We start from the raw sequence: 67570 nt of genomic DNA, 5'->3' as shown, positions 1-67570 counted from the left end.
CACCATTATGCACGACAGTCGATTTATTATGCACCATAATAGTTAGCGGAAATAATTAATTTTTAAATTTAGGCTTTATATTTTAAATTTTTAGCAGGGGAAAAATTACGTCTGCCTGCCCCACTTTTACTAATCCTCCTAAAAATTGTTCCATTCAATTGCACCCATTACGCACCATTATGCACCACAGTCGATTTATTATAAACCATACTAGTTAGCGGAAATAATTAATTTTTAAATTTAGGCTTTATATTTTAAATTTTTAGCAGGGGAAAAATTACGTCTGCCTGCCCCACTTTTACTAATCCTCCTAAAAATGGTTCCATTCAATTGCACTCATTACGCACCATTATGCACCACAGTCGATTTCTTATAAACCATACTAGTTAGCGGAAATAATTAATTTTTAAAATTTAGACTTTAAATTTTCAATTTTAGCGGGAAATGATTTTCGTCCAACCGACCTGATATTGGTTCCATTCATTGCACTCATTACGCACCATTATGCACGACAGTCGATTTATTATGCACCATACTTGTTAGCGGAAATAATTAATTTTTAAAATTTAGACTTTAAATTTTCAATTTAAGCGGGAAATGATTTTCATCTAACCGACCTGAAATTGGTTCCATTCAATTGCACTCATTACGCACCATTATGCACCACAGTCGATTTATTATGCACCATACTAGTTAGCGGACATAATTATTTTTTAAAATTGAGGCTTTATATTTTAAATTTTTAGCAGGGGAAAATTACGTCTGCCGCCCCACTTTTACTAATCCTCCTAAAAATGGTTCCATTCAATTGCACCCATTACGCACCATTATGCACATTAGTCGATTTATTATAAACCATAATAGTTAGCGGAAATAATTCATTTTTAAAATTTAGACTTTAAATTTTCAATTTTAGCGGGAAATGATTTTCGTCTAACCGACCTGAAATTGGTTCCATTCAATTGCACTCATTACGCACCATTATGCTCCACAGTGGATTTATTATGCACCATACTAGTTAGCGGAAATAATTATTTTTTAAAATTTAGACTTTAAATTTTCAATTTTAGCGGGAAATGATTTTCGTCCAACCGACCTGAAATTGGTTCCATTCTATTGCACTCATTACGCACCATTATGCACGACAGTCGATTTATTATGCACCATACTAGTTAGCGGAAATAATTAATTTTTAAAATTTAGACTTTAAATTTTCAATTTTAGCGGGAAATGATTTTCGTCTAACCGACCTGAAATTGGTTCCATTCAATTGCACTCATTACGCACCATTATGCACCACAGTCGATTTATTATGCACCATACTAGTTAGCGGAAATAATTATTTTTTAAAATTTAGACTTTAAATTTTCAATTTTAGCGGGAAATGATTTTCGTCCAACCGACCTGAAATTGGTTCCATTCAATTGCACTCATTACGCACCATTATGCACGACAGTCGATTTATTATGCACCATACTAGTTAGCGGAAATAATTAATTTTTAAATTTAGGCTTTATATTTTAAATTTTTAGCAGGGGAAAATTACGTCTGCCCGCCCCACTTTTACTAATCCTCCTAAAAATGGTTCCATTCAATTGCAGCCGTTACGCACCATTATGCACCACAGTCGATTTCTTATAAACCATACTAGTTAGCGGAAATAATTAATTTTTAAAATTTAGACTTTAAATTTTGAATTTTAGCGGGAAGTGATTTTCGTCTAACCGACCTGAAATTGGTTCCATTCAATTGCACTCATTACGCACCATTATGCACCACAGTCGATTTATTATGCACCATACTAGTTAGCGGAAATAATTAATTTTTAAAATTTAGACTTTAAATTTTCAATTTTAGCGGGAAATGATTTTTGTCTAACCGACCTGAAATTGGTATCATTCAATTGCACTCATTACGCACCATTATGCACCACAGTCGATTTATTATGCACCATACTAGTTAGCGGAAATAATTAATTTTTAAAATTTAGACTTTAAATTTTCAATTTTAGCGGGAAATGATTTTTGTCTAACCGACCTGAAATTGGTACCATTCAATTGCATTCATTACGCACCATTATGCACGACAGTCGATTTATTATGAACCATACTAGTTAGCGGAAATAATTAATTTTTAAATTTAGGCTTTATATTTTAAATTTTTAGCAGGGGAAAAATTACGTCTGCCTGCCCCACTTTTACTAATCCTCCTAAAAATGGTTCCATTCAATTGCACCCATTACGCACCATTATGCACCACAGTCGATTTATTATAAACCATACTAGTTAGCGGAAATAATTAATTTTTAAATTTAGGCTTTATATTTTAAATTTTTAGCAGGGGAAAAATTACGTCTGCCTGCCCCACTTTTACTAATCCTCCTAAAAATGGTTCCATTCAATTGCACCCATTACGCACCATTATGCACCACAGTCGATTTATTATAAACCATAATAGTTAGCGGAAATAATTAATTTTTAAATTTAGGCTTTATATTTTAAATTTTTAGCAGGGGAAAAATTACGTCTGCCTGCCCCACTTTTACTAATCCTCCTAAAAATGGTTCCATTCAATTGCACCCATTACGCACCATTATGCACCACAGTCGATTTATTATAAACCATACTAGTTAGCGGAAATAATTAATTTTTAAAATTTAGTCTTTAAATTTTCAATTTTAGCGGGAAATGATTTTCGTCTAACCGACCTGAAATTGGTTCTATTCAATTGCACTCATTACGCACCATTATGCTCCACAGTGGATTTATTATGCACCATACTAGTTAGCGGAAATAATTATTTTTTAAAATTTAGACTTTAAATTTTCAATTTTAGCGGGAAATGATTTTCGTCTAACCGACCTGAAATTGGTTCCATTCAATTGCACTCATAACGCACCATTATGCACCACAGTCGATTTATTATGCACCATACTAGTTAGCGGAAATAATTAATTTTTAAAATTTAGACTTTAAATTTTGAATTTTAGCGGGAAGTGATTTTCGTCTAACCGACCTGAAATTGGTTCCATTCAATTGCACTCATTACGCACCATTATGCACCACAGTCGATTTATTATGCACCATACTAGTTAGCGGAAATAATTAATTTTTAAAATTTAGACTTTAAATTTTCAATTTTAGCGGGAAATGATTTTTGTCTAACCGACCTGAAATTGGTATCATTCAATTGCACTCATTACGCACCATTATGCACCACAGTCGATTTATTATGCACCATACTAGTTAGCGGAAATAATTAATTTTTAAAATTTAGACTTTAAATTTTCAATTTTAGCGGGAAATGATTTTTGTCTAACCGACCTGAAATTGGTACCATTCAATTGCATTCATTACGCACCATTATGCACGACAGTCGATTTATTATGAACCATACTAGTTAGCGGAAATAATTAATTTTTAAATTTAGGCTTTATATTTTAAATTTTTAGCAGGGGAAAAATTACGTCTGCCTGCCCCACTTTTACTAATCCTCCTAAAAATGGTTCCATTCAATTGCACCCATTACGCACCATTATGCACCACAGTCGATTTATTATAAACCATACTAGTTAGCGGAAATAATTAATTTTTAAATTTAGGCTTTATATTTTAAATTTTTAGCAGGGGAAAAATTACGTCTGCCTGCCCCACTTTTACTAATCCTCCTAAAAATGGTTCCATTCAATTGCACCCATTACGCACCATTATGCACCACAGTCGATTTATTATAAACCATAATAGTTAGCGGAAATAATTAATTTTTAAATTTAGGCTTTATATTTTAAATTTTTAGCAGGGGAAAAATTACGTCTGCCTGCCCCACTTTTACTAATCCTCCTAAAAATGGTTCCATTCAATTGCACCCATTACGCACCATTATGCACCACAGTCGATTTATTATAAACCATACTAGTTAGCGGAAATAATTAATTTTTAAAATTTAGTCTTTAAATTTTCAATTTTAGCGGGAAATGATTTTCGTCTAACCGACCTGAAATTGGTTCCATTCAATTGCACTCATTACGCACCATTATGCTCCACAGTGGATTTATTATGCACCATACTAGTTAGCGGAAATAATTATTTTTTAAAATTTAGACTTTAAATTTTCAATTTTAGCGGGAAATGATTTTCGTCTAACCGACCTGAAATTGGTTCCATTCAATTGCACTCATAACGCACCATTATGCACCACAGTCGATTTATTATGCACCATACTAGTTAGCGGAAATAATTAATTTTTAAAATTTAGACTTTAAATTTTCAATTTTAGCGGGAAATGATTTTTGTCTAACCGACCTGAAATTGGTTCCATTCAATTGCACTCATTACGCACCATTATGCACGACAGTCGATTTATTATGCACCATACTAGTTAGCGGAAATAATTAATTTTTAAATTTAGGCTTTATATTTTAAATTTTTAGCAGGGGAAAAATTACGTCTGCCTGCCCCACTTTTACTAATCCTCCTAAAAATGGTTCCATTCAATTGCACTCATTACGCACCATTATGCACCACAGTCGATTTCTTATAAACCATACTAGTTAGCGGAAATAATTAATTTTTAAAATTTAGACTTTAAATTTTCAATTTTAGCGGGAAATGATTTTCGTCCAACCGACCTGAAATTGGTTCCATTCAATTGCACTCATTACGCACCATTATGCTCCACAGTGGATTTATTATGCACCATACTAGTTAGCGGAAATAATTATTTTTTAAAATTAAGACTTTAAATTTTCAATTTTAGCGGGAAATGATTTTTGTCTAACCGACCTGAAATTGGTTCCATTCAATTGCACTCATTACGCACCATTATGCACGACAGTCGATTTATTATGCACCATACTAGTTAGCGGAAATAATTAATTTTTAAATTTAGGCTTTATATTTTAAATTTTTAGCAGGGGAAAAATTACGTCTGCCTGCCCCACTTTTACTAATCCTCCTAAAAATGGTTCCATTCAATTGCACTCATTACGCACCATTATGCACCACAGTCGATTTATTATGCACCATACTAGTTAGCGGAAATAATTAATTTTTAAAATTTAGACTTTAAATTTTCAATTTTAGCGGGAAATGATTTTCGTCCAACCGACCTGAAATTGGTTCCATTCAATTGCACTCATTACGCACCATTATGCTCCACAGTGGATTTATTATGCACCATACTAGTTAGCGGAAATAATTATTTTTTAAAATTTAGACTTTAAATTTTCAATTTTAGCGGGAAATGATTTTCGTCTAACCGACCTGAAATTGGTTCCATTCAATTGCACTCATTACGCAACATTATGCACGACAGTCGATTTATTATGCACCATACTAGTTAGCGGAAATAATTAATTTTTAAATTTAGGCTTTATATTTTAAATTTTTAGCAGGGGAAAATTACGTCTAACCGCCCCACTTTTACTAATCCTCCTAAAAATGGTTCCATTCAATTGCACCCATTACGCACCATTATGCACCACAGTCGATTTATTATAAACCATACTAGTTAGCGGAAAAAATTAATTTTTAAAATTTAGACTTTAAATTTTCAATTTTAGCGGGAAATGATTTTCGTCTAACCGACCTGAAATTGGTTCCATTCAATTGCACTCATTACGCACCATTATGCACCACAGTCGATTTATTATGCACCATATTAGTTAGCGGAAATAATTAATTTTTAAAATTTAGACTTTAAATTTTCAATTTTAGCGGGAAATGATTTTCGTCTAACCGACCTGAAATTGGTTCCATTCAATTGCACTCATTACGCACCATTATGCACCACAGTCGACTTATTATGCACCATACTAGTTAGCGGAAATAATTAATTTTTAAAATTTAGACTTAAAATTTTCAATTTTAGCGGGAAGTGATTTTCGTCTAACCGACCTGAAATTGGTTCCATTCAATTGCACTCATTACGCACCATTATGCACCACAGTCGATTTATTATGCACCATACTAGTTAGCGGAAATAATTAATTTTTAAAATTTAGACTTTAAATTTTCAATTTTAGCGGGAAATGATTTTTGTCTAACCGACCTGAAATTGGTTCCATTCAATTGCACTCATTACGCACCATTATGCACGACAGTCGATTTATTATGCACCATAATAGTTAGCGGAAATAATTAATTTTTAAATTTAGGCTTTATATTTTAAATTTTTAGCAGGGGAAAAATTACGTCTGCCTGCCCCACTTTTACTAATCCTCCTAAAAATGGTTCCATTCAATTGCACCCATTACGCACCATTATGCACCACAGTCGATTTATTATAAACCATACTAGTTAGCGGAAATAATTAATTTTTAAATTTAGGCTTTATATTTTAAATTTTTAGCAGGGGAAAAATTACGTCTGCCTGCCCCACTTTTACTAATCCTCCTAAAAATGGTTCCATTCAATTGCACTCATAACGCACCATTATGCACCACAGTCGATTTCTTATAAACCATACTAGTTAGCGGAAATAATTAATTTTTAAAATTTAGACTTTAAATTTTCAATTTAAGCGGGAAATAATTTTCATCTAACCGACCTGAAATTGGTTCCATTCAATTGCACTCATTACGCACCATTATGCACCACAGTCGATTTATTATGCACCATACTAGTTAGCGGAAATAATTATTTTTTAAAATTTAGGCTTTATATTTTAAATTTTTAGCAGGGGAAAATTACGTCTGCCTGCCCCACTTTTACTAATCCTCCTAAAAATGGTTCCATTCAATTGCACCCATTACGCACCATTATGCACCACAGTCGATTTATTATAAACCATAATAGTTAGCGGAAATAATTCATTTTTAAAATTTAGACTTTAAATTTTCAATTTTAGCGGGAAATGATTTTCGTCTAACTGACCTGAAATTGGTTCCATTCAATTGCACTCATTACGCACCATTATGCTCCACAGTGGATTTATTATGCACCATACTAGTTAGCGGAAATAATTATTTTTTAAAATTTAGACTTTAAATTTTTAATTTTAGCGGGAAATGATTTTCGTCCAACCGACCTGAAATTGGTTCCATTCAATTGCACTCATTACGCACCATTATGCACGACAGTCGATTTATTATGCACCATACTAGTTAGCGGAAATAATTAATTTTTAAAATTTAGACTTTAAATTTTCAATTTTAGCGGGAAATGATTTTCGTCTAACCGACCTGAAATTGGTTCCATTCAATTGCACTCATTACGCACCATTATGCACCACAGTCGATTTATTATGCACCATACTAGTTAGCGGAAATAATTATTTTTTAAAATTTAGACTTTAAATTTTCAATTTTAGCGGGAAATGATTTTCGTCCAACCGACCTGAAATTGGTTCCATTCAATTGCACTCATTACGCACCATTATGCACGACAGTCGATTTATTATGCACCATACTAGTTAGCGGAAATAATTAATTTTTAAATTTAGGCTTTATATTTTAAATTTTTAGCAGGGGAAAATTACGTCTAACCGCCCCACTTTTACTAATCCTCCTAAAAATGGTTCCATTTAATCGCACCCATTACGCACCATTATGCACCACAGTCGATTGATTATAAACCATACTAGTTAGCGGAAATAATTAATTTTTAAAATTTAGACTTTAAATTTTCAATTTTAGCGGGAAATGATTTTCGTCTAACCGACCTGAAATTGGTTCCATTCAATTGCACTCATTACGCACCATTATGCACCACAGTCGATTTATTATGCACCATACTAGTTAGCGGAAATAATTAATTTTTAAAATTTAGACTTTAAATTTTCAATTTTAGCGGGAAATGATTTTCGTCCAACCGACCTGAAATTGGTTCCATTCAATTGCACTCATTACGCACCATTATGCACGACAGTCGATTTTTTATGCACCATACTAGTTAGCGGAAATAATTAATTTTTAAATTTAGGCTTTATATTTTAAATTTTTAGCAGGGGAAAAATTACGTCTGCCCGCCCCACTTTTACTAATCCTCCTAAAAATGGTTCCATTTAATTGCACCCATAACGCACCATTATGCACCACAGTCGATTTATTATAAACCATACTAGTTAGCGGAAATAATTAATTTTTAAAATTTAGACTTTAAATTTTCAATTTTAGCGGGAAATGATTTTCGTCTAACCGACCTGAAATTGGTTCCATTCAATTGCACCCATTACGCACCATTTTGCACCACAGTCGAATCATTACGCACCATACTAGTTAAGGAAATAACTTATTTTTTTATTTTGCACTTTCACATTTACGAATTAAAAAAGTGGGGGCTAGGTTAACCCCAGCCCCCCCTTTCACCATAAGCATCGAAAATGGTGCCATTCAAATGCACCCATTACGCACCATTATGCACCACAGTCGAATCATTACGCACCATACTAGTTAAGGAAATAACTTAATTTTTTTAATTTTGTACTTTCACATTTTCTAATTAAAAAAGGGGGGGCTAGGTTAACCTTGGATGTCGTTACTTTAACAATACGGGATATGTTGATTTGATGTTTTTCGGCACGGGGTGCGATTTTAGTCGGGGTCTGTGTAGTGGTGTTGTTATAGGTAATTGTAGAAAACTACAGCTTACTTGAAGATTAAGGAGTAAAATCTTTATAAAATACAACCACAAATATCGTGTTAACAAGATGTGACGGACATGTCCGTACACACAATCCCGCTGATGTGTTAAGAATACCGTCTGAAATAATACATTCACCCTGTCCAAGCATTTTCCTTTGAAAATACTCATCATAGAATATGTCCAGTCCTTTTTTTTTTCTTCTTCTGTTTTGCTGTAAATTTGAAAAGTATAAATGACCAACTTCTAGTTCATCGATTTAGGGTTTAACGTTATCGATCGATTGATGTATCGTTTGATATTACAATGCAATCGGTTCGAGAGTTAAAGCGCAAAATTCATTCCAATTTGAAAAAAAAACGGCGGTATAAAAAAACTGGGCAAATGACCAACTTCTTGACGTCCTATTTTAAAATAATTAACAATGACGACGAGGGTTTTCTATTCCTAATCGATTGACGTATCGTTGGATTTTGTGTCGCAAACGGTTCGAGATTAATCAAACGAACGGCGGTGGGCACCTACACTGTACTTGAAACTAATACACTACACATAGGGATTGTGTGTAAAAATGTTTAAAAGACTACAGTATCTTTTAAATTTACCATGTTCTGCTCTAGTCCTTGGAGAAATTGTAAAATATACAGCCATCACTCAAATGGTTTCGATTCTGAATTTCTGAACTAGGGTTTACCCACGAAATGCTTCTGGGGTTTTGTTTTATTGTGTTAGTAATAATGAAATAATCTCGGGGTAGGTCACTTAGTATCGAAGTGTCCTAATAAACATGATAAAAATCTAATCATGATTAAATCATTTTAAATCAAAGATACAGGTGTGATTGTAATCTAACAGAATCATGATTTAATCCGCCCACCGGAAATAATAGATCGATGAATTTGAGATTGAAGCCATAAGTATATTAAATAAAAAATGCTTTAATCAAAGCAGTTGAAAGGTTGAATTAAGGGGGAGTAGCTGAGATCTATGAAGGCGCAGATATTGAAAATGTTTTAGGTTTAAAGAGTTTTGTTTTTGGAATTTTCAAAAGCAAATTATATTTCTAAAATAATTTCCATCGGTTTTCCTCACCTTTTATATATTTTAAAACCCTTCCCTTAAATTTGAGCCTTGAAATTGTAACAGGAAACTGAGAAAATTTCAAATTGTAAAGGATTACGTGTAAAATGACAGCATTTAACAGCCGAAAAACATCAAATCAACATATCCCGTATTGTTAAAGTAACGACATCCAAGGTTAACCTAGCCCCCCTTTTTAGTCCAAAATTAAAAAAATTAGAAATTTCCTTAACTAGTATGGTGCGTAATTATTCGACTGTGGTGCATAATGGTGCGTAATGGGTGCGTTTGAATGGCACCATTTTCGATGCTTAAGGTGAAAGGGGGGGGGGCTGGGGTTAACCTAGCACCCACTTTTTAAATTCGAAAATTTGAAAGTCCAAAATTAAAAAATAAGTTATTTCCTTAACTAGTATGGTGCGTAATAATTCGACTGGGGTGCATAATGGTGCGTAATGGGTGCAATTGAATGGAACCATTTTTAGAAGTATTAGTTAAAGTGGGGCGGGCAGACGTAATTTTTCCCCTGCTATAAATTGAAAATATAAAGCCTAAATTTAAAAATTAATTATTTCCGCTAACTAGTATGGTGCGTAATAAATCGACTGTGGTGCATAATGGTGCGTAATGGGTGCGTTTAAATAGCACCATTTTCGATGCTTATGGTGAAAGGGGGGTTGGGGTTAACCTAGCCCCCACTTTTTTAATTCGAAAATGTGAAAGTCCAAAATTAAAAAATAAGTTATTTCCTTAACTAGTATGGTGCGTAATGATTCGACTGTAGTGCATAATGGTGCGTAATGGGTGCAATTGAATGGAACCATTTTTAGGAGGATTAGTAAAAGTGGGGCGGGCAGACGTAATTTTTCCCCTGCTAAAAATTTAAAATATAAAGCCTAAATTTAAAAATTAATTATTTCCTCTAACTAGTATGGTGCGTAATAAATCGACTGTGGTGCATAATGGTGCGTAATGGGTGCGTTTAAACGGCACCATTTTCTATGCTTATGGTGAAAGGGGGGGGGGGTTGGGGTTAATCTAGCCCCCACTTTTTTAATTCGAAAATGTGAGTCCAAAATTAAAAAATAAGTTATTTCCTTAACTAGTATAGTGCGTAATGATTCGACTGTAGTGCATAATGGTGCGTAATGGGTGCAATTGAATGGAACCATTTTTAGGAGGATCAGTAAAAGTGGGGCGGGCAGACGTAATTTTTCCCCTGCTAAAAATTTAAAATATAAAGCCTAATTTAAAAATTAATTATTTCCGCTAACTAGTATGGTTTATAAGAAATCGACTGTGGTGCATAATGGTGCGTAATGAGTGCAATTGAATGGAACCAATTTCAGGTCGGTTAGACGAAAATAATTTCCCGCTAAAATTGAAAATTTAAAGTCTAAATTTTTAAAATTAATTATTTCCGCTAACGAGTATGGTTTATAATAAATCGACTGTGGTGCATAATGGTGCGTAATGTGTGCAATTGAATGGAACCATTTTTAGGAGGATTAGTAAAAGTGGGGCGGGCAGACGTAATTTTTCCCCTGCTAAAAATTGAAAATATAAAGCCTAAATTTAAAAATTAATTATTTCCGCTAACTAGTATGGTGCACAATAAATCGACTGTGGTGCATAATGGTGCGTAATGAGTGCAATTAAATGGAACCAATTTCAGGTCGGTTAGACGAAAATCATTTCCCGCTAAAATTGAAAATTTAAAGCCTAAATTTAAAAATTAATTATTTCCGCTAACTAGTATGGTTTATAAGAAATCGACTGTGGTGCATAATGGTGCCTAATGAGTGCAATTGAATGGAACCAATTTCAGGTCGGTTAGACGAAAATAATTTCCCGCTAAAATTGAAAATTTAAAGTCTAAATTTTTAAAATTAATTATTTCCGCTAACGAGTATGGTTTATAATAAATCGACTGTGGTGCATAATGGTGCGTAATGTGTGCAATTGAATGGAACCATTTTTAGGAGGATTAGTAAAAGTGGGGCGGGCAGACGTAATTTTTCCCCTGCTAAAAATTGAAAATATAAAGCCTAAATTTAAAAATTAATTATTTCCGCTAACTAGTATGGTGCACAATAAATCGACTGTGGTGCATAATGGTGCGTAATGAGTGCAATTAAATGGAACCAATTTCAGGTCGGTTAGACGAAAATCATTTCCCGCTAAAATTGAAAATTTAAAGTCTAAATTTTAAAAATTAATTATTTCCGCTAACTAGTATGGTTTATAATAAATCGACTGTGGTGCATAATGGTGCGTAATGAGTGCAATTGAATGGAACCAATTTCAGGTCGGTTAGACGAAAATCATTTCCCGCTAAAATTGAAAATTTAAAGGCTAAATTTTAAAAATTAATTATTTCCGCTAACTAGTATGGTTTATAATAAATTGACTGTGGTGCATAATGGATAATGGTGCAAAATGGGTGCAATTGAATGGAACCATTTTTAGGAGGATTAGTAAAAGTGGGGCGGGCAGACTTAAATTTTCCCCTGCTAAAAATTGAAAATATAAAGCCTAAATTTAAAAATTAATTATTTCCGCTAACTGGTATGGTGCATAATAAATCGACTGTGGTGCATAATGGTGCATAATGAGTGCAATTAAATGGAACCAATTTCAGGTCGGTTAGACGAAAATCATTTCCCGCTAAAATTGAAAATTTAAAGTCTAAATTTTAAAAATTAATTATTTCCGCTAACTAGTATGGTGTATAATAAATCGACTGTGGTGCATAATGGTGTGTAATGAGTGCAATTGAATGGAACCAATTTCAGGTCGGTTAGACGAAAATCATTTCCCGCTAAAATTGAAAATTGAAAGTCTAAATTTTAAAAATTAATTATTTCCGCTAACTAGTATGGTTTATAATAAATCAACTGTGGTGCATAATGCAAGACACAATTTTTAGGGGGATTGGTGAATAGCTCCTGTGAAAAGTGGCTATTTTTACCGCAAATGTGTATATTTATTTACCGATTATTTCGGCCTTAAATCTTAATTAGGGCCTTGTGGGCTATTTCATGTTTATCGCGTCTGTTTTTGTCACACATTTGTAGCGGTTTATTTTACCCCATACAAAAAGGGTATGTGCAATAAGTATATTGACAATTTTCATTAACAATTTTGACTACCCACAAATTTTTATTTATAAATTTCTATTTTATTATTTATATTATATTTTGAACAGCGAACAAATTGTAAGTGTGATGCGAAATTATAATTAATTGTAATCCGGGAGTTTGCGGAAAAAGCTATCCAGGCAAATACTGTTATTCTTTTGCAGAGCATTTCATTAGATTTAATAATTAAATAATGATATAATGTGATGGTGCCTAATAATTTGAGTACGGAAGATAATTCTACGCTAGAGCTTACGTTATATTGGCACCATTTTTATCTTAATTATTGAATGGGGGAGGCTGAGGTAAATTCAAATCTGCTCCGTCTGTTTAAAAAAATTTTGGATAGACCAAAATGTAAAAAATAAAAATTTCCATTAACTAGTATGGTGCATAATATATCGAATGTGGTGCATAACGGTGCGTAATGGGTGCATTAGAATAACACCGTTTTTGGCGCGATTGGTGAAAGGGGGGGTTGAGGTAAACCCCCCCCCCCCATTTAAAATTTTAAATAACTCTATTATGATACTGGTTCGTAATGATTGGCGTGTGGTGCATAACGCTGCATAATGAGTGCCTTTGATTGGTTAACTTGTTATTGTGAAAAGTCAAAGTGGGGGGGGGGCTATGGTAAAGTTACCCCCCCCCCCTTTAGAGTGGCTTTTTCCTTCCGAGCCCAATGGCTGCATAATGCGGTATTGGTGGTGCATAATGGTGCGTAATGGGTGCATTTTAATCAAATAGTTAATTTATCAAAATGGCGATAGGGGGGGCCAACTTCACCGACCTGTTCAACAATTGGGTTCGTTTGTGTTTATTTATAAAGAACCCTAACTATTCCGTCTTCGGTCATATATTGATATACGTTTAGTCAAGTGACTTTCTGTGCTTTGTGAATGGTAAGTGTTTCGCTTCTTGTTAATAAATTTTTTGTTGGTGTGGATATTTGGATATCTACGATTCCTAATGCAGTCATTGATTTCCTGGGTGTGCGAGTCATTATATGATATTGGAAATTGGACGGTATTGGTCGTTTTCATGCGGTATGTGTCAAAACGTCAACAGGACGTCTACGAGTCGTCCACTACCAGATATCGATATTCTACGGTATCTTCATCAAGGACGAACGTTGAAATAAAATGAGCGTTAACGATGCGGCAAATATTTCGTAAGTGAGAAAAATACAAATACCCTCTGTAGATATTTCTTTCATTAAAATTGGCTTCGTATTATATTTAACTGCTAAACTTGTACCGTAAATAGGGTTAAATTCAATTGTGCATTGTTTTAGTACGTCTAACTTACTGTTGTAACTACTTAATTTATAATATTCTGAATAAATTATTATCGGTTGTTTCGTCTCAATTATTTTAATTATAATTAAAATTTTATACCGGGCGGGATTGAACCGGGATTACGTTTTTAGTAAATAACTCTGAATTGGGGAGATATATCTTTGAGGGTTATCTCGAAATTAATACCGCTAGGGACAATTCTTCCGAGGAGAGGTATATTTTGGCTTGCCAACTTGTTAATCATCGCGATCCTCTGTGACGAATTGGACAAACGTCAGAGAGTTTTCAAGTTTGTGTTAAATATGCCTTATTGTACTCAACCACAAGAAAACAAGGACCCAGATAGGAAAGCCCATTTTAGTTTTAGGAGGAAAATTGGACTTTACAAAAGAAAGACGCAAAACATTTTCGCGTGCGAAACGCAATTTTATTTATTTAAAGCAAATGCTCAAAATGTCGTCCTCCAACTCTTAGACGAAGGCCGCAGCGGCAAATAAGAGTTGAACATACGTCCTGGAACACTATAGGTGTGGTACGAATGTGTTCCGCAGCGGCGTGCATTCTTGCCAATAAATCTACCTCTGATTCGAGTGGAGTTACGTAGACAAGATCTTTTATCCATCCCCACAGGAAAAAGTCTAGTGGGTTCAGACCAAATCTTACCTCTGTTGCGCCTGTTTCACGTAATCGACGATGAACATTTACGAAAGCTCGTGGGATCGGTATACACTGTTTGGATACCTTTCACTGTAAATTTGTTAAGCAGCATCTGCATTACTATCCGCTATTCCATACGTAAAATGAATGTCAGCCAGTTCTTCAATCGTGTAACAATAACGCTCAATTACGAGTAGTAATTCCTCAATGAATGAGAAAATCGGGAAACAAACCTTAAAATACCCATTTAAGCCATGACTTAAAACAATTGGTCTACTGAATCATATCACCATGGCTAAAAGGTAACTAAATCTTAAAGTAGACCATAGTGCCTTACCTTTAAAGTTTTTATACAAAATTCGAATAAAGCGCTGGAAATTTCAAATTTTCCGCCCAGAAAAAGGGTGTAAGTGATCGCCTTGATTTATTTAACTCTTTCACCGAGTGAACTACTTAAGGGTGCGGAAAGAGTGATAGTAGCAGAAAATGGTTTTCTCGCTCTATTGCGGGAGTTATTCCCGGACTAGAATTGTTTTCGCCACTCTCACTCTTGAGCGGTAGTGGACTAGAATTGTTTTCGCCGCTCTCTCTCTCTTAAGCAGGAGTGGACTAGAATTGTTTTCGCCACTCTCACTTTTCAGCGAGAGTGGACTAAAAATGTTTTTTGCCACACTCACTCTTGAGCGGGAGTGGTCTATAATTTTTTTCCACCACTCTCCCTCAAGAGTGAGAGTGAATACTTAATAATCACTCGTGATTTTGCCCATGTCTGGATCTAAAGTACGATCCGTGTAAAAACGTATTTTTAGAGCGGAAACCTTTAAACATATTTGTAAACGTTGCGGTGGACACTGATCTTAAGCAAAGGTTATCTCCCCAATGACAGACTCCCACTTCCAAACACGCTCTTGCTGTGGGAGTGATTATTGTCCCCACGAATCAGAAAAATTTCTCACGCATTGTAACCCAGCCACCTGAATTAAAGGCTTTAAAATGTCGCTTGATGCTTTAAGCCTAAGGTGGTGCCTTCGGTATTAGCCTAGCTGATTATGTTTTTAGCTGAACTGAAGTACAGATTTCCCAAGAATAATACCAAAAATGTATTCGTGCTAAAAGATAATATAATAATAACAAATATAAATAGATATAAACAGAAAGTCTGGCATTGGAGGCCAAGTTCGCGCCGTGTAATCTGAGAAACTACTTTATCCCCTTTCTGCGATTACAAATTTAGGGTATTGCACGAGGTACATGCGAAAACTGGTCATAAAATTGTCGCTCTCCGCGAAATAGCTAGCATCTATAAGTTCGTTGCCTCCACGCGCACTTGTGTACCAAAACTTAATGTTTTAGTTGTGTTATAGTAATGGAAAATTCTAGGAGTTACAGAAATCATTGTTAAGAAATATGCTGTAGACGATTTTTTCACAATGAAGATATCGTTTCTCAATTTACATTGTTGAAAGAAAAATATGAGGAGGAGAACAACAGATTCAGCCACTAAGCCTAGGTCTAACTTATCTAAATCTTCTAACGCTTTGCTTTTTTTTTCAAATGTCTTCATTGTTTTCCCTTTCAACTAGTTCAGTTTAAACTCCAGTCCTAAACAACTCTTTTACGTAAAAATTAAATTAACTTGTCTGGTTTTTAGACATTAATTCCAATTGAGCTGGGATTTATTTTTCCAGTCATCTAGAACTGAAAAATAAGCGGCCGACCTAAAGAGCTTGTAGGAAATCTCTCCAGGGTGTTTAGCATCGCGAAACATGTAACGCTTTTCTACTACTACTATAGGCCTATAGGTGCCTAGCGTTGACATATACTACCACTATGCTACTAGATTAAAATGGTTCGTAAGGACGCTAATGAATTATTAAATAAGGACAAGTTGTTTTGCCATACCCAGATTCTGATTTAATGATCAACTTCTAAAATTACTATTGACAAACATTTCGAATCGAACTACTAAATAAAAACCAAACAATACCGCTAACAAATAAAATACTACTAGATTAATATACATGACCCCCAAAATAACTACATGCAGCATGCACTCGACCAATGCCAGACTACTAAAAATTCGCGGTCTACTATATACACTAATTGCGCCATATAAAAAGTACTCATCACTATTCTTGATTATCGTCGGTCTCGAGACTTGAAAATAAAATGAAAAAGGTAGATGCGAGGAGAGAGTTCGTAGAGTTGAAGAGACGAGTTGAAGGCTTGAGACGTTGGAGATAAGGTGAGGCTACTACTATCGTCTACGATGTCGTGGTGGTGATCGGCAGAGGAAAACCATGGTCCGGCGATAACTGATCAATTGGCTGGAGACATCCATAGATTGCGACCAGCGCGAAAACTATGTTCCTTCTATTAAGGTCATCCGGAGCGGGGTGTTTAAGATCATCCTTTCCTTTCGGTCCGGAGATACGGGTCCTCTTCTTCCATTCTTCTTCTTGTTTTCCAGTTTTGTTGTATAGGCCACGTGACTTTTTGGGTCCATCCTGGTTTTTTCGTTACCCAATCGAATTACTATGACGGGCTGTCACGTGGAGGGACACTATGGTTTGACCAATCACCAAATTTAAACGTAGGGCTTTATTTCAAGCGCCCATGTGTTTCACATGTGTTTCACTTTCTTGAGATCACAAGACGCGCACACATTCGGTGACAATTACACCAAACAATAATATCGAGGCGCACTACTATAATTGTAAGCATTGGTCGAGAAAATCTGGCAAAGGTTCGAGTTCAATAATAAATACACGCGGCATGCACACTATACGCTATTCACCGTCGATTCTAAAGACGATCGTAAAACTATAAATCAGTGGCTGGGTTGACAGGAGGGCAATTTCGGGCATCTATAGAGATTCCTTTTAGCAGAGTAGTAACAATGGAAACACGTTGGATCCCTCTTTTGGCCTTTCGCTAACTACTTCCCATTCCTACAAACTATCCAACGCGACCATATGGGGATGCCGAAGGACGTAAATAATTGTTTGTTGAAAGGTACAGAATATCACTAATGCGAGACTTTCTGATTATGTCTATTTATTTTTGAGAATAATAACATAAGTAACATAATTAACACAAGTATGGCACAGAACGAATTCGGTTAATGATTTTCTGTCGTAGAGATATTGCGAAATAGGAAGTTTCCGAACAGGAAACTTGTCCCTTCCTACTCTTTCCGTTGGTAAAATAGTTGGTTAGTTTGATGGCGATAAAAACGAGCGTACAGGCGTTTAAGTTTGAAATTCAAAAATAACTAACTTCTGAAATTGAGCCAGTGTTTATAATACTTATTTTTATCAAGAATGTATTTATTTATACTCAGGGAAAATGAATATGTCGAGATTATTTTTAGCGTTTCTCCAATTCCACCCGTTGGGCCCCCCGGTATGCTCTTCCTATTTAATAAAATCAAATAATACTGCAATCTCATTGGTTCTTAAAAATTACGTTTTTCGACGCGATTAACGCTGCAGCGAGGACGCAAAAAATAAGACCGCCTCTCTTTTTCCTCCCCACCCCCTTAACGTGACGGGGTTAGGGGCTCAACGTGTCCGTCGATAGTCTCGACATATTCATTCTCCCTGAGTATAAATAAATACATTCTTGTTTTTATCTTCCGATTCAATAATTTATCATTATTTTCCAAAAGTAAGCGTTATTTACACTTTTGAAAAGGCTGCCGGCGGACCGTCTGCGATTTTCAGGGCATCCTCCAAATACTAGGAACCGTTCGTGGAGAGTTTTCAGTCTGATAAGTCCGTCGGTACGTAGTGGTTTACGTTGTGATTGGCGAAACTGACAATCATAAAAAATGCATTGGGTGAAAAGGTAGTGTCATACTTCTGGTTATTTTGTTACTTATGATAATAATAAGAGGTAATTTGTGAGTGGTACTCTAATTGGCTAGTGATTTCTAGAAGATAAACCACGCCCCATCCGCCTTTCTTCGTGTAATCGTTCCCATTAGCCGCTTCAATAAACCATCTTCAACGAAATTGCCAAGAAGTAATACATCCGAGGACAGGACCTGAATGTGACCGTTATTATAGTGCTTGTTGAAATAAAGGAAACTTTTCACGGGCACGGTACGCAAAAAGTGTTTCCTTTTAACCAGGTAGCTTTTTTTGACATATGAAGGCTTAGCAAAAACACGACGTCCTATTTACAGGTGACATATTTCCATTATTTCAACAAGCACTTGCATGGACGTGTGATAAGTTAAAATGTATATTCTTGGTCTCCACATAACTTGAGAATTAGCTAGATGACTTGACACCAAGACTCCAGCGATGAATAGTTTGCCGGATGCGATACTTCTATAGTGATACATATTCCAGGAAGGACCTGCTTAAAGCTGACGGTTTTTCAAGGAAACCGTTAGAGGTCGTCGAAGCAATCGAACTTCAAGATGAACTCTCAGCGCATGTTCAACTCATCACATCGATGTTGCCAGCAACAGATGCCAAATTTGGCGAATTTTAGAGTCACAACTTCTATACAAAACCATGAACCGAATTCGTAAGTACACTACAAGTGAACGGCCCGAAAAATCGAAAATACCGTTAGTATATTGAATGTTTTCGTAATTGTCAGGACATTACTATATCGAAGGAATTTCTAATGCTTGGATGTCGACTTCTAATACCAAACAGTCAATGACACAAAATTATCACGAAGATCCATCATATAGAATTATAGATCTTGTAATCACAAAATGTAGAGAACACACACAGGATTTTTCTACGGATTTCGAAGATACAGTTAGCTCTTGCACTATGTGATTAAAAGAATCCACAAGTAAATAAAGTTACTGATTTTTGTCATGGTGTAGTAATAATGGAGGTATTTGTATTAATTACGGAAAACTCAGAAAACCATAAATCTTACCCAGATGGCGTGATTTACCAAATCCCTTGTGGCGCATGTACAGATAAATACGTTGGAGAGACGATGAGACCAATACAAACTCGCATTAAAGAACATCAACGCGCAGTGAAAAACCTTGACCCTCACAATAGCTTAGCCTACCATGCATTAAAAGCCGGTCATATTATTATACCTTGGAGACAATTCCTTATTACAACTGTTTGTTTTGTCAAGAATGTATTTATTTTTACCTAGGGAGAATGTCTATGTCGAGACGGTTTTTAGCCTTTCTCTCATACCACCCGTTGGTCCCCCCAGAACGCTCCTCCGCTTAAAATAAAACGAATAGTCCCGGTATTTCATTGGCTGCTTAAAATTTACGTCACCTAACGCGATGGAAATCAATCGCCGGTGACGTTTTGTCTTTCCCCCCGAAAGGGGTTCAACGTGCCCGGCGATTGTCGCAACATAATCATTCTTCCTAAATATAAATAAATACATTCTTGGTTTTGTCTTTTGACTGTCTGAATTTCTAATTCCCACCATCAGGGAAGCAAACTAAAGAAATTTATCAATTACACCGCAACATGAAAAGCGTTGTCTTTTATTTTACAGACTCTCGCATTGGAGTTTAACAGAGGCTTTTATTGGGACATATGTGCGATTTCAACAATCAAAATATATGTATTTTAGTGTTCGTTTAAAATGTTACACGCCTTCCTTTGGTTATATTAATAGTTCCAAGGTGCCTTTCGTTTCATTTCTAAAAATTGTTCTAATGAAACAAGTTGGCAAGCTTGCCAAAATATTCCTCTCCTCGGAAGAATTTGCCTCAAAATAAATAAAACCAACGTAACCACATTAATGAAAATGTATCACACAGGCCCAGATTGGCCCCGATCTGACCGGCGATTGGGAAAAAAATTGGGAAAAATTTGGCATTAATGGGAAATGAGGAAACCAGATTAGGCCTTCATAATTTTATTCGTATAAAAATTCAAGACTTTATTAACTATTATGCTTACGATGAGTGTCTTATTTGCAGTATAGCAGAGGAGTTATCGTTGGTTCTGTGGTAGAGCGCTCAACTGCCTAACTGAACGGCTCGGGTTCAAAACCTGGGTGGCGCATTTGTTTTTAATCAATAGAGAAATCGCTAAATTAGAATTTATTCGGTGCAATAATTTAAATCTTACACGAAATCTTGTTCTATATCAATTAAACCAAAATTTCATACTCTATTATATACGCTTCCGATAAAGCTGAAGGTCTAATTTTCGATGAAGCGTAATGAGTGTCGGTGGTTCAGTGGTAGAACGTCCGCCTGTCAAGCAGGCGGTCTCGGGTTCGAAACCCGCCCGATGTGATCGCAAATTGGTACTAACACGAATACCGTGAACAAATGGTGGAAACCCGGCCATTGGACGTTGAGAGGTTGCCGTAACAATCAGCACTCGGTCCTTCCCAAAAGTCAATAAGAAGGAGTTAGAAAAGCACACCCATGACAACCAGCGCGACGTTAACGGAATAAAAAACCAACCAACCAATCTCCACCAGATTTCAGTACCAGATTAGGTACAATGCCACTTAGGGCGATGCCACTTGGTACGATTCCGTTTAGTGCGATGTCACTAGGTACTATACCATTTACGGCGATGCCACTAGGTACGATTCTACTTAGGGCAATGTCCCTTGGTACGATGCCACTTAATTAGATGTCATTAGGTGGAATGCCAGTTAGGGCTTTTTCAATACCTGTCCCTTCTTAGCCGCAGTAAAATGCCCAGGGTTACTTATATATCTCCTTTTTCCTCAGCGTAGATGAGCTTTTTCCTATAATTAAAAAAAATCCTCCACACTGAAAAACATAATTTCAAACGTAAATTTACAGAAAAATCCTTATGCAAAAATTCGGAAACTTAAATTTAGATAAAGAGGGCGAAATTTCCCCGATATGGGATATCGAAAATTGTCTCATCGTCCCTCCATCTACATTTACCTAAATAAAAAATAATAATATAACCTCTCTTGTAATAAAGTGTAGAAATATGACGTCATTATACCTAATGTAAAAAATCTATAAATAAGCATGTTTTCAACTAAATCTTCACAATTGACAAAGGATCTTGTAGGACCCGAAACGTAGTGTCGGACGTTGATTCAAACATCACGTTTTTAAAATGTTTGTTTTTAATTTTCATTTTGTTAAATCAATTTTAATTAAATCCAAATCGCCTCATGAGTTTTCCGTAATTAATACAAATACCTCCATTAATCCCCAAGTAAGCTAACCGAGAAACACCTTTAAGAAAAGGGCTTCAGTCCCGCAGAACCATTAATGAATCGACAACTTCGTACTACCGTCCTAGCTACGCCAGAATGGTTAGAATCGAAAATTCAACACAAAAAGCAAGTTTATCAATTTAAAGAGAAGAGTAGGATCGGAGATCCTGCGCTTATAGAGATATGAAACTCCCAATACCCACAGCGACCCTCTATTTTTTTTGCCGACGGTGGCGCCCCTTGACGTCTGGGAGAAAACTATTGCAATGCCCTAAGCAAAAATGGCTTTACTCCCGGCCATTTGATGCTTGAATTTTTCTTGACGCATTTTCGTGAGAGTTTCATATCTCTATAAGCGCAGTGACTAGCAGGATCTCTGGAAGGATGACGCAAAAAGTTAACTTTGATTGCCGACAAGGAACAAAGGATTTACGCTCCTTAAACCCAGAAAAACGGGTGGCTGGTCAATATGAGAATTCAAGGTACAGACAACCCGCAAGATCCCGTACGTGACATCAAAAGCCCATGGTATCATTCGACGGAACAGATTTCCTCTAGTTCGACTACCTGATAAAACAACTCGTGAGCAGAAACGACAACGAATGAACTATCCCAAACCCCAACTCATAACTCAAGAGTATCCAGAACTCACCGTCCAGACATTCCACGAACCACAGACCACAGCGAGTTACGTTTTCAGCAGCCCACCAGTGTTTCCGACCATCAACCAGTCATTCGCACATCTCGTTCATGTCGAATTTTGAAAGGAAACTCAACTTATTAATAAATAATAAAGGAAGATTTATAATAATGTAATATTAAGTAAATATTAGTCAAAGCCCCCTCTGACCTAGATGATTCGAGAACGTGGTCTTCACTTGTGGATAGTCATCCAGACGCTATGTAAATGTAACACGTGTACTCAATATATATTCATGGTTTAATTTAACTAAAGAGTCGTCATTACGAAGCCACTTACTAATATAGCAATTTTAACTTGAACGGTATGCAATTAGTGTTTCCTTTTAGACAGGTAGCTTTTTTGACCCCTTTAAATATATCTCCTTAAGTATTAATTCCCGAAAAATAATGTTTTGCATTAAAAACAAAAGGATTACAATAATGCAAAAAGTTTTAGCCGCAATTTATTATTTAGAAAAATAAATGTAAAATTGTTACTTGCCATCAATTTTTACCACGGAAAATACGACATTTTTTACGTGTAAATTAAAAGTAAAACTGGACTCGTCATCGAAGTATTGGCGCCTCACGGCGCCGCACACTGACTTCGCTCGAGTGCTGGGGGCGCGCGGCGCCACCCCAGCCCCATTCTTGCTAATCAAGCTGTGCCATCTATAACGCGACCTAGAGGACAGTACCTAGTATAGTCTCTTGTGGTGCGAATTAAACAAGGAAGAGCGACTGAGATATGAATTGATCCCACGCGAAGGTGTTTTCCCTCCTCTTGAATGCATATATTAACCCCACCTACGGGCATCGTTTCCGGTGACATCGTACCTAGTATCTAGCGAATTGAATACGCCGTAAAAAAAACATTTTCGCTTTGGACACTTTTTAAAAATTTATTAATATCTCGCTGTTAAATGTAATTCGTCATCAGTCCTACCTTATCCAACACGTACAAAAATCTCGAATTTCCCGAGAAAATCTCAAAATATGTCGTATATTAAGAGGTAAAAATTGCTGGCAAGTAACAATTTTATATTTATCATATCTTTCTAAATAATAAATAGCGGTTAAAACTTTTTGGATTTCTGTAATCCTTGACAAATAATACACCTTAAAAATAATCAAAAACCATCCTTGACAAATAATGCACCTTAAAAAATAAACAAAAACCAAAAGTACCTTTCTTAAAATAGCCTTAGAATCTTCCGAACTTGCGGAAATACGCGAAGACCCGGAATCGGGCATGGTTAGCGGAAATAGAATCCGTTTTGTGAAATGTTTCTTTTTTGTTTCTGGCACCGTCATTTTAATCCTTAGACCCCACTTCTACTACAGCAGCATTTTTCGCTAATATTGTGGTTCAACTGGCGCCATTACCACTCCTAACAAATAAAGAAAGGCCGATTTCCGAAAGGGCAAAAACGGCGATATATAGATATTAGGGATGCAACGGTTCGGACTATCTCGGTTCCGGTTCTTAAATTTGCGCTTTGTCGTTTCCGGTTCTGGTTCCTAGCATTTTTCATTGTTCAAAAAATGATATAGGGTACGTGATGGTACTTAGATAAAACTACATCGAATATCCAGTGGCGGCGCCAGGGGTAGGCTACGCAGGCTACAGCCTGCTTTATTTCGCTTGTAGGGGCCCCAAATCTAGATGAAGGGGTGCCGAACAGCCCCCTAAAATGATTTGCGAAACTAGAAATATCAAAATCCGAATTAAAAGCCTGCTGTTTTTAGGTTGCGAACACTGAACAGTGATTTCTAATATTTTTTCGAACGCAGCCTTTATTCGTTGTAGTTGCTAAAATAGCTACTTCAAAAAGTGTTGCATTGTTAGACAGATGATAAATTACGCGGTTTTCCGACTCTCCGAGTCACAATTTCCTAAATAAAGATAAAATAAGAGCCGGGAGTAGTGGCTCACTCCTGTAATCCCAGGCGTCCGGGAGGCAGAGTTTGCGGATGGCCGTGTGAGGACGACCACTAATCCCCCAACGGGTGGTTGTCATACTTCCGCCACGGGTGTCCCAACCCTATTCCCAAGTATGCCCCCGTTGGCGTGGCCGTAACACATATCTCGCACCTGATTAATCAAATGGACGAGCGGACTGAAATGTCCCACCCGTTACAATCGCTCATAACGAGCTTCTAAAAAAAAAAAAAGAAAGATAAAATAAAGCGTGGCAACTGGCAAGTGTTTTTGCAACAATTGTAAGTGAAAATGGAGAATTCTGTTGGAGGATGTTGCCCATATGTGCATTGTTATGCTCATCGACTAAAAAAATTACTTCCGAGTACATTTAAACAGGCATGTACATTTCTTTTGTAAATTATTAAAAATAAACCGGTTTTGTCACAGTTTTGTTTAGTTAGTGTATGTAAGGGGGGGGGCAAATTAAAGAATTAAGTAGCCTACCCATAGTAATATCCTGGCGCCGCCACTGCGAATATCATATTACATGTTACTTTTAAATTTAAACAACCCGTCTCCTTATTAAACTCTCCAACATAGAAATGTAACGTAGAGTAAAAACGTGTCCATCGTGTATGCTGCTTTATGAGCTAATTCTAATAAGTAAAACTTTAAGTAAAGTAGAGTAAATCTCGTAACGCGACTAGATAATCTAAAAAGTCTCCGGCGTGTAGCCTGCGTTATGAACTAATTCTTCGAAGAGTAAGTTAAAATGAAGTAGCGTAAAACTCGTAACGCATTTAAATAAACTACTCGTGTTTAAAGACTGAAATACATCAAATTTAAACCAGTCTTTACCTACTTTTGGCGCCAACTATAAAACTTACTCACTTTATAGTCCTCGAAAATATGCGCCCCCAAACCTTCTGCGTCCCCACGCAGTTGCGTACCCTGCGTACCCTATATCGCCGCCCCTGGTTCCAAATAGCCTTTAGGGATTTGCAAGGACCTAATATCTAGCAAATCGCGAGAGGACTACTTTGTACAAACGCTTAAAATATGCCTCGACAAATTACTTAATGATAAATTGAAAACCAGTTTTGAAAAAATGACCTCATTTGAAAGCCTGCCATACCGTTCCAAAAAAATTTGCATCAGCATTTTTTTGCAAGATTTTTTTGGTAAGCTAGTGGTGGAGCTAAGAATCGGAGTTGATGAAGCTGTGTTGAAAAGTACAAAGAAGAAAGATAAAGAAGACAAACTTAGGAGTGAACTAGATTTACCTTCAACTGATAAATATGAAAACAACTCACTAAAGGAACTCCTCGACACGTTACACTACGTCAGCGGGTTTGTTTTAAGAAGGCAAAGTACAAAAAAATGCCCCACAACGATAATAAAAGCTTTGTTGAAAGACGAGACTCCCGAACCAGCGCCTTAGATTACTCAGCCACACTGCCTTCTTTTTGTGTTATATTTCCCAAAATATCGTCCAAATGCTGTGAAATGGTTTTCCCACCTCTCTAAAAACATACCTTCTACAAAATTGAATAATGACAGCGGCGGGATTCGAACCCGCGTCTCCGAAGAGACTGGTGCCTAAAACCAGCGCCTTAGACCACTCGGCCACACTGCCTTCTTCCCGTTTAATATTTCCCAAAATATCGTCTAAATGCTGTGAAATGTTTTTCCCACGTCTCTAAAAACATACCTTTTACAAAATTGAATAATGACAGCGGCGGGATTCGAACCCGCGCCCCCTAAGAGACTGGTGCCTAAAACCAGCGCCTTAGACCACTCGGCCAAACTGCCTTCATTTTGGTTTATATTTCCCAAAATATCGTCTAAATGCTGTAAAACAAATTTCCCACGCCTTTAAAACAAACTTTCTACAAAATTGAAATATGACAGCGGCGGGATTCGAACCTGCGCCTCCTAAGAGACTGGTTCCTAAAACCAGCGCCTTAGACCACTCGGCCACACTGCCTTCGTTTCGTTTTATATTTCCCAAAATATCGTCTAAATGCTGTAAAACAAATTTCCCACGCCTTTAAAACAAACTTTCTACAAAATTGAAATATGACAGCGGCGGGATTCGAACCCGCGCCCCCTAAGAGACTGGTGCCTAAAACCAGCGCCTTAGACCACTCGGCCACACTGCCTTCATTTTGGTTTATATTTCCCAAAATATCGTCTGAATGCTGTAAAACAAATTTCCCACGCCTTTAAAACAAACTTTCTACAAAATTGAAATATGACAACGGCGGGATTCGAACCCGCGCCCCCTAAGAGACTGGTGCCTAAAACCAGCGCCTTAGACCACTCGGCCACACTGCCTTCGTTTCGGTTTATATTTCCCAAAATATCGTCTAAATGCTGTAAAACAAATTTCCCACGCCTTTAAAACAAACTTTCTACAAAATTGAAATATGACAGCGGCGGGATTCGAACCCGCGCCCCCTAAGAGACTGGTGCCTAAAACCAGCGCCTTAGACCACTCGGCCACACTGCCTTCGTTTCGGTTTATATTTCCCAAAATATCGTCTAAATGCTGTAAAACAAATTTCCCACGCCTTTAAAACAAACTTTCTACAAAATTGAAATATGACAGCGGCGGGATTCGAACCCGCGCCCCCTAAGAGACTGGTGCCTAAAACCAGCGCCTTAGACCACTCGGCCACACTGCCTTCGTTTCGGTTTATATTTCCCAAAATATCGTCTAAATGCTGTAAAACAAATTTCCCACGCCTTTAAAACAAACTTTCTACAAAATTGAAACATGACAGCGGCGGGATTCGAACCCGCGCCCCCTAAGAGACTGCTGCCTAAAACCAGCGCCTTAGACCACTCGGCCACACTGCCTTCATTTCGGTTTATATTTCCCAAAATATCGTCTAAATGCTGTGAAATGGTTTTCTAACGCCTCTTTAAACATACCTTCTGCAAAATTGAATTAGGACAGCGGCGGGATTCAAACCCGCACCCCCGAAGAGACTGGTGCCTAAAACCAGCTCCTTAGACCACTCGGCCACACTGCCTTCGTTTCGGTTTATATTTCCCAAAATATCGTCTAAATGCTGTAAAACAAATTTCCCACGCCTTTAAAACAAATTTTCTACAAAATTGAAATATGACAGCGGCGGGATTCGAACCCGCGCCCCCTAAGAGACTGGTGCCTTAAACCAGCGCCTTAGACCACTCGGCCACACTGCCTTCATTTTGGTTTATATTTCCCAAAATATCGTCTAAATGCTGTGAAATGGTTTTCTAACGCCTCTTAAAACATACCTTCTGCAAAATTGAATTAGGACAGCGGCGGGATTCAAACCCGCACCCCCGAAGAGACTGGTGCCTAAAACCAGCCCCTTAGACCACTCGGCCACACTGCCTTCGTTTCGGTTTATATTTCCCAAAATATCGTCTAAATGCTGTAAAACAAATTTCCCACGCCTTTAAAACAAATTTTCTACAAAATTGAAATATGACAGCGGCGGGATTCGAACCCGCGCCCCCTAAGAGACTGGTGCCTAAAACCAGCGCCTTAGACCACTCGGCCACACTGCCTTCGTTTCGGTTTATATTTCCCAAAATATCGTCTAAATGCTGTAAAACAAATTTCCCACGCCTTTAAAACAAACTTTCTACAAAATTGAAATATGACAGCGGCGGGATTCGAACCCGCGCCCCCTAAGAGACTGGTGCCTAAAACCAGCGGCTTAGACCACTCGGCCACACTGCCTTCGTTTCGGTTTGTATTTCCCAAAATATCGTCTAAATGCTGTAAAGCAAATTTACCACGCCTTTAAAACAAACTTTCTACAAAATTGAAATATGACAGCGGCGGGATTCGAACCCGCGCCCCCTAAGAGACTGGTGCCTAAAACCAGCGCCTTAGACCACTCGGCCACACTGCCTTCATTTTGGTTTATATTTCCCAAAATATCGTCTAAATGCAGTTAAATGGTTTTCTAACGCCTCTTAAAACATACCTTCTGCAAAATTGAATTAGGACAGCGGCGGGATTCAAACCCGCACCCCCTAAGAGACTGGTGCCTAAAACCAGCGCCTTAGACCACTCGGCCACACTGCCTTCGTTTCGGTTTATATTTCCCAAAATATCGTCTAAATGCTGTAAAACAAATTTCCCACGCCTCTTAAAACATACCTTCTACAAAATTGAAATATGACAGCGGCGGGATTCGAAACCGCGCCCCCTAAGAGACTGGTGCCTAAAACCAGCGCCTTAGACCACTCGGCCACACTGCCTTCGTTACGGATTATATTTCCCAAAATATCGTCTAAATGCTGTAAAACAAATTTCCCACGCCTTTAAAACAAACTTTCTACAAAATTGAAATATGACAGCGGCGGGATTCGAACCCGCGCCCCCTAAGAGACTGGTGCCTAAAACCAGCGCCTTAGACCACTCGGCCACACTGCCTTCGTTTCGGTTTATATTTCCCAAAATATCGTCTAAATGCTGTAAAACAAATTTCCCACGCCTTTAAAACAAACTTTCTACAAAATTGAAATATGACAGCGGCGGGATTCGAACTCGCGCCCCCTAAGAGACTGGTGCCTAAAACCAGCGCCTTAGACCACTCGGCCACACTGCCTTCGTTTCGGTTTATATTTCTCAAAATATCGTCTAAATGCTGTAAAACAAATTTCCCACGCCTTTAAAACAAACTTTCTACAAAATTGAAATATGACTGCGGCGGGATTCGAACCCGCGCCCCCTAAGAGACTGGTGCCTAAAACCAGCGCCTTAGACCACTCGGCCACACTGCCTTCGTTTCGGTTGATATTTCCCAAAATATCGTCTAAATGCTGTAAAACAAATTTCCCACGCCTTTAAAACAAACTTTCTACAAAATTGAAATATGACAGCGGCGGGATTCGAACCCGCGCCCCCTAAGAGACTGGTGCCTAAAACCAGCGGCTTAGACCACTCGGCCACACTGCCTTCGTTTCGGTTTGTATTTCCCAAAATATCGTCTAAATGCTGTAAAGCAAATTTACCACGCCTTTAAAACAAACTTTCTACAAAATTGAAATATGACAGCGGCGGGATTCGAACCCGCGCCCCCTAAGAGACTGGTGCCTAAAACCAGCGCCTTAGACCACTCGGCCACACTGCCTTCGTTTCGGTTTATATTTCCCAAAATATCGTCTAAATGCTGTAAAACAAATTTCCCACGCCTTTAAAACCAACTTTCTACAAAATTGAAATATGACAGCGTCGGGATTCGAACCCGCGCCCCCTAAGAGACTGGTGCCTAAAACCAGCGCCTTAGACCACTCGGCCACACTGCCTTCGTTTCGGTTTATATTTCCCAAAATATCGTCTAAATGCTGTAAAACAAATTCCCCACGCCTTTAAAACAAACTTTCTACAAAATTGAAATAAGACAGCGGCGGGATTCGAACCCGCGCCCCGTAAGAGACTGGTGCCTAAAACCAGCGCCCTAGACCACTCGGCCACACTGCCTTCGTTTCGGTTTATATTTCCCAAAATATCGTCTAAATGCTGTAAAACAAATTTCCCACGCCTTTAAAACAAACTTTCAACAAAATTGAAATATGACAGCGGCGGGATTTGAACCCGCGCCCCCTAAGAGACTGGTGCCTAAAACCAGCGCCTTAGACCACTCGGCCACAATGCCTTCATTTTGGTTTATATTTCCCAAAATATCGTCTAAATGCTGTGAAATGGTTTTCTAACGCCTCTTAAAACATAACTTCTGCAAAATTGAAATATGACAGCGGCGGGATTCGAACCCGCGCCCCCTAAGAGACTGGTGCCTAAAACCAGCGCCTTAGACCACTCGGCCACAATGCCTTCATTTTGGTTTATATTTCCCAAAATATCGTCTAAATGCTGTGAAATGGTTTTCTAACGCCTCTTAAAACATACCTTCTGCAAAATTGAATTAGGACAGCGGTGGGATTCAAACCCGCGCCCCCTAAGAGACTGGTGCTTAAAACCAGCGCCTTAGACCACTCGGCCACACTGCCTTCGTTTCGGTTTATATTTCCCAAAATATCGTCTAAATGCTGTAAAACAAATTTCCCACGCCTCTTAAAACATACCTTCTATAAAATGAAATATGACAGCGGCGGGATTCGAACCCGCGCCCCTTAAGAGACTGGTGCCTAAAACCAGCGCCTTAGACCACTCGGCCACACTGCCTTCGTTCCGGTTTATATTTCCCAAAATATCGTCTAAATGCTGTAAAACAAATTTCCCACGCCTCTTAAAACATACCTTCTATAAAATGAAATATGACAGCGGCGGGATTCGAACCCGCGCCCCCTAAGAGACTGGTGCCTAAAACCAGCGCCTTAGACCACTCGGCCACACTGCCTTCGTTTCGGTTTATATTTCCCAAAATATCGTCTAAATGCTGTAAAACAAATTTCCCACGCCTTTAAAACAAACTTTCTACAAAATTGAAATATGACAGCGGCGGGATTCGAACCCGCGCCCCCTAAGAGACTGGTGCCTAAAACCAGCGCCTTAGACCACTCGGCCACACTGCCTTCGTTTCGGTTTATATTTCTTAAAATATCGTCTAAATGCTGTAAAACAAATTTCCCACGCCTTTAAAACAAACTTTCTACAAAATTGAAATATGACAGCGGCGGGATTCGAACCCGCGCCCCCTAAGAGACTGGTGCCTAAAACCAGCGCCTTAGACCACTCGGCCACACTGCCTTCGTTTCGGTTTATATTTCCCAAAATATCGTCAAAATGCTGTAAAACAAATTTCCCACGCCTTTAAAACAAACTTTCTACAAAATTGAAATATGACAGCGGCGGGATTCGAACCCGCGCCCCCTAAGAGACTGGTGCCTAAAACCAGCGCCTTAGACCACTCGGCCACACTGCCTTCGTTTCGGTTTATATTTCCCAAAATATCGTCTAAATGCTGTAAAACAAATTTCCCACGCCTTTAAAACAAACTTTCTACAAAATTGAAATATGACAGCGGCGGGATTCGAACCCGCGCCCCCTAAGAGACTGGTGCCTAAAACCAGCGCCTTAGACCACTCGGCCACACTGCCTTCGTTTCGGTTTATATTTCCCAAAATATCGTCTAAATGCTGTAAAACAAATTTCCCACGCCTTTAAAACAAACTTTCTACAAAATTGAAATATGACAGCGGCGGGATTCGAACCCGCGCCCCCTAAGAGACTGGTGCCTAAAACCAGCGCCTTAGACCACTCGGCCACACTGCCTTTATTTTGGTTTATATTTCCCAAAATATCGTCTAAATGCTGTGAAATGGTTTTCTAACGCCTCTTAAAACATACCTTCTGCAAAATTGAATTAGGACAGCGGCGGGATTCAAACCCGCACCCCCGAAGTGACTGATGCATTAAACCACCGCCTTAGACCCACGGCCACACTGCCTTCTTTTTGGTTTATTTTTCCCAAAATATCGTCTAAATGCAGTAAAAACGTTTTGCCACGCCTTTAAAACATACCTTCAACAAAATTGAATTAGGACAGCGGCGGGATTCAAACCCGCACCCCCGAAGAGACTGGTGCCTAAAACCAGCGCCTTAGACAATTCGGCCACACTGTCTACACCAATAAATGAGGTACGTTTATGTTTTTTTTATAGCCGAGTACCCGTGTGGACTCAGCTTTGGACCTGGGAACGTCAGTTGAAGCCGAAACAATGGTTTGTAAAACTTACAATTTGAGTAAGCGTTACTCATCATTAGAAGTTGGTATTATACGTACTCATTCGTGAGAATCGTGACCAATGCAAAGTTACTAGAAATAATAAGAGATGGCGCTAAAGCATGATATTGGCTGATATTCCTATTGACCATCGGAATAAAGCTTGTGGTCCACCTGAGGTTACGTAACCGTATCGTAACCGTATGTAGAACGTAAAGTAACCGAAAGAGGGCGTCAATTACTGTTGTTGACAATCTGCGTCTACGTATTGGCATATACGGTCGCGAGCGAGTTTCGCGCGCGATAGTATACTATTTTCCACCACACTCCCCCATTTCGCCTTTCCGTTGCTATGCAACGCGTTTTGAAATTTTTAATGCTTAGGCTTAGTACCTCTTTTAGATATAACAGTCGCCAGCCAGATTTCGCGCACGGTATTGATGAGTTCCAAATAGAACGAAACTGGTTTACCGTTTTAATGTCTGGCTTTTTTTTAGTTTTTATTTAGTTTATTACTCGAAGATCTAATTGATCCGAGATTAACATCTTTTTGTTTGCTCGAAGACCTATTGGTACGAGTTATTAGAAGTTTTTTAATTTCTTCAAATTTGATTAGGGTTTAGCTTTTTTATCCTTTTTAATTATGGACTACACTCCTCCAATTACAAACACGATATAACACGTCCAAATCATAATCTACAACACCTTGAAACAAACTAGTGTTTACCCTCTAACTACCGCGATTGTTATGCTGTATGAAGTAGCAAACATCGTTCTTTTATAAATAAAGTTAAAAAAGTTAAAGTTCAAAATTTATAAAAAATAATCTTGCATCTTCCCGTTTTCTAGAATTTGAAGTGAATAAAAAACGATGCATATTTTTAGGTAGAAACGTCAGAGGACGTAAAACCATATCAGTATAAAAGGAGTAACTAGCTATGAAAGGGTCAGAACAACTATTCTTTTTACCTCTCCCCTAGGAGGGGTTATACATTCACCGTTCTGTCTGTGTGTCTGCCCTGCGAACTCGTTCGCATTTTCCGTGCAAAGGTTAATCAATGTACGCAATGTCTCGAAATCTCTGCGTTCGCAGTTTTTCGTAGTGTTGGTAAAACCACCGTGTGACGGTGAACGTTAACGGATTACTTTGAGGATGGGTTTGGTTTAGATGGTGGTTTTTCGTTAACGCGCACCGTCGTGACGGTTTTAACTCAGTTTGATTGGGTATTTAGTTATTGTAATGTTGAGTTCGTGTTATGACGGTTGGGGTGTGGGGTTTGTTGTTTTTGTGTTATGATGGTTGTGGATGTTGAGTTCGTGTTATGACGGTTGTGGGTGTTGAGTTTGTTTTGTTTGTGTTAGATTGGTTGTGGATGTTGAGTCTGTTGTGTTTGTATGGGCGTTTTCTCTCTATCATCTTCTTAATGACTTTGGGACGGACCGAGTGCTGAGTGTTATGCAACCTCTCAACGTCCAATGGCAGGGTTCCCACCAATTATACACGGTATTGGTCTTAATATTAATTCGCGAATTATTCGCGCCGGCCGGGAATCGAACCAGGGGCTGCCTCGTGCAAGAGATTTACTCTAACCACTCAGCCACCAACGCTTGTCAATTTACGGTGTTTTTCTAAAAAACAGCTTTGGCGAATGTTAGGTACTATAATTTATTCTAAATCATTTTAAATATTAATAAATTATTTTAATCTTATATTTAATGAAATATTTATAAATTATATTAATCTTATATTTAATTAAATATTTAGAAATTATATTTATCTTGTATTTAATGAAATATTTATAAATTATATTAATCTTATATTTAATTAAATATTTATAAATTATATTAATTTTATATTTAATTAAATATTTATAGATTATATTAATCTTATATTTAATTAAATATTTTAGTATTTTAATGTAAAATTTGATCGTGATCAGGAATTGAACTCGGGTCGCATTGTAACAATGCGGATAGTTCAACGCCGAGCCATTGACTTCCTTAGGGAAAATATTAAAACCATTATAATAAGGCGGGTTTTTTTACTAAACGGATTAATACAATATCTGTATATATTGTTTATTGAACTTTGTTTGTTTTTTCTTTGGTACGGTTTTTTGTTTTGTTAAATTCTTAACAAAATTTCGTTAAAACACAAAAAGTAGTTCATTGTTACCTTTTAATAACGCTTAGAAAAAGGATAATTATTCAAAACTCCCGCGGAAATTAAATCAAAGTAATAATATAGCGCCACCGTGTGGAGAACTATCAATCAAACCGGGTAAAAAATATAATCTCTTCAATAAAAAATATAGGTGCATTTTTGGAAGAATTATTCGGATTTTTAAACCTATCATTATCCTTCTAAATACGGTTAAAATCGATTTTTAACATAAAGCTAAGTTAACCTACATGAAGATATTTTATTTCAAAACACGTTTATAACTTAACTTTATCTCAGTGATTATCTAAATAGGTATTTCACTAGTTACGATGATTAGCAAAAAGGTACTTATCAATTCCTGCAAGTTCCGCGGACATTGAAAGAATGTTTTCGGTAACTGGTAATATTACTAGATACCGTAGGTGTAGTATTACACTCAAACACGTGGCAGCTTTACTCGTAATACGGGAATACAGCTATTTATTGTTAGATTCAAATCCAATTTAAAACCGCAAAATAATATGTAATATATTTTCATTGTAAAAAGTGTGTTGAAAATTTTCAGTAACATTGACCATTAATAAAAATTAATTGCGACGCTTTTTCAACTTCTAATAACTCGTACCAATAGGTCTTCGAGCAAACAAAAAGATGTTAATCTCGGATCAATTAGATCTTCGAGTAATAAACTAAATAAAAACTAAAAAAAAGCCAGACATTAAAACGGTAGACCAGTTTCGTTCTATTTGGAACTCATCAATACCGTGCGGGAAATCTGGCTGGCGACTGTTATATCTAAAAGAGGTACTAAGCCTAAGCATTAAAAATTTCAAAACGCGTTGCATAGCAACGGAAAGGCGAAAAGGGGGAGTGTGGTGGAAAATAGTATACTATCGCGCGCGAAACTCGCTCGCGACCGTATATGCCAATACGTAGACGCAGATTGTCAACAACAGTAATTGACGCCCTCTTTCGGTTATTTTACGTTCTACATACGGTAACGATACGGTTACGTAACCTCAGGTGGACCACAAGCTTTATTCCGATGGTCAATAGGAATATCAGCCAATATCATGCTTTAGCGCCATCTCTTATTATTTCTAGTAACTTTGCATTTGTCACGATTCTCACGAATGAGTACGTATAATACCAACTTCTAATGATGAGTAACGCTAACTCAAATTGTAAGTTTTACAAACCATTGTTTCGGCTTCAACTGACGTTCCCAGGTCCAAAGCTGAGTCCACACGGGTACTCGGCTATAAAAAACATAAACGTACCTCATTTATTGGTGTAGACAGTGTGGCCGAATTGTCTAAGGCGCTGGTTTTAGGCACCAGTCTCTTCGGGGGTGCGGGTTTGAATCCCGCCGCTGTCCTAATTCAATTTTGTTGAAGGTATGTTTTAAAGGCATGGCAAAACGTTTTTACTGCATTTAGACGATATTTTGGGAAAAATAAACCAAAAAGAAGGCAGTGTGGCCGTGGGTCTAAGGCGCTGGTTTAAGGCACCAGTCTCTTCGAGGGCGTGGGTTGGAATCCAGCCGCTGTTATTATTAAATTTTGTAGAAGGTATGTTTTAAAGGCGTGGGAAATTAGTTTTACAGCATTTAGACGATATTTTGGGAAATATAAACCGAAACGAAGGCAGTGTGGCCGAGTGGTCTAAGGCGCTGGTTTTAGGCACCAGTCTCTTAGGGGGCGCGGGTTCGAATCCCGCCGCTGTCATATTTCAATTTTGTAGAAAGTTTGTTTTAAAGGCGTGGGAAATTTGTTTTACAGCATTTAGACGATATTTTGGGAAATATAAACCGAAGCGAAGGCAGTGTGGCCGAGTGGTCTAAGGCGCTGGTTTTAGGCTCCAGTCTCTTAGGGGGCGCGGGTTCGAATCGCGCCGCTGTCATATTTCAATTTTGTAGAAAGTTCGTTTTAAAGGCGTGGGAAATTTGTTTTACAGCATTTAGACGATATTTTGGGAAATATAAACCGAAACGAAGGCAGTGTGGCCGAGTGGTCAAAGGCGCTGGTTTTAGGCTCCAGTCTCTTAGGGGGCGCGGGTTCGAATCGCGCCGCTGTCATATTTCAATTTTGTAGAAAGTTCGTTTTAAAGGCGTGGGAAATTTGTTTTACAGCATTTAGACGATATTTTGGGAAATATAAACCTAAATGAAGGCAGTGTGGCCGAGCGGTCTAAAGCGCTGGTTTTAGGCACCAGTCTTTTAGGGGGCGCGGGTTCGAATCCCGCCGCTGTCATATTTCAATTTTGTAGAAAGTTTGTTTTAAAGGCGTGGGAAATTTGTTTTACAGCATTTAGACGATATTTTGGGAAATATAAACCGAAACGAAGGCAGTGTGGCCGAGTGGTCTAAGGCGCTGGTTTTAGGCACCAGTCTCTTAGGGGGCGCGGGTTCGAATCCCGCCGCTGTCATATTTCAATTTTGTAGAAAGTTTGTTTTAAAGGCGTGGGAAATTTGTTTTACAGCATTTAGACGATATTTTGGGAAATATAAACCGAAACGAAGGCAGTGTGGCCAAGTGGTCAAAGGCGCTGGTTTTAGGCTCCAGTCTCTTAGGGGGCGCGGGTTCGAATCGCGCCGCTGTCATATTTCAATTTTGTAGAAAGTTCGTTTTAAAGGCGTGGGAAATTTGTTTTACAGCATTTAGACGATATTTTGGGAAATATAAACCGACACGAAGGCAGTGTTGCCGAGTGGTCTAAGGCGCTGGTTTTAGGCACCAGTCTCTTAGGGGGCACGGGTTCGAATCCCGCCGCTGTCATGTTTCAATTTTGTAGAAAGTTTGTTTTAAAGGCGTGGGAAATTTGTTTTACAGCATTTAGACGATATTTTGGGAAATATAAACCAAAATGAAGGCAGTGTGGCCGAGTGGTCTAAGGCGCTGGTTTTAGGCACCAGTCTCTTAGGGGGCGCGGGTTCGAATCCCGCCGCTGTCATATTTCAATTTTGTAGAAAGTTTGTTTTAAAGGCGTGGGAAATTTGTTTTACAGCATTTAGACGATATTTTGGGAAATATAAACCGAATCGAAGGCAGTGTGGCCGAGTGGTCTAAGGCGCTGGTTTTAGGCACCAGTCTCTTAGGGGGCGCGGGTTCGAATCCCGCCGCTGTCATATTTTAATTTTGTAGAAAGTTTGTTTTAAAGGCGTGGGGAACTTGTTTTACAGCATTTAGACGATATTTTGGGAAATGTAAACCGGAACGAAGGCAGTGTGGCCGAGTGGTCTAAGGCGCTGGTTTTAGGCACCAGTCTCTTAGGGGGCGCGGGTTCGAATCCCGCCGGTGCCATATTTCAATTTTGTAGAAAGTTTGTTTTAAAGGCGTGGGAAGTTTGTTTTACAGCATTTAGACGATATCTTGGGAAATATAAACCGAAACGAAGGCAGTGTGCCCGAGTGGTCTAAGGCGCTGGTTTTAGGCACCAGTCTCTTAGGGGGCGCGGGTTCGAATCCCGCCGCTGTCATATTTCAATTTTGTAGAAAGTTTGTTTTAAAGGCGTGGGAAATTTGTTTTACAGCATTTAGACGATATTTTGGGAAATGTAAACCGAAACGAAGGCAATGTGGCCGAGTGGTCTAAGGCGCTGGTTTTAAGCTACAGTCTCTTAGGGGGCGCGGGTTCGAATCCCGCCGCTGTCATATTTCAATTTTGTAGAAAGTTTGTTTTAAAGGCGTGGGAAATTTGTTTTACAGCATTTAGACGATATTTTGGGAAATATAAACCGAAACGAAGGCAGTGTGGCCGAGTGGTCTAAGGCGCTGGTTTTAGGCATCAGTCTCTTAGGGGGCCCGGTTTCGAATCCCGCCGCTGTCATATTTCAATTTTGTAGAAAGTTTGTTTTAAAGGCGTGGGAAATTGGTTTTACAGCATTTAGACGATATTTTGGGAAATATAAACCGAAACGAAGGCAGTGTCGCCGAGTGGTCTAAGGCGCTGGTTTTAGGCACTAGTCTCTTAGGGGGCACGGGTTCGAATCCCGCCGCTGTCATATTTCAATTTTGTAGAAAGTTGGTTTTAAAGGCGTGGGAAATTTGTTTTACAGCATTTAGACGATGTTTTGGGAAATATAAACCGAAACGAAGGCAGTGTGGCCGAGTGGTCTAAGGCGCTGGTTTTAGGCACCAGTCTCTTAGGGGGCGCGGGTTCGAATCCCGCCGCTGTCATATTTCAATTTTGTAGAAAGTTTGTTTTAAAGGCGTGGGAAATTTGTTTTACAGCATTTAGACGATATTTTGGGAAATATAAACCAAAATGAAAACTCTGTGGCCGAGTGGTCTAAGGCGCTGGTTTTAGGCACCTTTCTCTTAGGGGGCGCGGGTTTGAATCCCGCCGCTGTCAGATTTCAATTTTGTAGAAAGTTTGTTTTAAAGGCGTGGAAAATTTGTTTTACAGCATTTAGACGATATTTTGGGAAATATAAACCGAAGCGAAGGCAGTGTGGCCGAGTGGTCTAAGGCGCTGGTTTTAGGCACCAGTCTCTTAGGGGGCGCGGGTTCGAATCCCGCCGCTGTCATATTTTAATTTTGTAGAAAGTTTGTTTTAAAGGCGTGGGGAATTTGTTTTACAGCATTTAGACGATATTTTGGGAAATGTAAACCGGAACGAAGGCAGTGTGGCCGAGTGGTCTAAGGCGATGGTTTTAGGCACCAGTCTCTTAGGGGGCGCGGGTTCGAATCCCGCCTTTGTCATATTACAATTTTGTAGAAAGTTTGTTTTAAAAGCGTGGGAAATTTGTTTTACAGCATTTAGACGATATTTTGGGAAATATAAACCAAAATGAAGGCAGTGTGGCCGAGTGGTCTAAGGCGCTGGTTTTAGGCACCAGTCTCTTAGGGGGCGCGGGTTCGAATCCCGCCGCTGTCATATTTCAATTTTGTAGAAAGTTTGTTTTAAAGGCGTGGGATATTGGTTTTACAGCATTTAGACGATATTTTGGGAAATATATTCCAAAACGAAGGCAGTGTGGCCGAGTGGTCTTAGGCGCTGGTTTTAGGCACCAGTCTTTTAGGGGGCGCGGGTTCGAATCCCGCCGCTGTCATATTTCAATTTTGTAGAAAGTTTGTTTTAAAGGCGTGGGAAATTTGTTTTACAGCATTTAGACGATATTTTGGGAAATGTTAACCGAAACGAAGGCAGTGTGGCCGAGTGGTCTAAGGCGCTGGTTTTAGGCACCAGTCTCTTAGGGGGCGCGGGTTCGAATCCCGCCCTTGTCATATTTCAATTTTGTAGAAAGTTTGTTTTAAAGGCGTGGGAAATTTGTTTTACAGCATTTAGACGATATTTTGGGAAATATAAACCGGAACGAAGGCAGTGTGGCCGAGTGGTCTAAGGCGCTGGTTTTAGGCACCAGTCTCTTTGGGGGCGCGGGTTCGAATCCCGCCGCTGTCATATTTTAATTTTGTAGAAAGTTTGTTTTAAAGGCGTGGGGAATTTGTTTTACAGCATTTAGACGATATTTTGGGAAATGTAAACCGGAACGAAGGCAGTGTGGCCGAGTGGTCTAAGGCGCTGGTTTTAGGCACCAGTCTCTTAGGGGGCGCGGGTTCGAATCCCGCCGCTGTCATATTACAATTTTGTAGAAAGTTTGTTTTAAAGGCGTGGGAAATTTGTTTTACAGCATTTAGACGATATTTTGGGAAATATAAACCAAAATGAAGGCAGTGTGGCCGAGTGGTCTAAGGCGCTGGTTTTAGGCACCAGTCTCTTAGGGGGCGCGGGTTCGAATCCCGCCGCTGTCATATTTCAATTTTGTAGAAAGTTTGTTTTAAAGGCGTGGGAAATTTGTTTTACAGCATTTAGACGATATTTTGGGAAATATAAACCGAAGCGAAGGCAGTGTGGCCGAGTGGTCTAAGGCGCTGGTTTTAGGCACCAGTCTCTTAGGGGGCGCGGGTTCGAATCCCACCGCTAGCATATTTCAATTTTGTCGAAAGTTTGTTTTAAAGGCGTGGGAAATTTGTTTTACAGCATTTAGACGATATTTTGGGAAATATAAACCGAAACGAAGGCAGTGTGGCCGAGTGGTCTAAGGCGCTGGTTGGATTCGCGTTTGGTTTTTTGGAGAGTGCCGTTCGTTTTTCTTTGCTCTCCTCGCGCGCTCGCTAAGCCTTAGTTCCTAACATTTTGTTTGCTAAATTTATAATTTACTAATCCGCGCAGTTTCTTTTTTCGGCTTCCTTGCCCTCCTGGGTTTTCGTCTGAAATCCAGGATGGATATTTTTAAACGCTCTAACTTTTTAACCTGCGCTAACCAAGATATAACAGAAGATGATGTTATTACGGCGATCCACCTGGCTTTTGGCTTGGACGCCATCTCGTCGGTGGTTCCAACTACAGGAGGTTTTTTTGTCACGTTTGTCTCTATCAAGGACGCCGAGGTTTGCGTTTTGCAGGGAATTTATATTAATGAAGAAGTCTATTGCCGTGTCGAATGTTGTTGTTAAGGTAGTGGTAGCCTAGTTCTTTTTTTGGTTTACCGGGATTTATTGCTGACGAGGATTTGATGGAGAAATTGCGAAGTATGAGCTGTGAGCTAAAGGGAGAGATCGTATGGGCGAAGAATAAGAAGAATATTTACACGGGAGTTAGACGTGTGAAGGTGGCGTTACCGGAAGGGGTTTCGTCACTTCCCTATCGCATTAAACTTAAGGACATGATGGGGGTGGAGTTCTTTTACGAAGTCTAGCATGATCGCCAAGGCCGGGTCTGTAACGGGTGTTTGGCTTCCGATCACATATACAAGGACTGTTCTAAGTTTGTTTGTTTCGGTTGCGAGCAACAGGGCCACACCGTTCGTAATTGTCATCAGCGGGCTGGTAATGATAATTCCGCTGATAAGTCAGAGGGCGTTGCGCCACAGGATACGGCCGACGTGGGTGTTAGTAAACCGGATGCTGCGATAATAAATCGTTCTTCTAAATTTAAACAGAGCGGTAGGCCTAACAGCAAGCGTCATCATTCAACGGACGATGGTGACGTAATTTCGTTTCCGTATCGCCGAAAGAGTTCCTCTACTTTTAAGTCCTCCCGCCTGACCGGTAAGCTTGCCTCTACGCCCAATTTGCCTCCTGGTGACGACTCTGACCCCATGGGGTCTGGAAGGCAGCAGTCTGATGGAGTTTTGGAAGATCACAACATGGTATAATTAATATGGCGTAACGTTTTTTATCGCTAAATGTTAATGGATTGCGTGATAAGACGAAAATGGAACATGTAATAGCTTTTATAAAGGACTATGATCTCGTTTTTTTACAAGAAACAGACTGGCTCCCGGAACATGTAGCTATTTTTAAAACGTATTTTAGAGGTAAAGTTTTTATTGACCTGGATTTAAATAATGGAGGTTTTTGCGGTGTTGCAACTTTAATACGGCCAGGAATAGACGTCTTACCCCGCCGGGTGGTAGGTACATCAAAATACGGGGCGTTTTTTATTGACCTCATTGGAAATAGATGATACCTGTATCGACCATATTAATGTTTACGCTCCAAATGACGCAGCCACCCGATCGACCTTTTTTAAAGAAATCGCCGATATTTGTAGTACGCTTCATCGGCATTTTATTTTTGGCGATCTAAATGATGTCATGAACCCTTCAATGGACCGGTGCCCGGCAAATTTTCGCCGGGACCCGCTTTATTCGTTACCAACCATGTCTGGCGAACTTTCATTGGTCGATGTTTGGCGTCACTACCATCCTTCGCAATTTGAATATTCGCGGGCTGGATTTGTTTTTGGGCGATATTTATTCTCCCGAATAGACTACTTTTTCGATCGGCAGCCCGAACTAGCTCTTTTATCTCGTTGCACTTACATGGTTTCTCCTTTTTCTGATCATAAAGCCCTCGTAGTGCAAATTGATCTGTCTGGTTCTCCGAGAGGGCCGGGAACTTGGGCTTTTAATTCATCTTTGTTGGAGAATGATAACTTTCTCACTGGTTGTACTCGTATAGTGGAACGAAGCCAAACCTCACTTGACTACCGGGAAGATATTTTTCGGTGGTATGAAGATTTGAAAATATCTTTGCGTGATTACGCTATTTTTTACTCCAAACATTTGGCCTCGCATCGTCGCGCGCATAAAACCAAATTGTAAATAGAGATTAATGCTTACCTTGCTCGTCGGAATTTGTCAGTTGATGAAGAAACCAAACTTATTGCTTTGACGGAATCCCTTTCTCAAGTTACCGCCCATGAGTTCGTTGGTGCCGCAGTTCGTGCGAAAGCCCAGCACCTTTTAGCCGACGAAAAACCTACTGCTTTTTTTCTGCGCATCGAAAATTTTCGGCAGAGGAAAAAAACGATTCAGTCGCTTACATTGTTCAGTGGCGAGATCACCCGCGACGGTACCACTATTCGTCAGAATAATTTTGAATACTATGCGAGGCTCTATGCTAAGGCAACGGTAGATCCCGTAGCTGGCGGGATTTTTTCTTCCTTAGTACCGGGAAGAGTATCAGAAGACCAACGGCGGAGCCTGGACAATACCATTGTCTGTTTGGAGATTGTTACGGCCTTAAAATCAATGAAGCGGGGGAAAAGCCCTGGCCGCGATGGCTTCACAGTCGAGTTTTGGTCATTTCTCTTGCCTTTAGTCGAGGAAGGTTTTCTTCGGGTTTTGGCCACGATGGCTCGGGATGGTGTACTGCCCGTACAATGACTGAGGGTCTGATTTTGCTTGTCCCTAAGTCTGGCGATCTCACTTTTTGTCGTCTTGGCGTCCTATATCGCTGCTCAATGTAGACTTTAAAATACTCGCGAAGGTCTTTGCTAATAGGCTGGCACCTCTTTTGCCAGATATAATTTCTCCATGCCAGACGGGAGCGGTGAGAGCCCGGGACATATCGCAGACGCCTCGCTTCTTGCTGGATGCGTCTGACCTTTTATCGGCAACAAACGCACCAGGAGTTTTGTTAAACCTGGATTTGGAGAAGGCATTTGATCAAGTGGACTGGTCCTTTTTGTTTGAAGTGCTTCGCAGTATGGGCTTTGGTGCTTTTTTCCTCAAATGGATTCAAGCCTTTCTAGTCCACGCCAAATCATGTGTCCGGGTCAATGGCTTTTTGACGGATTTTTTCCCCCTGCGCCGTTCAGTTCGCAAAGGTTGCCCGCTTAGTTCCCTCCTCTATATTCTTTCGACAGAACCACTTTTCGCTGCGCTGTTGCGCAATCCGGCTATTCCACGGCTCCCGATGTTTGGTACCGGCCACTTACCTTTGTATGGACGATAATACGATTCTAACCAGTTCGACTGATGGTATGGTCGAGGCTATTCATGAATACGAGCGGTATGGTCGAGCGTCCGGAGCCAAATTAAACGTAAAGAAATGTCAGGCGCAGTGGCTTGGGTCGTATCGCAATCGCCTTCCGATGGTGATCTCTGGGGTGTCCATAAGTGGCGCCCCACTGAAGATTTTGGGGATATATTTAACGAACGATGGTCAAGAATTGCTCCGTCTTAACTGGAAACCCCGAATGGACAAGTTCTCCGGCACTTTACGTTCGTGGAAACAACGTCGTCTTACGTTAACGGGCAAAATTGTCGTCATTAACGTGCTAGCGGCTTCCACGCTTTGGCATACTCTGAGCTCGGTAGATTTGCCATTAGCCTGGGCACAAAGATTTAAAACGGCGGTGATGGATTTTATTTGGGGTCCTGGCATGCGTCACGTGGATTACCAAACAGTCATTCGTCCGAAATCTGAAGGGGGGGTACGGCCTCGTAGATTTCCAGCTGAAAAACCTCGCGTTCCGTTTAAAAGAAATTAAGGGCTTTATCGGCGACTCCTCTGATTCCGCGATGAAGGACGTCCCACGGTTTTTGCTCTCCTTTTATGGCGGTTATGAGGGCATTGGCTTTCAAGTCTTTCGGCTTCAGTTCGACCAGAAACTATTACCAAGGATGGTTCCCCGGTATCGCAGTATTGTTACCGCGTGGAACAGATTACTTGTCGCCAATGAATGGACTGTTTTACCGCACGCGAATCCTGTCTTTGAGCCGATTTTTCTGAACCCGCGAGTTACCGGTTTTTCCGCGTCGGCGCAAGAGAGAGTTACTTTCGCGCGCGCGGGGCTCGTTCTCGTGAGAGATATAACGTATGAGGTCATCCCAGGTTTCCTCCCTCATACCGTCATCTTGGACATGGTTTCATCGGTTCGACCGCGTTTACTGGATCGGTCAATACTTTCGCTCTATCATAAGATGTTGCGGCTCATTCCACCGGCCTGGGCTCATTTTGTGGACTCTTTGGATATTCTGGTTCATGAGCCACCGGTTTCCGAATTGGTTCGGGTCATCAACTCTAAAGAAGAGGCTGTCGTTTTCAGCGAGCTCAAATCATCCGACTTTTACCGTTCTTTGGTAAAGCAAGCGTGTTCCATGGAGTCTCGAGGCGAAGAACGTTGGAGAGGCTTTTTCTCCGCGCCACTTGCGCAAGTGCATTGGGGAAAAGTGTCCTGCCCTCTAATGGCCACGCGGTACGCGGACATTAACTTTCGTCTCATCCACCAAGCATTTCCGGTTAAAGAACGGTTACTCCACGCTGGTCTTGTCGCGGACAATATGTGTTTATTTGGTAATTCTCGGTGCGAAACAGTCAGTCATCTTTTTGTAACGTGTCCCGTAGTTCAGGAGTGGTGGACCTGGCTTTTTATCACAATTTTAAAGCTCCCAGTATCAATTTTCGGTTTTATATCTGAACCTCGTGCCCAGTTTATCGTTTTTTCGATTGTTCCGTCCACCATTAAGAGACCTCCAATTTTCTGGTCGATGGCGAAATTGATTTCCGCGGTTCTTAAAGTCGTAATTTTAAAAGTGTCGGAAAAATAACACGGGTTCCGGTGCTAACAAGTCGTATTAAAGCATGTGTTCGCAAAGAAACTATTAACCAGTTGAAACTTTTAAAGCCGGATACCGCTCAGAATTGTAATGTGTTAAAAAATATTTTATTGGGACTTTTTAAGTGAATTTATTCAATGGTAATGTTATGACTGCTTGATTATTTTGTGTCAAAAGTTTTATTGTGTTTCGATTTTTCATAACTGCTTGAGTTTTGTTTTATTTCAAAGTTTTTTAATGTAAATAATACTTTTGGGCTTAATAAAAAAAGACGCTGGTTTTAGGCACCAGTCTCTTCGGGGGCGCGGGTTCGAATCCCGCCGCTGTCATTATTCAATTTTGTACAAGGTATGTTTTTAGAAGCGTGGAAAAACATTTCACAGCATTTAGACGGTATTTTGGGAAATATATACCGGGTAGCAGGCAGTGTGGCCGAGTGGTCTAAGGCGCTGGTTTTAGGCACCAGTCTCTTCGGGGGCGCGGGTTCGAATCCCACCGCTGTCATTATTCAATTTTGTAGAAGGTATGTTTTTAGAGACGTGGGAAAACCATTTCACAGCATTAAGACGATATTATGGGATATAAACCGGATAGAAATCAGTGTGGCCGAGTGGTCTAAGGCACTGGTTTAAGGCACCAGTCTCTTGGAGCGCGCGGGTTCGAATCCCGCCGCTGTCATTATTCAATTTTGTACAAGGTATGTTTTTAGAAGCGTGGAAAAACATTTCACAGCATTTAGACGGTATTTTGGGAAATATATACCGGGTAGCAGGCAGTGTGGCCGAGTGGTCTAAAGCGCTGGTTTTAGGCACCAGTCTCTTCGGGGGCGCGGGTTCGAATCCCGCCGCTGTCATTATTCAATTTTGTAAAAGGTATGTTTTTAGAGACGTGGGAAAAACATTTCACAGCATTTAGACGATATTTTGGGAAATATTCAACGGGAAGAAGGCAGTGTGGCCGAGTGGTCTAAGGCGCTGGTTTTAGGCACCAGTCTCTTCGGAGACGCGGGTTCGAATCCCGCCGCTGTCATTATTCAATTTTGTAGAAGGTATGTTTTTAGAGACGTGGGAAAACCATTTCACAGCATTTGGACGATATTTTGGGAAATATAACACAAAAAGAAGGCAGTGTGGCCGAGTAATCTAAGGCGCTGGTTCGGGAGTCTCGTCTTTCAACAAAGCTTTTATTATCGTTGTGGGGCATTTTTTTGTACTTTGCCTTCTTAAAACAAACCCGCTGACGTAGTGTAACGTGTCGAGGAGTTCCTTTAGTGAGTTGTTTTCATATTTATCAGTTGAAGGTAAATCTAGTTCACTCCTAAGTTTGTCTTCTTTATCTTTCTTCTTTGTACTTTTCAACACAGCTTCATCAACTCCGATTCTTAGCTCCACCACTAGCTTACCAAAAAAATCTTGCAAAAAAATGCTGATGCAAATTTTTTAGGAACGGCATGGCAGGCTTTCAAATGAGGTCATTTTTTCAAAACTGGTTTTCAATAATAATAATAATAATAATTTTATTTGACATAGCACCTTTTGTATTTACATTTTCTTAAAGGGCCAAGTCTAAAAAGACTTTTAGGCCACAACTCATGACGGAGTATATTTAGCAAAGTATTAAATTTTGAAAAATGATTGCTTCTTAGGTGAAAAATAGTGGATTTAGATTATTAGAGGAAGTACACAATTTTTTAGTTTGTAGAATAGTTTTTGGGAGGTTATACAATTGTTATTATTTTAGACGTTTTGATAATTTTTTTGTAATTACTTATATTTTTTGCTTCCCTCCAATTAATACTATTAAAGTTTTTAACACCGACATAAAAAATTGAGTTTTGCTTACGGGAAGTTTTAGCAAATGGAATATTTAAAGTAGGCGTCACTCGCATGTTATATTTACTTCTTTTAGAGGGTTCAAAAAAATTACAATGAGTGGAAGTAATAGATTTATATATAAGAATAAGAGAGCAATATGTATATAGTTGTTTAATGTTTAAGATATTTAGTGATTGAAAGATTGGTTTCGAGTGAGCAAGATATGGCTTTTTTTTTTAAATTCTAACTGCACGTTTTTGTAGACAAAATAGTCTATTAAGATTGCCATCTGAGGTATTGCCCCAAATTTGTAAACAGTATATCAAGTGCGAATACACTAACGAATAGTAAAGTTGTAGGCATACTTTATCCGTGAAAATTGCTCTATTTTTTGATATCAAATAAATACCATATGAGACTTTTTTTGCAACTTTTGAAACATGTATGTTCCAATTTAATTTTTCATCGAACCATACTCCCAAATATTTTACCACTGATACCTTTTGCAGATTAGTATTATTTATGACAATATTATACCCCGAGGGGACAATTTTACCTACATTAGTAAATATCATATATACTGTTTTTTCTGTATTTAAGCTCAATTTATTATTTCCTAGCCACATACTAATTTGTTGCAATTTATAATTTATTCTATCTATTAGTGTCTCATAGTTTCCATCGTCGTCTATTAGAGCAGAATCATCAGCGTATAAAATAATTGAGTCATCATCGACTGTTGATGTAATATCATTGATAAAAATATTAAAAAGTAACGGTGATAATATAGAACCCTGTGGAACCCCATTGCTTATTTCGTTTTCGTTTGATAAGTTATCAGTTTTCGTTTGGGCCGTTCGATTTGAGAGATAAGATTTTAACCAACAATGCGCCTTGCCTCTTATTCCTGACAGGTAAATTTTGTGTAGTAATCTATCATGGTTTACAGTATCGAAGGCTTTTCTAATATCTAAAAAGACTCCGATTACATAATGACCTTTGTCAAGCCCGTCTATAATTTTTTTATACACTTTAGTAGTAGCAAAATCAACTCCACTGTTTTTACGAAAGCCAAACTGGTTATGAGTTAGAATATCGTACTTTTCACAGAAGTTTGTTATACGAGTCATAAAACATTTATCTATTAATTTCGCAATAATTGACAGTAGTGAAATGGGTCTATAATTACCGGGATTTTCCGGATCACCATGTTTAAAAATTGGAATAAGTATTGCTTTTTTCAGTATATTCGGATAACAGCCATTAAGAAATGTGAGATTAGTGAGATATACAAGAGGTTTTAATAGTTGCATTAAGTAATTTGTCGAGGCATATTTTAAGCGTTTGTACAAAGTAGTCCTCTCGCGATTTGCTAGATATTAGGTCCTTGCAAATCCCTAAAGGCTATTTGGAACCAGGGGCGGCGATATAGGGTACGCAGGGTACGCAACTGCGTGGGGACGCAGAAGGTTTGGGGGCGCATTTTTTCGAGGACTATAAAGTGAGTAAGTTTTATAGTTGGCGCCAAAAGTAGGTAAAGACTGGTTTAAATTTGATGTATTTCAGTCTTTAAACACGAGTAGTTTATTTAAATGCGTTACGAGTTTTACGCTACTTCATTTTAACTTACTCTTCGAAGAATTAGTTCATAACGCAGGCTACACGCCGGAGACTTTTTAGATTATCTAGTCGCGTTACGAGATTTACTCTACTTTACTTAAAGTTTTACTTATTAGAATTAGCTCATAAAGCAGCATACACGATGGACACGTTTTTACTCTACGTTACATTTCTACGTTGGAGAGCTTAATAAGGAGACGGGTTGTTTCAATTTAAAAGTAACATGTAATATGATATTCGCAGTGGCGGCGCCAGGATATTACTATGGGTAGGCTACTTAATTCTTTAATTTGCCCCCCCCCCCCTTACATACACTAACTAAACAAAACTGTGAGAAAACCGGTTTTTTTTTTTAAATTTACAAAAGAAATGTACATGCCTGTTTAAATGTACTCGGAAGTAATTTTTTTAGTCGATGAGCATAACAATGCACATATGGGCAACATCCTCCAACAGAATTCTCCATTTTCACTTACAATTGTTGCAAAAACACTTGCCAGTTGCCACGCTTTATTTTATCTTTCTTTTTTTTTAGGAAGCTCGTTATGAGCGATTGTAACGGGTGGGACATTTCAGTCCGCTCGTCCATTTGATTAATCAGGTGCGAGATATGTGTTACGGCCACGCCAACGGGGGCATACTTGGGAATAGGGTTGGGACACCCGTGGCGGAAGTATGACAACCACCCGTTGGGGGATTAGTGGTCGTCCTCACACGGCCATCCGCAAACTCTGCCTCCCGGACGCCTGGGATTACAGGAGTGAGCCACTACTCCCGGCTCTTATTTTATCTTTATTTAGGAAATTGTGACTCGGAGAGTCGGAAAACCGCGTAATTTATCATCTGTCTAACAATGCAACACTTTTTGAAGTAGCTAGTTTAGCAACTACAACGAATAAAGGCTGCGTTCGAAAAAATATTAGAAATCACTGTTCAGTGTTCGCAACCTAAAAACAGCAGGCTTTTAATTCGGATTTTGATATTTCTAGTTTCGCAAATCATTTTAGGGGGCTGTTCGGCGCCCCTACAAGCGAAATAAAGCAGGCTGTAGCCTGCGTAGCCTACCCCTGGCGCCGCCACTGGATATTCGATGTAGTTTTATCTAAGTACCATCACGTACCCTATATCATTTTTTTGAACAATGAAAAATGCTAGGAACCAGAACCGGAAACGACAAAGCGCAAATTTAAGAACCGGAACCGAGATAGTCCGAACCGTTGCATCCCTAATATCTATATATCACCGTTTTTGCCCTTTCGGAAATCGGCCTTTCTTTATTTGTTAGGAGTGGTAATGGCGCCAGTTGAACCACAATATTAGCGAAATATGCTGCTGTAGTAGAAGTGGGGTCTAAGGATTAAAATGACGGTGCCAGAAACAAAAAAGAAACATTTCACAAAACGGATTCTATTTCCGCTAACCATGCCCGATTCCGGGTTTTCGCGTATTTCCGCAAGTTCGGAAGATTCTAAGGCTATTTTTAAGAAAGGTACTTTTGGTTTTTGTTTATTTTTTAAGGTGCATTATTTGTCAAGGATGGTTTTTGATTATTTTTAAGGTGTATTATTTGTCAAGGATTACAGAAATCCAAAAAGTTTTAACCGCTATTTATTATTTAGAAAGATATGATAAATATAAAATGGTTACTTGCCAGCAATTTTTACCTCTTAAAATACGACATATTTTGAGATTTTCTCGGGAAATTCGAGATTTTTGTACGTGTTGGATAAGGTAGGACTGATGACGAATTACATTTAACAGCGAGATATGAATAAATTTTTAAAAAGTGTCCAAAGCGAAAATGTTTTTTTTTACGGCGTATTCAATTCGCTAGATACTAGGTACGATGTCACCGGAAACGATGTCCGTAGGTGGGGTTAATATATGCATTCAAGAGGAGGGAAAACACCTTCGCGTGGGATCAATTCATCTCTCAGTCGCTCTTCCTTGTTTAATTCGCACCACAAGAGACTATATTAGGTACTGTCCTCTAGGTCGCGTTATAGATGGCACAGCTTGATTAGCAAGAATGGGGCTGGGGTGGCGCCGCGCGCCCCCAGCACTCGAGCGAAGTCAGTGTGCGGCGCCAATACTTCGATGACGAGTCCAGTTTTACTTTTAATTTACACGTAAAAAATGTCGTATTTTCCGTGGTAAAAATTGATGGCAAGTAACAATTTTACATTTATTTTTCTAAATAATAAATTGCGGCTAAAACGTTTTGCATTATTGTAATCCTTTTGGTTTTAATGCGAAACATTATTTTTCGGGAATTAATACTTAAGGAGATATATTTAAAGGGGTTTATATATGCATCCATGATGATTATAAGAACGGGGCTGGGGGGTACCGGTCCGGCCCAACAGCGCTCGAGCGAATCGCGTGCTTGTCGCCGTCAGGCGCCAATGTATAGTCTTTGGGAAAATTTAATTAATAATGCTTTGAGGGGAATAATTTTTGCACCATTGGAATCTCCTTAAAAAGTACTTTAAGGGGGGTCGAGAAAGGGGGACAAAGGGAGTGGCGGGGCTATTGTTCCAATTTACCTAACTAAATCTAGAAATTTCTTTACTTCTAAATAAATTAACTGATATTTCACTTCTTTTAAGTTACTGAACTGTTTCAGAAAAACACTCAGATCTAAATGATCATAGCCATGCGGCCTGGAAATGGTATCTATGTTTTCATTTAAGGCTATTTCACAAGCTCTTGAACCTATTTAAATAACATATCACGTAAATATTAGTTTTTCGATTAATCTAAATAAGAGAAATGGTTAGTGTACCTTTGGTTTTGTCGTTTTCCATGGCGAGAGAGCCTTAGCAAGTTAGCCCATAGCCCGAAACAGATCCAGCAGACGACGTGATGGCTACTTTTCTCTTGCCGGAAGTGCCGTTCACACCGAGACTCCGAGAGATTAGCGGCCAAAAATATCTATCTTTCCGTTCCTGGGCTTTATATTCTTTGGTGAAGCTTTCACTTGTTTCGCCTAATTACTGGTTATGTCTTCAATTCCTGTTAAACACTGGCATCGCCATTGTTTGATTTTAGTGTTAGATGGCAACACTTTCGCTACTAATAAAGCTCGCGCAACTGGGGTTTTCATATTGGCGAGAGAAACGTATTTCCTCAAATATAGTCTGCTTAATATTTTGGGTCCATTATCGGGTGAAGAGTTACTTCCACTACGTCATAACACAGTCTGTTCCGTCGTCTTCTGGTTGAGCACAAAAAAGGCAAATCTATGACGTGGAGGAAGTAATGTTACCCCTCGGATACGGGCTTCCCTCAAAAGAAAACATTATTTACAGGGTGTTACGGATAAGAGTACCGAAACTTTCTATATGCATTCTATGGGTCTCTATGAGTAAAAAATGTCTAATAAACATGGGTCCTAAAGTGCTTCGTTTCAGAGATATGGGCTCCCAAAAACTACCCCAAAAACCGGACACAGCCTTAAATCTGGTAAACAATACTCTTACTTGAACCAAATTGTTTTCATTAAACTATCAATTGTTTTTATCCGTGAGGCGAGAAACTTTAATAACAAGTGGCAAAAGTTCATTAATGTCCTTTTAGAAGTAAAATGAGTTTGAAGACAAAATAAAAACATTTTGTCGTTACGAACGATTTTAATTATCAAAACTAAGATAAAATGTCATAAGATTTCTAAAAGAATGCTTTTAAGTTTGTCTAATTCGTTCTGTGGTTAATATGGCCCGTCCGAGAACGCTTATTGGGTTAGAAGTTCAAAGATTCAATCGTTCGTCTATTTGGTAAAACCAGTCGAAATATTATTTGTACCTCTCTCCAGTTTACATGAAAATCACAAAAAAAAACAATGTTTAAACTTTGTGTCGATCTTATACCAATTTGGTTCAAGGAAGAATATTGTTTGCCAGATTTAAGGCTGTGTCCGGTTTTTTTTGGGTAGTTTTTTGGGAGCCCATATCTCTGAAACGAAGCACTTTAGGACCCATGTTTATTCGAGATTTTTTACTCATAGAGACCCATAGAATGCATATAGAAAGTTTCGGTACTCTTATCCGTAACACCCTGTATATATATAATTAAACACTTTTAAATTATTATAAACATCATGTCTTGTGTCTTATGTTGTGTTTTAGGTAATTGAATATTATTATACAAGTTGGCTCTCCGAAGATTTTAGAACTCCCAAGTTAATCTTAAAAACAACCCAAATTAAATTAAACAAGTAAATTATGTATATTTTTCCATAAAGTTAAATTACAATTGTAGAGTTAAGTATTCCCAGAAAGCCCAAGCTATTAAAATATATAAACTCCCATAACATCAAAATTAAACTTGATGCCTTAAAATTAAATTCCCAGTTTGACTATACTTAAAGAAAACACCCATTGTATTCTGTCTCATACAACGTCGAGAGATCCACCGTCCGGCGCCAGTGAAAGAAAAGAAACGAGAGAAAATCACCTGAAGGTCATATTACACCACATGATTCAAATCCGAGCCTTCCAAAAGAGCACCTGAACCCCAGTAACAGTTAAAAACTTTACCTTTTCCAGCGTCCCACCTAGAATTTAGGGTTTTTCCCACGAAAACTAAGCTATCCTCAGGTCGACCCAAAGAATATCGAGAGGAGAGACTAGCTAATTTAAAGAGAAGCCCATTATAGAGTCGTTGGTGCGGACAATATTCCCATCCAATGAACCTGTACCTTAGACTCGACCGCTTGTCGTAATTACAACCCCTAGTAATGACGCACCTAAGTAAACAGGATTGACTTTAACCCCCCCCCCCCCATAAAGAAAGAAGAACAAAACCAGAACGCACGGCGAAAAGGGAGGATAATTGAATTTCAGACATTAAAAACAGGATAGAGAGTAGAGTACGCAGACGGCTCCACAGTCGGAATGAAACGTAAGCTCGGCTAGAATGCCCCAAAGTAAACCCAAGTTCGGACCTCGAAATAAAATTCGCAATGAAGATAATTAGAAAAACATAGTAACCCCAAAAGATGCAATTAGCACGCCGCACCGCTTAATAGCCAGGTATCTGTAATTAACGCGATACGAACTCGTATGTCATCCGGTAAAGATAAATCGTCCACAAAGAGCCATCCAGCCAGACAACGCGTAGATTAACCGGAATCCCGTAGAACCGAAAAGTCTAAAAATAATCCGGAAAGGCGTAAACCGGAACCCCGTAGACCCGGATAGCCATAACTCTAGGGACGTTTAAAGCCAGCCTCGCCTTCGGGATATCGTAAAGAAGAATCCCCGATAAAATCCACCGACTACGAACTTTAAGTTGAACATTTCCATATTCCCTGCTCAACCGAGTTAGAAATCGAGCACAGCCTAAAAATTGAGTCTCTCCCCCTTTTAAAAAACCGTTGTTAAAGAAAGTCAAATCTTTTAAACCCCATTTTTGTTGACATATTTTCCGTTTCTCCTCCCCCGTTTTGAATGTTTGAGCATGCGCCCTTAAATCTCACCTCTTGTAATAAAACAAGTAAGAAAACCGAGCGAAGAAAACTCCTTCCCGAGTTCCCGTCATTTTTGTCGTATTCACCCCAGCTCTTAACCACGCTAGTCCGTAAATTATCGCCCCCGAAATTAAAAATTCTTAACTATAAAAATTTTAATATGTCCCCGACTACAAAGGGAGCCGACCCAGATTTGTGTGAGTATTAAATATAAAAAAGTGTAAATTATATTGTCAATAAAATTTGTTCCGTTCATCAATTAAACCACTGTTAAAGTTACTGTCGCAGTGCACGAAACCCATCTCCTTTCTCCCTTTCTTATTGCCTAGCAATTCCGCTTCCTCGGAATGGCGAACGTAATAGTAACTCTTCACTAGATATGGGGAAACCAAATTTCCAAGCACTACTTTTATTTTAGTTGAATATGGCATGGACTAATTAACTAATTAACTAATTAATTAGTCCATGCATATGGTATGAATATATTCTTAAGTTTCTGACTCTAATGACTGAACTATTTGGTGCAGTAGATACCGTGAATGAGAAATATAATTGTTTACAGACTTATTTATTTTCAGCGATGAGCTCGCTACGACGTAATTCTTATCTCTTTTTTTATTAATATTAATGAGAGTCAATATTAATTTCAATATTAATTAAACCACAAAATTTTTGAAAATAGCGTGCTTCTAAAAATAACTATGAATATTTCTTTCAATAAATTAAGCCTCAGTTAGTTACATGCATTTGGTTTTTGATGATCAGATATTTGTAGTTTCGAGTATAATGCTATTATTAAATTTGCTGGAATTCGACTTTCAATTGTACTAATCATCTTAACTCGTCGATTTTTTGATGGAAGTAAAATTTTTACCTCTCCGATCGCATCGGGCGGGGTTCGAACCCGAGACCGCCTGTTTGACAGGCGGACGTTCTACCACAGAACCACCGACACTTATTACGTTTCAATGAAAATTAGACCTTCAGCTTTATCGAAAGCGTATTTAATAGAGTATGAAATTTTGGTTTAATTGAAATAGAGCAAGATTTCGTGGAAGATTTAAATTATTGCATCGAAGAAATTCTAATTTAGCGATTTCTCATTTGATTAAAAACAAATGCGTCACCCAGGTTTCGAACCCGGGCCGTTCAGTTAGGCAGTCGAGCGCTCTACCACAGAACCAACGATAACTTCAAGCTATACTGCAAATAAGACACTCATTGTAAGCATAATAGTTAACAAAGTCTTGAATTTTTTTACGAATGAAATTGTGAAGGCCTAATGTGGTTTTTTTACGAAAAAATTATAAAGACTTAATCTTGTTTAATATAATAAGTTGCTTTATTTCAATTTGGTACTTTTGTTTAGGGTTTTTTTAATGAATGGAGTTAAAGATTTTTTTCTATTATTTGACGTTTTATTTTTGCGGTTGTATATTTGTTTTATCTTTTATTCTTTTAAAATTATTTACTTCTTCCGCAAAATGGTTCATTTTTTGGAGGAACCTTTTTACTTATTTTTTGTGTATTAATGTTTTGAGAACCTTTACGTTTGGGAAAGGATAATTTTTGACGGAACCTTCAAAGTGTATACGTCGCATTTTCAAAATATTTAATGGTCAAATCTTGTTTTAGCGCAGTCAGCAGATAAGATAAAGGGTAGAACCCGTTAGTTTTTTGTAATTTATTTAGTTTTTTCAGTCGTATATTCTTATCTATTAGGTTTAGCGTATTGGTTTTCAAGCTTAATAATTCATTTATTAACAACATATGTTGTTGGTCTGGTTTTCATCTCGGTCGTAATTTATTTTAAACGTTTTCTCGGCTGATTAAGATGTTTAATGCAGTTCATCAATTGGGTTCGTTTGTGTTTATTTATAAAGAACCCTAACTATTCCCTCTACGGTCATTTATTGATATACGTTTAGTCAAGTGGCTTTCTGTGCTTTGTGAATGGTAAGTTTTTCGCTTCTTGTTAATAAGTTTTTTGGTGGTGTGGATATTTGGATATCTACGATTCCTAATGCAGTCATTGATATCCTGGGTGTGCGAGTCATTATATGATATTGGAAATTGGACGGTTTTGGTCTTTTTCATGCGGTATGTGTCACAACGTCAACAGGATGGTTCCGACAGTCTACGAGTCGTCCACTACCAGATATCTACGGTATCTTGATCGGGCGAACGTTGAAATAAAATGAGCGTTAACTATGCGGCAAGTATTTCGTAAGCGACAAAAATACAAATACCCTCTGTAGATATTTCTTTCATTAAAATTGGCTTCGTATTATATTTAACTGCTAAACTTGTACCGTAAATAGGGTTAAAGTCAATTGTGCGTTGTTCTAGTTCGTCTAACTCACTGTTGTAACTACTTAATTTATAATATTCTGAACAAATTAATCTCGGTTGTTTCGTTTCAATTATTATAATTCAAATTAAAATTTTATACCGGGCGGGATTGAACCAGGATTACGTTATTAGTAAATAACTCTGAATTGGGGAGATACAACTTAGAGGGTCATCTCGAAAAATTAATACCACTAGGGACAATGCTTCCGAGGAGAGGTATATTATGGCTTGCCAACTTGTTTTAAATGCTTTCTTTAGTATTAACATATATTAAATTGTACTTTTTCCGTTTTAATAGGTTTTTTAATTATTAAAACGATAATACTAGACTTGCACATAAAAAACGTGATTTTGTAAATATTTAAATTTTTGAAATCAAGTTTTGTAATTTAGTAGCAAGTAAGATATTATTGCACTTTGATTGATTGTCACTAAAACACATTTAATAACTAAAATAAAACAAATAAGTAACGAAATTACTAGATTTATGGTAAAGTATTAGCGATCCAATTTCTATTATCAAATATTTTCGCCAAGAAGACGAACATTTAAATTAATTTAGAAAATTTAAAGTGGAGGCCAAAATGAAATGTCCAAATAATTAATGAACCAAAAGTGATAGAACAAGATTTAAGATTTAAAGTCAACTTGATTATTTCGGAAATATATTTGTATATTTCTAAGCCATATTTTATTAAAGTTACAATCAATTGTTAAATTTAGAAAAGCTTAAAAAGAAAAGCGGCAATTTCATAAACTGGAAATTTTTACAATGCAAACCTGGAAATTTCTATAATTTGATGTATCATTAACCAATTTTAGCTAACTACACCTTGTAATTGAGACCAACTAAAACCAGAATTTAATCAGAATTATTTTAATGTATCACCTTAAATGCGTGTTAATTTTCGGAATCTAAAAATAATAAACTTTAAACGTTTAAGTCTGCCAAAAATATGGTTTTCTCTCCTCCAGACCCGAGTGTTTCAGAGGCCCTGCCCCCTCCCCAATCTCAAGTGTCTCTTCCGATGGCGTCACTATGGTCGGTCTCACCCTCTCGGCCATTGTTACTAGACTTTAAATGTATTTCGATGAGATTGTCGCCCCTAGCTTCTGGGACTGACACCCAGTACTGTTTCATCTTGAGACGCTACTGGCCCCTGTGCGTCACTGGATATTTCATCATAGCTCTCTGTCTGCTTTACTTCCGCAGTTGGATCCTTTGCGCGATGCTGCGGAATAGTTTCGGTATCACAGATTGAAGAAAGAATGACTAGATTAAACCTTTTACGTCGATAATAATTTTCAAATTCAGTAGCTCCACCCTGCGCCTGAGGGCGAAGTAACGAACGGATATTTCGCGGCAGTGGTGTAACCAGGGGTACATAGGTGCTCTTAATACCTCAATGTTTTAAAGAAGATTTTTCAATGAAGCGTTGCGGAAAATAGTGGGATTTGCAACGGCAAAAATCATTTACTAACAAGTTGGCGAGCCAAAATATACCTCTCCTCGGAAGAATGGTCCCTAGTGGTATTAATTTCTCGACACGACCCCCAAAGATATCTCCGCAATTCAGAGTTATTTACGAAAAACGTATTCTCGGTTCAAACCCTGCCCGGTATAAAATTTTAATTTTAATTTAAATAATTGAGACGAAACAATCGAGTTTAATTTATTCAGAATATTATAAATTAAGTAGTTACAATAGCGAGTTAGACTTACTAAAACAATGCACAATTGAATTTAACCCTTTTAACAGTACATGTTTATAAGTTGAATATAATACTAAGCAAATTTTAATGAAAGAAATATCTACAGATGGTATTTGTATTTTTCTCGCTTTCGAAATACTTGCCGCATCTTTAACGCTCATTTTATTTCAACGCTCGTATACTTCCAGTTGACGTTGTGACAAATACCGCATGAAAAAGACCAATGCCGTCCAATTTCCAATATCATATAATGACTCGCACACCCAGGAAATCATTGACTGCGTTAGAAATCGTAGATATCCAAATATCCACACCAAATATATTTACAAGAAGCAAAAACCTTACCATCAACAAAGCACAGAGAGCCACTTGACCAACCGCCAGCTCTTAAAGCAATTAACGTTAAATTATCTCCTTTGAATTAACACAACTATATATAGGTCGTTAAAAATACCAGTATATAAATAACAAAAAACTAACAAAGTGGACCACCCACAGGGTCTACCCTTTAACCCTCTTATCTCGGCTGACACTGCGCTAAAACAAGATTTAACCTTTAAAAAAACCAGATTAGGCCATCATAAATTCATTAATAAAAAAAGACTTTATTACCTATTATGCTTACGATGCGTGTCTTAATTTCAGTGAACCTAAGGAGCTATCGGTGGTTCTGTGGTAGAGCGCTCGACTGCCAAGCCGAATGGTCTGGGTTCGAAACCTGGTTGGCGCATTTGTTTTTAATCAATAGAGAAACGCTAAATTAGAATTTCTTCGATGCAATAATTTCAATTTCAATTCTATTTCAATTAAACCAAAATTTCGTACTAATTTTCGGTCTAATTTTCAATAAGGCGTAACAAGTGTCGGTGGTTCTGTGGTAGAACGTCCGCCTGTCAAGCAGGAGGTCTCGGGTTCAAATCCCGCCCGATGCGATCGCAAATTGATACTAAGACGAATACCGTGTACAACTGGTGGAAACCCTGCCATTGGACGTTGAGAGGTAGCATTACACTCAGCACTCGGTCCGTCCCAAAGTCATTAAGAAGAAGTTGGAGAGAAAACGCCCATATAAACACAACAGACTCAACATGCACAACCATCAGAACACAAAAACAACTAACTCAACACTCACAACCGACGTATAAACACTACAAAAACGTAAAACACCAAACCGTCACGACGGTGAGCGAAAAAACACCATCCAAACCAAAACGCAAATGAATCCGCTAACGCTCACCGTCACACGGTTGTTTTGCCAACCCTTCGAGAAACTGCGAACGCAGAGATCTCGAGAAACTGCGTACGCAGTGATTACACTTTGCACCGAAAATGCGTTCGCAGGCCTGACAGACCCACAGACCCACAGACAGACACGGTGGTTGTATAACCCCTCCTAGGCGACTTTGTCCCCTCGGAGAGGTAAAAATAGTGTTAAGTTGAATCCCAACGATTTCACAAAGTGGACTGAAGACTTGAATAAGGGAGGATTATTGATTCTGAAACCAAAAGCCTTCACTTCTCGTGGAGATTAATTACGAAGCTAAAAAACTATTCAAGATAGCAAACTGTGAAGATAAAGCAGAATTTTTTTACGTAATGCATCAAATAACGAAACCCAAATAAAAATTTATTTGGATTGTTGGTTTCCAGTGGTGAACCAGTGACCATTTCATGACGCAAAATTTGTAAAGTGACAATGATCCGATTAAGAAAATAATTCACCGAAAAACTTAAAACCGAAATTCAGAAACTGTAGAAGAATTTACTGAAGGAAGCTTCCTCGCGTTTAAAGATTAAAGCAATAAAAGCTACCAGAAATGCCACCAAGATCCGAAGGATGAAACAAAGTTCCAAAAGTTTAGAAACCCTTGTTTACTAAAAATGTGAAAGTTCCTAAAATTACTTATCCTCGTTTTTATTTGTATTTATTGTAGCGTCAAAATTTAATTCAATTTTTTTTAATAAATAAAACCTTATTAAATATAAAATTACCATTTTATTCTGAAAATTGCAGGGTTTATGGATTTAAATCTAGTGGAGATCAATGACAAAAGAAAAGAAGCAATAATTATAGATTGCCTATCCTGTGCAATATTCAAGTTTTTAGTTTTAAAACACAGTTTATAATCACAACTGGATGAAACATATTTGGATAAAGTTAAAAAAATATTTCGAAGAAAATAAGTATCAAATGCCATTCAACTTATCTCCTACGCAAAATTACAATAAAGTTATCTCTGAAATAGTAAACTTTAATTATGATGTTTAAAACTAAATACATTTTTATATATTATATTAGTTGGAAAATCATTTTATACAGAAAAAGATTAAAATTATGGGGAATAGAGTTTTCGCACAAGTTCGAGTAAATTACTTGACATAATAATGAACGTCAACTTCGTACACGCCGTCGTTAAAAGCGGTGAATTCAGTCAACAGTTCAGTGCCGGCCTCTAATTGCAAGGGGCTGGAACTCACATCCGCGTGCTTCAACTGGCAGAGAATGGCTTGCCTAGGAACGGCGGAGAATTCCTGGAGCAGAATTTGACAATCTTCACGAGGAATCTCGCGGAAGCAGCCGGTGTCAACGTTGAAAACCGTGACGTGGTTTCCGGTAATGTGTACAACGCGAGCGCGGAACCAAATTTCATCTTCCGGGCTCCAAGCGGCGCAAAAGGTGTTTGGACACAGCTGCTCCATTTCCAAGTCCATCGACTCCAACTCGCGATCGTAATAGTTTTCGAAAGAGAGTATAGCGCTCTGGAAGGCGTTTGTCGGAATCTGGCAGTAAAAGTGAATTTGAGAAACCACCGTCGTAACGACCACTTTCAGTTTGGCGCCAACATCCACCGCGCTCTTCTCGACGAACGGCTTGGACACATTCGCGATGGTTTTCCACCAGACTGACGAATCGGTCAATCCGAAGATGTCCGACAAACGAACGGTGTAGAGGGCATCGCGACCCGAAGGACCGTCGACGATTTCGGAGAGGAACCGTTTGTAGAAGACCTCTTCCCGGAATTTATCGTCCAAACTCTCGACTCGCAATCCGCTCCGCCAATTGGATAGCGCCATTTTGATTCCTTGACGAGGAAGGAGCTGAAATTTGGGCGGCAAAGGTGCCACGTTCTCTCTGCGAACTAGCTGGGTCTTTCCGTAATCTACCAACTTGACTTTGACTTTTCGATCGCAGATGGTCAACACTTCCGCTCTGTACCAAAAGCCGTTGGTAGTCAGGTATACTGCGCACGGGCTGCCACAAGCAATCTCGAGTTGTGGATTTTGGTTCTTTGGTCGCTGGTAGTACTTATTCAATTCGTTCGACAATTTAAACAATTGGGCTTGGTTGTAGAGCGGTTGAGCGTAAAACTCGAAGGGATTGACTACACAAGTGACCAGTATCTTGAACGACGAATTCTCCAACAGGCGCATTGTTCGATATTTCCGGAACGTAGTGTCACTCTCGTTTGCTTCCGGTAAATGGTATCTGTGGGTTGCGTTGGTTGAGGACTTCTCAACCGCCCCAGATTTCAAGAGGGAGTTGAAAAAATCCGCGTTCCTGATCTGATCAGTTTCCTGCGAATGGAACCAGTTATTATCCTCAAGCGTGCTTATTCGACCTTATACAACAAGATTGTTTTAATATAAATATTTATATCTCTATTCTGGAAATAAGAGCCTATTTTAATCCGCGTCGACTCTGCTTCATTTTCAGTCTAGACGGATACTTCTAACGTAAGCATATTTTATAAACTTGTAATATCACGACAGAAAATTCGGAGGTCGAAGTTGAATGAGAGAAATAATTTTGGAAACGACTCACCATAAAATGTGAACAGACAAACTAGGGAAATTTTGGTGACGTTTTGGGGGTTGTAACAATTTATTGATCGGCTATGCGGAGAATGCCAAACTTAGGAGTCGAATTATAAAACGACTTTAAATTTTTGTGGCACGAATCCTTTGAATTGCGTAATGAATATCATAAACTGATTTCATCCGCCAGATTGTTTAAAAAATCTTGTATTCAAAATTGCGCTTCTCTATTTCAAAACTATGATTATTAAGGTGCTTAATCATAAGAAAATAAGTTATTTTTTTTTAAAAAGTGTCTTTAGGCGCTTTCACTTCGCGTGGTTTAAGAAAAGAAATATCTATCGGGAATTTCCAGTGAAACGTCGGCACAAATACTCACAAGGAGAGTGAGTTCGTGTTAAGACGATCTGAAGCGTTGCTCCTAATCCCCCTCTTGCTCAAAAATGAGCTCCTTCCCATAAAGAATCTGGTATCTCATTTGCTCTCTTAAACTAACCTCTTCTAAGGATTTTAAAGCGAACGCGGCTAGAAATGATTCTCGTCTCTTTCGTGGGCCGTTGGAAAATTCAACCCTGACGTCCGCGGATTGCCCCAATTGAGCCACCATCACTAAAAATATGTAGATACCGTCTTGGTTTCCCTAATTTTAAGGATCATTGCTTTGTAGATCGACATTTCATTTTTAAGGTCCAAATTGCCCTTTCGGCACCCTTGCTTAAGATTGGTTAATCTCTTTAAAATGGCATACGTGACTTTTTGAGGAATTATCACTCTTAAAATTTTGTATTTTAATAGCAAATTTCAATCTCACCATGCTTCTGGATTACTGGATTCTGATTCTCCGTTGTCCGTGTGGTCTTTGGTTTGTGGCGTCGGGGAGAAGTAGAACTCCGTGGCTCGAAGACACTTTGGCTGATATTTCCACAATCCTCGGGAAAAGGTGCCGTTTCTAATTGGGATTAATAAATTCATAATTTTTGCGATGAGTTCGAGGAGGGTAACAGAGTGTGAATAAAAATGTTCTCAGGAGTCCAATTATAAGCACCAAGAAGACCAACATTTGAAATTATTGAGAAATTGGAACGTCCCAAATGAAATGTCCAAATAATTAACAAATTATTCGCGGCGAACAAACCAAATCATTTTAATTTGGTCATTTAGGATATAGAGTTTTAGCCTTCTTCCTCATAATTTAAAAAGGCTTAAGCAATTTTCCAGTTTCAATAACATTACCACCATTTGTCGGTTTCAAACAAATTGCACTGAATAAGGCAGTGCGTTCTTAAAAATAATCTCGCAACCAAGTACCATCCTGGCCAATTGCGATAAAATAAAAGTGCGTGTCAATAATATTGGAGTTGGCTCTTCTTGTGGTATTTGAAAATAGCTTAACATTATTGAAACTACTTATAAATTTTGAATTAAAAACCACAAGGATCTTAAAAAATTAACCTTTTAATTTTGAAAGCATTGTACGACTATTAAAATTTAGTTTTGACTAGTAACTTACATGAAATCTGTTCTCTTCAATAACTTCTTTTGAGTTTGGTTCCTGAAATACTATTTTAAAATATTTCTTTCGAGAACTGTCCCAACTTAGCAAGGGTTCTGCAGCTTTGTTCTGCCTGGTTCAGTCTCGCCTAGTATGGTTTTCAAAATTCTAACTCTTGGACTTTACCTCAGTCGCTCTGCTAACTATGACTCATTTTTCGACTAAAACCTGATACAATTAGAAACCATATGAAATTGAGTTGTGATAAAGTCCAAAGATAAGACATATTTTAGTAATCTGGTATCACGGAGTATCACCGGGTCCCCACAAGAGGGTGGGGGAGGGGGGCTGAAAATTATCGCCAAACTGATAACGTGTTTTAGAAACGTGATTTCCAGCGTTACTTGCCTGAATTTTTAGATTTTCATGATTTCGTGGAAATTTGGGAATTTCCAGAATCATTTCATTGATTATTTTTAAAAAATTTCTTATTTACATAGAATTTTTAGGATAACTCGACTTTTCAAGTGTTTACTTTGTTATGCATTCCAAGGATAATATTAATGATGTATTTAATTATTTAAATTATTTTTAATAAAATCGAGTTTTTTAAATTATTTCTAAACGAATCAGGATTTCAATATGATTTATTGGGATAACCGTGTAATAACTTTGAATATTGATTTTGAACACTTAATTTGATGATTTGAGGACCCAGCTTTCATCAATTCTTTGTAATGTTTTACAGCCACGGTCACTGGGTTTTATGATGCGCTAAATCAGGATGTAATTTCTCAACGGAAGAATTAAGCTAGCAAAATAGTTCTGGGGATGACGTCAGTTCTTTCTTCTTGAGTAGTTCCACCACCCAACTGTAGAGGGCGCGGCTGTGTTTAAACACGTCTTTATGGTAATTTCGCGCGAATTATTTCAATTTATTTCAATTTATTTCAATTTATTTGTGCATATGGTGTATACAAAAAAGAAGTTGAACACCGGATCCTAACACATTTTCTGAATCAGAAATTGGAGCGCTATGCTGTAGCGATCACACTCAACAAATTGATGATTAGTGAAACTTGGCAATAAAGAGATACAATCACGAAAATTTAATTTATTTTATTTAATTATCGTTTATTATAAATATTAATAGCTATCTATAAGGAACCTTATATTGAACGTTATTATTTTCCAAAGAATGAGATCTGAAAATAATGTATTTGAATTCCCGTTGCTAAGTTTTAATCACATGCCTTAACCATAAAAAAGGATTGGCCACCTGAGAGGCGAGATGTTTTATTTATGTTTTGCTTATTGGAATAAAAGATTGATTTTGCAGCATAATGAAATGTCATTTCTTTTATATTTTATTTACGTCCAATGTATTCAAATCCGAAGGCGTGAGGATCTGGTTATCAACAGTTTTTTGTGGAAGGGCACGAGCTGACAGTCTTTTCCGTGTATCGGCTATTCCGGTGCAAGCAGTTTTGTCATGGCTAGTTGCGAAAAATTTCAATCACCTTCAAGGAAGCAAAGATTCATAAGACTCCTGTAGTTCTTATACTTATGTTTTAAAAAATACTTGTGTTCTTCTAAACTGAATTTTAAGGTGATGTTTTTCTGTACACCAAATTCTTTTTGTGTAAAGGTTCGTACAATAGAGCGTTCTATAAAATCGGTGTGGTGTGCTTTCCCCCTTTTGAGTTCAAAGCAGGTGAAATGTTTATTTCCACCCCGGTAATGAAGTCCTATAATAAAGTCTTATGCATCAGTGAAGAATAGAAAGAATTTAAAAATCACGTTAATATAGAAATAATATTTTCTCCAAAACCAAATTTAAGGTACATTGCTCGATCTATAAGGCGGTGGTAGGATTAAAGTTTCATTAAACTTCGAGTTGACCATTTTCCATATTCACCGTTAAGTGTTACCCCCGTAAAGAGCTCGTGTAATAGAATCTAATACAAAAGTGAAAAATCGCAAATTACAAAAATTTACTTTAAAAAAAAAGTATGTTTCTTCAGAACCAAATTTAAGATAAACAATATTATCTATGAGGATGTGCTTGTATTAAAGTTCTATTAAATTTCAAGTTTGACCTCTTTGTAAATTTAATGTTGACTGTCCACACCACAAACGTGAACAGATACAGCAAAATAAACTTCAAATAATGAACCGGCAGCCAATTCTACAAAGTTCTCCTTTTTTCGTATGTAAATAATTATTTTCGATTACGAAATTAAAAAAACAAACAAAATACGAGCCGAAAATTAAACCAAAAAGCGTCAAATTTAAAAAATTGGGGGTTATCCTATCATAGCAGACGAGAGTGCAGGTTTGGCTGCGTGCGCAGTGGGGATTTGAAATAAATTTACTCTTCTTTTATAACATCCCCCTATGTTTTAAAGACTTTAATTTATCTTCCGAACACCGTTGCATTAGTTGGTTTAAGTTGTGCAATAACATTAACAATACAAACAAAAGCTACTCCATACCCAAAGAATTGTTGATTTGTGCAAATTACCCGTCCCCCCCTCCAGAAAGTTGCCAAATACCGTTACCGAGAAGTCCTTATTGACCTTCAATTTATATTGTGATGCAAATATGAACTTTTTAGAAGATTCAATTTCATCCATGAAAACCCTCCGCGTACCATAAAAGATTCATGATGCTAGCTGTCTAGTGTTTCAATGGAAGCCCAAAGAGGGGGCAGCGATAGATTTCGATGGTGAATAGTTCAAACTCTAAATTAACAATAACATTTTCCCGGTAGTGAGTTAGTTTCCAGCCTTCCACGTTAAGCGTTCTTACAGAGATTCAATTACAAATTGATCGCGTAATTTTGGTGTACTTCTGAACAAATCATTAGGCCTAGTACCTGCTCTTTTACTCATCGTCCAAATGGGCTCTTCAGGAATTCTGACGAGGCAAAGGTCAACAATAACTAGTTTTTCAGTTGAGCAATTTTCTCGCTAGATGCTCCTACCCACATTTTACATCAGAAATAATTGCCACTAGCTTAGAAGCTCTTGTTACAAAATAATAGACTTTGTTTTAACTTTGATGTAATGTAAAACAAAGTTGTGATACTTAATCTATATTTAAAAAAAATGTTCCTTATTTTGATAGGGAAAAATTCTATTATTCCTCAAATAATTTTTAATATTTTGGTGGCAGCCCTGTCATTATTCCCCTTTGAAAATACTTCCAACTTCGGACGAAATCTCTTCCAAATTTCAAAAACAAAGCAACCCAACAAACACCAACGTCCAGGAAAGTTGATAAATTGATTTTTATTGATGCAAAGTATATTAACTTTTAAAACAAAAAATAAGATATTTAAAGCGAGACAATAGTGACTTCAAACTGTGAGACGTAGCTTTCTGAAAGTGAGACCGTGGCGACATCTTCGTGCATTTAGTAGAAGCGCTTTCCTTTCCTCCACCATCGAACGAGCGGGAGCCACAGATTGTGGAATCTCTCTTGGGCATAACAGGATCGGACGCAGCCCAGACTCGGGTACATTGAGGGCAGAGAGCCGCTGAGGTAATGGCAGAAGCACAATTCTCCGGAGACCATTTCCGAAACGAACGCAGCGCCGACTATGGTCATTACAACAATTACTCGAAGCTCCATTTCTAGAAGATAAAATGAAAGTACTATTAGTACGATACGTAATTGTTCAATGTGGTCGTTTAATTCCAAATAAAGTTGTCGGATAGAGAAAGACCTATACAAAGAAGAACACACTTTCACAGGGGTAACGCTAATTAGCAAACAATTTCTAAATGCCCATATTATTACCAGATGGCGCAAACTACACCTTCTGAGAAAGCAAATACTTCAACCAACTTTAAGTAGAATATTTCATTTATTATTACTATTTTAAAAATTCAATTAGTGACTTACTTGAAATATTTTTTCTTCGATGACGTCTCTTGGCGTTGGCTCCGCAAATAATATTTTTAAGTAATCCGTTCAATTTATGATTGTCCGAGCTAAACAATGTGGCCTAGAACGTTGTTCTGCCTCTGTCAGAGTCGCCTAGTTTCATC

The 67570-nt window shown here is 38.3% G+C and overlaps 1 long non-coding RNA gene and 47 other non-coding genes across 48 annotated transcripts; 19 read left to right on the top strand and 29 right to left on the bottom strand.

Moving 5' to 3' along the window:
• Window positions 1–26083: 26083 nt before the first annotated feature.
• Window positions 26084–26165, bottom strand: TRNAL-UAG (transfer RNA leucine (anticodon UAG)). Its single transcript has one exon. It is a non-coding gene; the product is annotated as a tRNA-Leu (tRNA).
• A 94-nt stretch (window positions 26166–26259) lies between these two features.
• Window positions 26260–26341, bottom strand: TRNAL-UAG (transfer RNA leucine (anticodon UAG)). Its single transcript has one exon. It is a non-coding gene; the product is annotated as a tRNA-Leu (tRNA).
• A 93-nt stretch (window positions 26342–26434) lies between these two features.
• On the bottom strand, window positions 26435–26516 carry TRNAL-UAG (transfer RNA leucine (anticodon UAG)). Its single transcript has one exon. It is a non-coding gene; the product is annotated as a tRNA-Leu (tRNA).
• A 93-nt stretch (window positions 26517–26609) lies between these two features.
• On the bottom strand, window positions 26610–26691 carry TRNAL-UAG (transfer RNA leucine (anticodon UAG)). Its single transcript has one exon. It is a non-coding gene; the product is annotated as a tRNA-Leu (tRNA).
• A 93-nt stretch (window positions 26692–26784) lies between these two features.
• Window positions 26785–26866, bottom strand: TRNAL-UAG (transfer RNA leucine (anticodon UAG)). Its single transcript has one exon. It is a non-coding gene; the product is annotated as a tRNA-Leu (tRNA).
• A 93-nt stretch (window positions 26867–26959) lies between these two features.
• On the bottom strand, window positions 26960–27041 carry TRNAL-UAG (transfer RNA leucine (anticodon UAG)). Its single transcript has one exon. It is a non-coding gene; the product is annotated as a tRNA-Leu (tRNA).
• A 93-nt stretch (window positions 27042–27134) lies between these two features.
• On the bottom strand, window positions 27135–27216 carry TRNAL-UAG (transfer RNA leucine (anticodon UAG)). The gene has a single exon. It is a non-coding gene; the product is annotated as a tRNA-Leu (tRNA).
• A 93-nt stretch (window positions 27217–27309) lies between these two features.
• TRNAL-UAG (transfer RNA leucine (anticodon UAG)) lies at window positions 27310–27391 on the bottom strand. The gene has a single exon. It is a non-coding gene; the product is annotated as a tRNA-Leu (tRNA).
• Window positions 27392–27660: 269 nt separating this feature from the next.
• TRNAL-AAG (transfer RNA leucine (anticodon AAG)) lies at window positions 27661–27742 on the bottom strand. Its single transcript has one exon. It is a non-coding gene; the product is annotated as a tRNA-Leu (tRNA).
• Window positions 27743–28011: 269 nt separating this feature from the next.
• On the bottom strand, window positions 28012–28093 carry TRNAL-UAG (transfer RNA leucine (anticodon UAG)). The gene has a single exon. It is a non-coding gene; the product is annotated as a tRNA-Leu (tRNA).
• A 93-nt stretch (window positions 28094–28186) lies between these two features.
• Window positions 28187–28268, bottom strand: TRNAL-UAG (transfer RNA leucine (anticodon UAG)). The gene has a single exon. It is a non-coding gene; the product is annotated as a tRNA-Leu (tRNA).
• Window positions 28269–28361: 93 nt separating this feature from the next.
• TRNAL-UAG (transfer RNA leucine (anticodon UAG)) lies at window positions 28362–28443 on the bottom strand. The gene has a single exon. It is a non-coding gene; the product is annotated as a tRNA-Leu (tRNA).
• A 270-nt stretch (window positions 28444–28713) lies between these two features.
• On the bottom strand, window positions 28714–28795 carry TRNAL-UAG (transfer RNA leucine (anticodon UAG)). Its single transcript has one exon. It is a non-coding gene; the product is annotated as a tRNA-Leu (tRNA).
• Window positions 28796–28888: 93 nt separating this feature from the next.
• TRNAL-UAG (transfer RNA leucine (anticodon UAG)) lies at window positions 28889–28970 on the bottom strand. Its single transcript has one exon. It is a non-coding gene; the product is annotated as a tRNA-Leu (tRNA).
• Window positions 28971–29063: 93 nt separating this feature from the next.
• Window positions 29064–29145, bottom strand: TRNAL-UAG (transfer RNA leucine (anticodon UAG)). Its single transcript has one exon. It is a non-coding gene; the product is annotated as a tRNA-Leu (tRNA).
• A 93-nt stretch (window positions 29146–29238) lies between these two features.
• TRNAL-UAG (transfer RNA leucine (anticodon UAG)) lies at window positions 29239–29320 on the bottom strand. The gene has a single exon. It is a non-coding gene; the product is annotated as a tRNA-Leu (tRNA).
• A 93-nt stretch (window positions 29321–29413) lies between these two features.
• On the bottom strand, window positions 29414–29495 carry TRNAL-UAG (transfer RNA leucine (anticodon UAG)). Its single transcript has one exon. It is a non-coding gene; the product is annotated as a tRNA-Leu (tRNA).
• A 93-nt stretch (window positions 29496–29588) lies between these two features.
• TRNAL-UAG (transfer RNA leucine (anticodon UAG)) lies at window positions 29589–29670 on the bottom strand. The gene has a single exon. It is a non-coding gene; the product is annotated as a tRNA-Leu (tRNA).
• Window positions 29671–29763: 93 nt separating this feature from the next.
• TRNAL-UAG (transfer RNA leucine (anticodon UAG)) lies at window positions 29764–29845 on the bottom strand. The gene has a single exon. It is a non-coding gene; the product is annotated as a tRNA-Leu (tRNA).
• Window positions 29846–30113: 268 nt separating this feature from the next.
• On the bottom strand, window positions 30114–30195 carry TRNAL-UAG (transfer RNA leucine (anticodon UAG)). Its single transcript has one exon. It is a non-coding gene; the product is annotated as a tRNA-Leu (tRNA).
• Window positions 30196–30289: 94 nt separating this feature from the next.
• On the bottom strand, window positions 30290–30371 carry TRNAL-UAG (transfer RNA leucine (anticodon UAG)). The gene has a single exon. It is a non-coding gene; the product is annotated as a tRNA-Leu (tRNA).
• Window positions 30372–30640: 269 nt separating this feature from the next.
• On the bottom strand, window positions 30641–30722 carry TRNAL-UAG (transfer RNA leucine (anticodon UAG)). The gene has a single exon. It is a non-coding gene; the product is annotated as a tRNA-Leu (tRNA).
• A 93-nt stretch (window positions 30723–30815) lies between these two features.
• Window positions 30816–30897, bottom strand: TRNAL-UAG (transfer RNA leucine (anticodon UAG)). The gene has a single exon. It is a non-coding gene; the product is annotated as a tRNA-Leu (tRNA).
• A 93-nt stretch (window positions 30898–30990) lies between these two features.
• Window positions 30991–31072, bottom strand: TRNAL-UAG (transfer RNA leucine (anticodon UAG)). The gene has a single exon. It is a non-coding gene; the product is annotated as a tRNA-Leu (tRNA).
• Window positions 31073–31165: 93 nt separating this feature from the next.
• On the bottom strand, window positions 31166–31247 carry TRNAL-UAG (transfer RNA leucine (anticodon UAG)). The gene has a single exon. It is a non-coding gene; the product is annotated as a tRNA-Leu (tRNA).
• Window positions 31248–31340: 93 nt separating this feature from the next.
• Window positions 31341–31422, bottom strand: TRNAL-UAG (transfer RNA leucine (anticodon UAG)). Its single transcript has one exon. It is a non-coding gene; the product is annotated as a tRNA-Leu (tRNA).
• Window positions 31423–31515: 93 nt separating this feature from the next.
• On the bottom strand, window positions 31516–31597 carry TRNAL-UAG (transfer RNA leucine (anticodon UAG)). Its single transcript has one exon. It is a non-coding gene; the product is annotated as a tRNA-Leu (tRNA).
• A 93-nt stretch (window positions 31598–31690) lies between these two features.
• Window positions 31691–31772, bottom strand: TRNAL-UAG (transfer RNA leucine (anticodon UAG)). Its single transcript has one exon. It is a non-coding gene; the product is annotated as a tRNA-Leu (tRNA).
• Window positions 31773–36032: 4260 nt separating this feature from the next.
• TRNAL-UAG (transfer RNA leucine (anticodon UAG)) lies at window positions 36033–36114 on the top strand. The gene has a single exon. It is a non-coding gene; the product is annotated as a tRNA-Leu (tRNA).
• A 443-nt stretch (window positions 36115–36557) lies between these two features.
• TRNAL-UAG (transfer RNA leucine (anticodon UAG)) lies at window positions 36558–36639 on the top strand. Its single transcript has one exon. It is a non-coding gene; the product is annotated as a tRNA-Leu (tRNA).
• A 93-nt stretch (window positions 36640–36732) lies between these two features.
• TRNAL-UAG (transfer RNA leucine (anticodon UAG)) lies at window positions 36733–36814 on the top strand. The gene has a single exon. It is a non-coding gene; the product is annotated as a tRNA-Leu (tRNA).
• Window positions 36815–37257: 443 nt separating this feature from the next.
• Window positions 37258–37339, top strand: TRNAL-UAG (transfer RNA leucine (anticodon UAG)). Its single transcript has one exon. It is a non-coding gene; the product is annotated as a tRNA-Leu (tRNA).
• Window positions 37340–37432: 93 nt separating this feature from the next.
• On the top strand, window positions 37433–37514 carry TRNAL-UAG (transfer RNA leucine (anticodon UAG)). Its single transcript has one exon. It is a non-coding gene; the product is annotated as a tRNA-Leu (tRNA).
• A 93-nt stretch (window positions 37515–37607) lies between these two features.
• On the top strand, window positions 37608–37689 carry TRNAL-UAG (transfer RNA leucine (anticodon UAG)). Its single transcript has one exon. It is a non-coding gene; the product is annotated as a tRNA-Leu (tRNA).
• A 93-nt stretch (window positions 37690–37782) lies between these two features.
• Window positions 37783–37864, top strand: TRNAL-UAG (transfer RNA leucine (anticodon UAG)). Its single transcript has one exon. It is a non-coding gene; the product is annotated as a tRNA-Leu (tRNA).
• A 618-nt stretch (window positions 37865–38482) lies between these two features.
• TRNAL-UAG (transfer RNA leucine (anticodon UAG)) lies at window positions 38483–38564 on the top strand. Its single transcript has one exon. It is a non-coding gene; the product is annotated as a tRNA-Leu (tRNA).
• A 268-nt stretch (window positions 38565–38832) lies between these two features.
• TRNAL-UAG (transfer RNA leucine (anticodon UAG)) lies at window positions 38833–38914 on the top strand. The gene has a single exon. It is a non-coding gene; the product is annotated as a tRNA-Leu (tRNA).
• A 93-nt stretch (window positions 38915–39007) lies between these two features.
• On the top strand, window positions 39008–39089 carry TRNAL-UAG (transfer RNA leucine (anticodon UAG)). The gene has a single exon. It is a non-coding gene; the product is annotated as a tRNA-Leu (tRNA).
• A 93-nt stretch (window positions 39090–39182) lies between these two features.
• On the top strand, window positions 39183–39264 carry TRNAL-UAG (transfer RNA leucine (anticodon UAG)). Its single transcript has one exon. It is a non-coding gene; the product is annotated as a tRNA-Leu (tRNA).
• A 93-nt stretch (window positions 39265–39357) lies between these two features.
• TRNAL-UAG (transfer RNA leucine (anticodon UAG)) lies at window positions 39358–39439 on the top strand. Its single transcript has one exon. It is a non-coding gene; the product is annotated as a tRNA-Leu (tRNA).
• Window positions 39440–39532: 93 nt separating this feature from the next.
• Window positions 39533–39614, top strand: TRNAL-UAG (transfer RNA leucine (anticodon UAG)). Its single transcript has one exon. It is a non-coding gene; the product is annotated as a tRNA-Leu (tRNA).
• Window positions 39615–39707: 93 nt separating this feature from the next.
• On the top strand, window positions 39708–39789 carry TRNAL-UAG (transfer RNA leucine (anticodon UAG)). The gene has a single exon. It is a non-coding gene; the product is annotated as a tRNA-Leu (tRNA).
• Window positions 39790–39882: 93 nt separating this feature from the next.
• On the top strand, window positions 39883–39964 carry TRNAL-UAG (transfer RNA leucine (anticodon UAG)). Its single transcript has one exon. It is a non-coding gene; the product is annotated as a tRNA-Leu (tRNA).
• Window positions 39965–40057: 93 nt separating this feature from the next.
• On the top strand, window positions 40058–40139 carry TRNAL-UAG (transfer RNA leucine (anticodon UAG)). Its single transcript has one exon. It is a non-coding gene; the product is annotated as a tRNA-Leu (tRNA).
• A 5521-nt stretch (window positions 40140–45660) lies between these two features.
• Window positions 45661–45742, top strand: TRNAL-UAG (transfer RNA leucine (anticodon UAG)). Its single transcript has one exon. It is a non-coding gene; the product is annotated as a tRNA-Leu (tRNA).
• Window positions 45743–46009: 267 nt separating this feature from the next.
• TRNAL-UAG (transfer RNA leucine (anticodon UAG)) lies at window positions 46010–46091 on the top strand. The gene has a single exon. It is a non-coding gene; the product is annotated as a tRNA-Leu (tRNA).
• Window positions 46092–46185: 94 nt separating this feature from the next.
• On the top strand, window positions 46186–46267 carry TRNAL-UAG (transfer RNA leucine (anticodon UAG)). The gene has a single exon. It is a non-coding gene; the product is annotated as a tRNA-Leu (tRNA).
• Window positions 46268–61367: 15100 nt separating this feature from the next.
• Window positions 61368–63646, bottom strand: LOC149959418 (uncharacterized). The gene is made up of 3 exons (XR_016478388.1): window positions 63534–63646; window positions 62835–62972; window positions 61368–61783 (listed from the first exon to the last, which is right to left on the bottom strand). It is a non-coding gene; the product is annotated as an uncharacterized LOC149959418 (long non-coding RNA).
• Window positions 63647–67570: the final 3924 nt, after the last annotated feature.

This window comes from Leiobunum rupestre, chromosome 2 (assembly GCF_980474605.1).
Source record: "Leiobunum rupestre chromosome 2, qqLeiRupe1.1.hap1, whole genome shotgun sequence".
Taxonomy (NCBI): domain Eukaryota; kingdom Metazoa; phylum Arthropoda; class Arachnida; order Opiliones; family Sclerosomatidae; genus Leiobunum; species Leiobunum rupestre.
This window is presented reverse-complemented; position numbering and strand designations above follow the sequence as displayed.